The sequence below is a fragment of the Castanea sativa genome, chromosome 5 (genome assembly GCF_040712315.1).
Source record: "Castanea sativa cultivar Marrone di Chiusa Pesio chromosome 5, ASM4071231v1".
NCBI lineage: Eukaryota > Viridiplantae > Streptophyta > Magnoliopsida > Fagales > Fagaceae > Castanea > Castanea sativa.
In genome coordinates this window covers 31,801,398-31,873,486 of record NC_134017.1, presented here as the reverse complement: position 1 = coordinate 31,873,486, position 72,089 = coordinate 31,801,398, and the positions used below count along the sequence as shown (strand labels likewise).

Here is a 72,089-nt window from a genome sequence, read left to right as displayed (position 1 = left end):
AAAATATTCCCTTGAGATAAGTTTAATGTGTTTAGTTATTCAGAGAGTTAGGCCTAACCACTTTAGTAAGAAATTACTAAAGTATATATTTATGAAATTGGATTTCATAAATATATAATGAATAACTTTAAAGAATTAAACTGGGTACTCAAGGATAATATGTAGTAATTTACAAAGTGGCAGTCTACATTTATGACTTTGTGTTACTACGAATATTTTATGAAGGGGTTGCATGTATAATAAAGTCTTGGGATATAATTTATTAATAAGGCCTAGAGTGCAATTATATTTATATAGTGGTATTAAATATAATTAATGGTAATTTTGGATTTGTCAAGAGTTGACGGAAAAGCCCAAGGCCCATTGGAGCTAGTGTCTTATTGGTCCCTTTTGGTCCCACTCCAAGCCACACACTAAAGCCCAATTGGAAAGGCCCAATAGGCCAGCCCAATTAGATAATCAGTTAGTTATAAAGGGAGAAACATACAAAATTTTTATAAGTAAGAAAAAGAAATAAGATACGGTGTGTGAGAGAGTGTGAGACACACTTTCATTCTCTCTTGAAAACTGATTGAGAGACCACACATCTTGGGCGTAAAGTGGAATTGGAGTGAAGATTAAAAGTGTTCCCAAGTGCTTCTAATCATTGTTTTGAATTTCTCCACACCAAGGTACGCCATCTTGTTCATAAATTCTGAAATTTATATAGTGCACGTTATCAATCATGAATGAAATAGATCCTTGTTTGTTGCTTCCGCTATGTGTTTTGTATGAGATACAAAACCAAAATTTTTCCTTCAATTGGTATCAAAGCCAGGTTTTCATCTCATGATTGTATAATGTGTGATTGAATTTTAGAATTTAAGAAAACCGTTATCTCTGTCTCTCAATTTTCTGCATACAAATTGAAATTCCATAAACTTCTAGATAATTAATATATATATATATATATATATATATATATATATATATATATATATATATATATATATGTGTGCGCCAAGCCCCAATGGTTGTTGAAGGGTGTCGAGTCTTTAATATCTTGATTGCATCGAGAAAGTTATCTGATTGCACATGACAGTTATTGAATGTTTGTGGAAAAACTGTCATGCACATGGTTTCCTATATCGCATCACCTAGATATTATATGAGCAATTAATTTCTTTGCACTGATTCTATATATATATATATATATATATATATATATATATATATATATATATATATATTAATCATCTAGATTTTATGGGCAAGGATATATGACTATTGATTGTACTTGTCTATTGCGTGAATGGATGTTATTCCACCACTTGGCTTGGAGTGAAAAGCCTTGGTAGTCATCTTTCTTACATTAATTGTTTGTCTGGATGTGATATACAAGCTTTCAAGCATTCATTTGCCTTGGAAAAGTGAATCTGTTTTTTATATGTTTAGGATTCCAACAATCTTATTGTTATATATATAATATAATATAATAATCATATATTATATATTGTATTATATATATATATATATATAATATAGTTTTATAATATATGAGTTTATATTACGCTATATATATTTATATATGTTAATGTTAGTTTAATGAAATTTATTCCTAATGAGATTAGGATTATATTTTCAAAGTGTCTAGCATTATTATGGTTCTTCATCTTAAAAACCTTTAATTTAAAATATCTAGTGGGAGAGAGATACAAGAGTTGGATCTCACGGCTTCCATTGTTGGTTCATAGTAGTGTGAAATATATACTTTGTCTTTGCCTCGAGCTTAGCATTCCATGCGGAGAGTATTTATTTCATGGTCCTACAAGATTGAATTTCCTGGTTTATAGTGGTTTGATAAACACCTTGTCTTAGCTTCAAGCTTTGCATTCCATGCGAAGGGTGTTTTATCATGGTACTACAAAATAAGCCTGTCAAAGGGATGAAATGTGGTTACACATGATTCTAGACAATGGGATACACTAGACTAAGTATTACAGTATCCTCTATGCTGAGTTCTTGCTATTATCACTTAGAAGCTAAATATAAAACGGCATATTATTAGTGTTTGATAAGAGTTATCATGATAGCACTAATAATGAGAATAGTTCTCAATCAATCATAGTATTTTACGTTCACTCTATGCTGAGGGATATTGAATATGAGATTGGGTTGTCGTTGCATATATTATTTTATGGTTTTATTAAGGTTCCATATTATATGCTTATATGCTAAATTGATAATGTCCAGTTTACTTATTATATTCATGTTTATTATTTTCAGATTTTATCATGGCATCATTTAGCCCACTTGTTTCTATTCTTAACCAAAACAAATTGACTGGATCCAACTATGTTGACTGGAAAAGAAATTTGGACATTGTTCTTACTGCTGAAGAGCACAAATATGTGCTTACTCAACCATGTCCTACCTTTCCTTCATTAGATGCTCCTCTTGAGGAAAAACAGCGATATGATCGTTGGCAGAAATCTAATGAGATGGCCAAGTGTTATATCCTAGCATCTATCTTAAATGTTCTACAGCATCAAATGCAAGATGTAGAACTTGCTTCAGACATAATGCATAGTCTGAAGGAGATGTTTAGTGAGCAAGGCCGTTCTGCAAGGCAAGAAATCATGAGACAAATTTATAATACCAAAATGGCTGTAGGAAGTTCAGTGAGAGAGCATTGTCTTAGGATGATTGCTAATCTGAACACATTAGAAGTTTTAGGTGCCGACATTGATGGAAAATCCCAAGTAGATATGATACTCCAGTCACTACCAGAATCATTCAAGGAATTCAGACTCAATTATAATATGAACAAAAATATTTATTCTTTGTCTGAATTAATGAATGAGTTAGTGGCGGCGGAAGGCATCCTTGGTACTTCTAGTGTTGAAGCCAATGTTGGTGAAGCGTCTACTTCTCAACCTAAGTCAAAAGGCAAGGGTAAGAAGAAGAAGAAGAAGGACTTCACTAAGAAATATGGTAAACAAATTGCCTTAGGGGTTGCCAACAAAGGAAAGAAAACCAAAGGAAAGTGTTTCCATTGTGGTGAGAAAGGACATTGGAAGAGGAATTGTCCAATATTCAAGGCTGCCAAGAATAAGTGTATGAAAAGTTCATTTCTTCTTGAAATATGTTTGGTACAAAATCCAACGGATTCCTGGTGTGTGGATTCAGGTTGTACTAATCATATCTGCAATTCTTCGCAGGGGTTCCAGGAGACCAGAAAGTTGAATGAGGGAGAACTATTTCTTACTTTAGTTGATGGGAGCAAGATTCCGGTTGAAGCTATTGGAGTGTTTAATTTGTGTTTTAAGTCTAGAGTTTTAATATTGGAAGACTGTTTGTATGTACCTAATGTTCGTAGGAATTTAATTTCTGCACCTTACTTAGGTAAACATGGATATTGTGTTTGTTAGGATTTGTGCCCTTAAATCCTATTGTATGATGCTATGTATGATATTATGTATGACATTATGTAAGACATGATGTATGACTTAATATTGTGATTGATAAATTTATTTTATTATTATCTAAAATAATGGTAACATGAATATGGGACATTATCATATAGTCCATGAGATGCATTGTATGTGATTTATGTGAAAAGTCACAGAAGATGTAAATCACAAGTTCTTTGTAAACTCAGAATTTATAGTTCGTAGTCGGTGATGAAATTGGGCATTTCATCTGCGAAGACTATAACGTGTCAACTACGATGATTTGTCTTGACCATGAAAGTGGAGACTTCTAGTTGATATGTTGATATGTTTTAAGAGTTAAAACATATTGAACAGGACCGCTGTGAGATTTATTGTTCTCCTAATGACTGTCAAATGAATAATAAATCTCACGACTTCTATTTGCATGAACTCTTAATCTTGAGAGAATAATGGACCTGATCATGAAGTGTAGGTTGGTTTGATATATCAGGAGTGAGATCTGAAGTGATGATCAAAATCTCAGTATGTTGGGCAACCACATTGAGTGTTGATGGAACATATATTCTCAAGATGGAATTCATAGTCTCTTGATGGAGATATAAAATATTCCCTTGAGATAAGTTTAATGAGTTCAGTTATTCAGAGAGTTAGGCCTAACTACTTTAGTAAGAAATTACTAAAGTATATATTTATGAAATTGGATTTCATAAATATATAATGAATAACTTTAAAGAATTAAACCGGGTACTCAAGGATAAGATGTAGTAATTTACAAAGTGGCAGTCTACGTTTATAACTTTGTGTTACTACGAATATTTTATGAAGGGGTTACGTGTATAATAAAGTCTTCGGATATAATTTATTAATAAGGCCTAGAGTGCAATTATATTTATATAGTGGTATTAAATATAATTAATGGTAACTTTGGACTTGTCAAGAGTTGACGGAAAAGCCCAAGGCCCATTGGAGCTAGTGTCTTATTGGTCCTTTTTGGTCCCACTTCAAGCCACACACTAAAGCCCAATTGGAAAGGCCCAATAGGCCAACCCAATTAGATAATCAGTTAGTTATAAAGGGAGAAACATACAGAATTTTTATTGAGTGAAAAAAAGAAAAAAAAGAAAAAGAAAATAAGAAACTGTGTGTGAGAGAGTGTGAGACACATTTTCATTCTCCCTTGAAAACTGATTGAGAGACCACACATCTTGGGCGTAAAGTGGAATTGGAGTGAAGATTAAAAGTGTTCCCAAGTGCTTCTAATCTTCGTTTTGAATTTCTCCACACCAAGGTACGCTATCGTGTTCTTAAATTCTAAAATTTACATTCTGCACGTTATCAATCATGAATGAAATAGATCCTTGTTTGTTGCTTCCGCTTTGTGTTTTGTATGAGATACAAAACCAGAATTTTTCCTTCAGTGTTATTCTGAAAGACAATGTTGTAATAAAGAAGGATAAAGTGTTTATCTGTTCTGGCAATATTGTAGATGGTCTTTATATTTTAACTCCTGATAAGCATGAATTATACAATTCTGAATTAGATAGTAACTCTCATGTGAAATCATTAAAGAGAAAGTTTCCTTCTACTAGTGATGCATATCTATGGCACTTGCGTTTAGGTCATATTAATTCAAGTAGGATTCAAAGACTAATCAAAGATGGACTTTTACAGCCCATGGACTTTGATGGTTTTCCAGTTTGCGAATCTTGTTTGGAAGGTAAGATGACCAAACGACCTTTTAATGCAAAGGGTAGAAGAGCCCAAGATTTGCTAGAACTAGTACATTCAGATGTATATGGTCCTATGTCAATCCAAGCAAGAGGTGACTATGAGTATTTCATTACTTTCACTTATGATTACTCTAGATTTGGTTATGTGTACCTAATGAAACGGAAGTCCGAAGCCTTTGAAAAGTTCAAAGAGTTTAGAGCTGAAGTTGAGAATCAATTGGGTAAACACATAAAGGCCATTCGATCTGATCGAGGTGGCGAATACCTTCTTGGTGATTTCAAGTATTACTTGACTGAAAATGGGATTATATCCCAGTTGACTGCACCTGGAACTCCACAACAAAATGGTGTAGCAGAAAGAAGGAATAGGACTCTTTTAGATATGGTTAGGTCCATGTTGAGTTATTCGACTCTACCAATTTCTTTTTGGGGATATGCCTTAAATACTGCAATGTATCTTCTGAATTTAGTACCTTCGAAGTCTATTCCTAAAACACCTGTAGAGTTGTGGAATGGGCGTAAGCCTAGTATGAGACATCTCAACATTTGGGATTGTCCAGCACATGTGTTGAAAGGAAAGTCTGACAAGTTACAGTCTAAAACAGAAGTGGTATTTTTTGTAGGGTATCCAAAAGGATCAGTTGGAGGTTTATTCTATAGTCATAAGGATAATAAAGTGGTTGTTAGCACAAATGCCAAATTCTTGGAAAATGACTATATGAATAATTTTACTCCGAGAAGTAGAGTTGTCTTGGCCAAAATGAATAAACCTGTAGTTGAACAACCAATGGATGAAACTAGGGATGATATGACTGTATTAGATACACCACAAGATACTACTCATGAGATGTATAGTACACAGGTGCCTCGCCGTAGTGGGAGAATTGTTCGGCCTCCTATAAGATTCATAGGTTTGGGAGAAACTTATGAAGCTATCTCAGAAGAGGCTGAATCGGATCCTTACACTTATGATGAAGCAATGAATGATATAGATGCACATCATTGGGTCCAAGCTATGAAATCTGAATTGGATTCTATGGATTCCAATCATGTATGGGATCTTGTAAAGGCGCCTAACGGCATTAAACCTGTTGGTTGCAAATGGGTTTACAAGAGAAAGAGAGGGATAGATGGAAAGGTTGAAACCTTTAAATCAAGACTAGTGGCGAAAGGGTATACACATAAAGAAGGTATTGATTATGATGAAACTTTTTCGCCAGTAGCCATGCTTAAATCTATCAGAATTCTCTTATCCATTACTGCTCATTATGATTATGAGATTTGGCAAATGGATGTCAAGACTGCATTTCTTAATGGCAATCTTGAAAAAGAAATATACATGTTGCAACAGAAGGTTTCATAGCAAAGAACCAAGAGCATATGGTATGCAAGTTGAATAGGTCCATTTATGGACTTAAACAAGCATCTAGGTCATGGAACATTAGATTTGATCAAGAAATCAAGTCATTTGGTTTTGAACAAAATCTTGATGAACCATGTGTGTACAAAAGACATCGAGACAAAGTAGTAATGTTCCAAGTGCTTTATGTTGATGATATTCTACTCATTGGGAATGATGTAGGGGTAATGTCATCGGTTAAAGTTTGGTTGTCAAGCCAATTTGATATGAAGGACTTGGGTGAGGCTAACTTTATTCTAGGGATCAAGCTTTGGCGAGATCGCAAGAATAAGATGTTAGGCTTATCACAAGCTGGATATATAGATAAGGTCCTAGAACGGTTTAGCATACAAAACTCCAAGAAAGGATTGCTTCCTTTTAGACATGGGGTTCCTCTGTCTGATGACTAAAGGCCTAAGACTCAAGAGGAAGAAAATATGATGAGACAAGTTTCTTATGCTTCTGCAGTGGGAAGTCTCATGTATGTCATGCTTTGTACTAGACCAGATATTTGTTATTCAGTTGGCATGGTCAGCCGATATCAATCAAATCCATGACCAAAACATTGGCATGCTGTAAAGCATATTCTCAAGTATCTTAGGAGAACGAGAGATTATATGTTTGTTTACCATAGTGAGGATTTGATTCCCATTGGCTATACAGATTCAGACTTTCAGTCAGATCTAGATTTCAGAAAATCCACTTCAGGATGTGTTTTCACCTTGGGAGGTGGAGCAATAAGTTGGAGGAGTGTTAAGCAATCTTCTATTGCGGACTCCACCATGGAAGCCGAGTACGTTGCTGCTTGTGAAGCAGCAAAGGAGGCTGTTTGGCTCAAGAAATTCCTTTCTGATCTTGGTGTTGTGAGAATGGAGCAAGTTCCCATCACATTGTTTTGCGACAATAGTGGAGCGGTTGCACAATCCAAAGATCCAAGGAATCACAAGAAAGGAAAGCACATTGAGAGGAAGTAACACATCATTCGAGACATTGTTGCTCGTGGAGATGTTGTGGTAGCAAAGATTGAAAGTGCAAATAATCTAGCAGATCTTTTTGCCAAAGCCTTACCTCAAAGGACTTTCGAGTCACATTTGGAGGGAATGGGAGTTAGATTAGTACACAATAGTCTTTAGGGCAAGTGGGAGATTGTTAGGATTAGTGCCCTTAAATCCTATTGTGTGATGTTATGTATGATATTATGTATGACATTATGTATGACATGATGTATGACTTAATATTGTGATTGATAAAGTTATTTTATTATTATCTAAAATAATGGTAACATGAATATGGGACATTATCATATAGTCCATGAGATGCATTGTATGTGATTTATGTGAAAAGTCACAGAAGATGTAAATCACAAGTTCTTCGTAAACTCAGAATTTATAGTTCGTAGTCGGTGATGAAATTGGGCATTTCATCTGCAAAGACTATAACGTATCAGCTAAGATGATTTGTCTTGATCATGGAAGTGGAGACTTCTAGTTGATATGTTGATATGTTTTAAGAGTTAAGACATATTGAACAGGACCGCTGTGAGATTTATTATTCTCCTAACGACTGTCAAATGAATAATAAATCTCACGACTTCAATTTGCATGAACTCTTAATCCTAAGAGAATAATGAACTTGATCATGATGTGTGGGTTACTTTGATATATCAGGAGTGTGATCTAAAGTGACGGTCAAAACCTCAGTATGTTGGGCAGCCACATTTAGTGTTGATGGAACATATATTCTCAAGATGGAATTCATAGTCTCTTGATGGAGATATAAAATATTCCCTTGAGATATGTTTAATGTGTTCAGTTATTCAGAGAGTTAGGCCTAACCACTTTAGTAAGAAATTACTAAAGTATATATTTATGAAATTGGATTTCATAAATATATAATGAATAACTTTAAAGAATTAAACCGGGTACTCGAGGATAATATCTAGTAATTTACAAAATGGCAGTCTACATTTATGACTTTGTGTTACTACGAATATTTTATGAAGGGGTTGCATGTATAATAAAGTCTTGGGATATAATTTATTAATAAGGCCTAGAGTGCAATTATATTTATATAGTGGTATTAAATATAATTAATGGTAACTTTGGACTTGTCAAGAGTTTACGGAAAAGCCCAAGGCCCATTGGAGCCAGTTTCTTATTGGTCCCTTTTGGTCCCACTCCAAGCCACACACTAAAGCCCAATTGGAAAGGCCCAATAGGCCAGCCCAATTAGATAATCAGTTAGTTATAAAGGGAGAAACATACAAAAAAAAATTTGAGATTAGACAAAAAAAGAAAAAGAGAGAGTGTGAGATACATTTTCATTCTCCCTTTGAAAACTGATTCAGAGACCACACATCTTGGGCGTAAAGTGGAATTGGAGTAAAGATCAAAAGTGTTCTCAAGTGTTTCTAATCTTTGTTTTGAATTTCTCCACACCAAGGTACGCTATCTTGTTCTTTAATTCTGAAATTTACATAGTGCATGTTGTCAATCACGAATGAAATAGATCCTTATTTGTTGCTTCTGCTGTGTGTTTTGTATGAGATACAAAACCAGATTTTTCCAACAATTGGTATCAGTGCCAGGTTTTCATATCATGTTTGTATAATATGTGATTGAATTTTAGAATTTAAGAAAACCGTCATCTTTGTGTAGACAAGGTTTGATTATCATGGTTTTATGAATTTACGCTATTAGCGTTGGAATTTGTATGCCGTGATTCATATATGGAAATAGATTGAATCCGTATGTCATAATATGGAATTAATCTATATATATATATATATATATATATATATATATATATATATATATATGTGATTGAAGATCATTCTGTGATGTTCATATGCCATAAAGGATTCAAATTGACAGTTATATCCAAGCGGTTAATTATCTAAAGGTATATGTTCAATCATCAATGCACGCAAAAGTATAAATGACCAAGGATATATAGATACTCCAGAAGATTGCAATTGTACAATCCATTTATTAATAACTGACATGCTATTGTACCGCCATGTTAATGAATTACTTGGATTCTTTTGCACCGCTTGGAGTGTATATCCTTAATGGCTTTTGGTTTATATATTAGTAATTGTCATGAAGCATGCAATCCATATACTATTTTTGTTTTATATATATCTATATATATATAATAATAATTTTTATATGGGTTAATATCAAGGCATCTTCATGAATTGACTTTTATATATATATATATATATATATATATATATATTTATATTAAGATTTGAATGATGAACGCAGCATGTGTTATATGCCTTTGATGTCTTGGATGCATATATTAAAGTGTTTAATAAGTTGCAATTTATATGGAGATACATAACCACATATGCTATCATATAAATGCTAGGGTTATGAAATTTATTCCAAATGAGATTAGGGTTATATTTTTCAAGAGTTTCTAGCATTATTATGGTTCTAGATCTTAAAAACTTTTAATTTAAAATATCTAGTGGGAGAGAGATGCAAGGGTTGGATCTCACGGTCTCCATTATCGGTTCATAGTAGTGTAGGTAAACACCTCGTCTTGGCGTATATGCCTCGCGACCCCAAAGGAGGGTGTTTACTTCATAGTACTACAAGATTGAACTTACCCGTTTAAAGTAGTGTGGACAAACACCTCGTCTTGGCGTATATGCCTTGCGATCTCAAAGGAGGGTGTTTTGTTTCACGGTACTACAAGTTTAAACACTATAAAAAGGAGATGAAATGTGGCTACACATGACTCTAGATAATGGTGTACACTAGACTAAGTGTAATGTTAACCTCCCAAAGGAGCTATGTCATTATTACTTAAGAGGCTAAAAGTAATACAACATATTGTTAGTGTTTGATAAGAGTTATCATGATAGCACTAATAATGAGAATAGTTCTTAACCAATTAATGTGTTTATAATAAACTTGCTACCAAGGAATTATAGACATGGATTGGGTTGTTGTTGCATATATTATTTTATGATTTTATTAAAGTTCCATATTATATACTTATATGCTCAATTGATAATGTCCAGTTTACTTATTATATTCATGTTTATTATTTTCCTATTTAAATCATGGCATTATTTAGCCCACTTATTACTATTCTTAATCAAAACAAAGTGACTGGATCCAACTATGTTGACTGGAAAAGAAATTTGGACATTGTTTTAACTGCTGAAGAGCACAAATATGCTTACTCGACCATGTCCTAGCTTTCCTTCATTAGATGCTCCTCTTAAGGAAAAACAGCGATATGATCGTTGGCAAAAATCTAATGAGATGGCTAAGTGCTATATCCTAGCATCTATTTCAAATGTTCTACAGCATCAAATGCAGGATGTAGAACTTGTTTCGAACATAATGCTAAGTCTGAAGAAGATGTTTGGTGAGCAAGGCCGTTCTGCAAGGCAAGAAACCATGAGGCAAATTTATAATACCAAAATGGCTATAGGAAGTTCAGTGAGGGAGCATTGTCTTAGGATGATTGCTAATTTGAACACATTGGAAGTTTTAGGTGCTGACATTGATGGAGAATCCCAAGTGGATATGATACTCCAGTCACTACCGGAATCATTCAAGGAATTCAAACTCAATTATAATATGAACAAAAAGATTTATTCTTTGTCTGAATTAATGAATGAGTTAGTGGCGGTGGAAGGCATCCTTGGTACTTATAGTGTTGAAGCCAATGTGGGTGAAGCTTCTACTTCTCAACCTAAGTCGAAAGGCAAGGATAAGAAGAAGAAGAAGAAAGAATTCACTAAGAAAGATGGTAAATAAATTGCCTTAGCAGTTGCCAAAAAATGAAAGAAAACCAAAGGAAAGTGTTTCCATTGTGGTGAGAAAAGACATTGGAAAAGGAATTGTCCAACATTCAAGGCTGCCAAGAATAAGAGTATGAAAAGTTTATTTCTTCTTGAAATATGTTTGGTACAGAATCCAACAGATTCCTGGTGTGTGGATTCAGGTTGTACTAATCATATCTGCAATTCTTTACAGGGGTTCTAAGAGACCAGAAAGTTGAATGAGAGAGAACTATTTCTTACTTTGGCTGATGGGAGCAAGATTCCGGTTGTAGATGTTGGAGTGTTTAATTTATGCTTTAAGTCTAGAGTTTTAATATTGGAAGACTGTTTGTATGTACCTAATGTTCGTAGGAATTTAATTTCTGCAACTTACTTAGGTAAACATGGATATTGTGTTATCCTGAAAGACAATGGCGTAATAAAGAAGGATAAAGTGTTTATCTATTCTGGCAATATTGTGGATGGTCTTTATATTTTGACTCCTAATAAGCATGAATTATACAACTTTGAATTAGATAGTAATTCTCATGTAAAATCATTAAAGAGAAAATTTCCTTCTAATGATGCATATCTTTGGCACTTGCGTTTAGGTCATATTAATTCAAATAGGATTCAAAAACTAATCAAAGATGGACTTTTACAGCCCATGGACTTTGATGGATTTCCAGTTTGTGAATCTTGTTTGGAAGGTAAAATGACCAAACGACCTTTTAATGCAAAAGATAGAAGAGCCCAAGAGTTACTTGAATTAATTCATATGGATGTATGTGGTCCTATGTCAACCCAAGCAAAAGGAGGTTATGAGTACTTCATCACTTTCACGGATGATTATTCAAGATATGGTTATGTGTACCTAATGAGACGGAAGTCCGAAGCCTTTGAAAAGTTCAAAGAGTTTAGGGCTGAAGTTGAAAATCAATTGGGTAAACGCATAAAGGCCATTCGATCTAATCGAGGTGGTGAATACCTTCTTGGGGATTTCAAGGATTATCTAATTCATAATGGGATTGTATCCCAATTGACTGTACCTAGAACTCCCCAACAAAATGGTGTAGCGGAAAGAAGGAATAGGACTCTTTTGGAAATGGTTAGATCCATGATCAGTTATTCAACTTTACCAATTTCTTTTTAGGGATATGCACTTAAAACTGCTATGCATGTTTTGAATTTAGTTCCATCAAAATCTGTTCCCAACACACCTAAAGAATTGTGGAGTGGGTGTAAGCCTAGTATGAAATATCTACACATTTGGGGATGTCCAGCGCATGTGTTGAAAGGGAAGTCTGATAAGTAGGAAGCTAAAACGGAAGTATGCATGCTTTTAGGGTATTCAAAAGAAACCAAGGGTTATTTATTCTATAATCATAAGGATAAAAAGGTGTTTGTTAGCACCCATGCCAAATTTTTGGAAGATGATTATATGAATAATTTTAATCCTAGAAGTAAAGTTGTATTGGCTGAATTAGACGAACCTGTAGTTGAACAACCAATGGACGAAACTAGGGATGATGTGGTTGTATTGGATACACCACAAGATATTACTCATGAGATGTCTAGTACACAGATGCCTCGTCGTAGTGGGAGAATTGTTCGGCCTCCTATGAGATTTATAGGTTTCAGAGAAACTTATGAAGCTATCTCATTTGGTTTTGAACAAAATCTTGATGAACCATGTGTGTACAAAAGACATCGAGGCAAAGTAGTAATGTTTCTAGTGCTTTATGTTGATGATATTCTACTCATTAGGAATGATGTAGAGGTAATGTCATCGGTTAAAGTTTGGTTGTCAAGCCAATTTGATATGAAGGACTTGGGTGAGGCTAACTTTATTCTAGGGATCAAGCTTTGGCGAGATCGCAAGAATAAGATGTTAGGCTTATCATAAGCTGGATATATAGATAAGGTTCTAGAACAGTTTAGCATGCAAAACTCCAAGAAATGATTACTTGCTTTTAGACATGGAGTTCCTCTGTCTGATGACCAAAGGCCTAAGACTCAAGAGGAAGAAAATATGATGAGACAAGTTCTTTATGCTTCTGCAGAGGGAAGTCTCATGTATGCTATGCTTTGTACTAGACTAGATATTTGTTATTCAATTGGCATGGTCAGCCGATATCAATCAAATCCAGGACCAAAATATTGGTAAGCTGTAAAGCATATTCTCAAGTATCTTAGGAGAACAAGAGATTATATGCTTCTTTACCGGTGTGAGGATTTGATTCCCATTGGCTATACAGATTCAGATTTTTAGTCGGATCTAGATTTCAGAAAATCCACTTCAGGATGTGTTTTCACATTTGGAGGTGGAGCCATAAGTTGGAGGAGTGTTAAGCAATCTTGTATTGCAGACTCCACCATGGAAGCCGAATATGTTGCTGCTTGTGAAGCAGCAAAGGAGGCTGTTTGGCTCAAGAAATTCCTTTCTGACCTTGGTGTTGTAAGAATGGAGCAAGTTCCCATCACATTATTTTGCAACAATAGTGGAGCGGCTGTACAATCCAAAGATCCAAGAAATCACAAAAAAAGAAAGCACATTGAGAGGAAGTACCACATTATTCAAGACATTGTTGCTCGTGGAGATGTTATGGTAGCAAAGATTAAAAGTGCAAATAATCTAGCAGATCCCTTTACCAAAGCCTTGCCTCAAAGGACTTTCGAGTCACATTTGGAGGGAATGGGAGTTAGATTAGTGCACAATAGTCTTTAAGGCAAATAAGAGATTGTTAAGATTAGTTCCCTTAAATCCTATTGCATGATGCTATGTATGACTTAATGTTATGATTAATAAAATTGTTTTATTATTATCTAAAATAATGGTAACATGAATATTTGGACATTATCATATAGTCCATGAGATGCATAGTATGTGATTTATGTGATTTGATACCAGAAGATATAAATCACAAGTTTTTTGTAAACTCAGAATTTATAGTTCGTAGTTGATGATGAAATTGAGCATTTCATCTGCGAAGACTATATGTATCAACTAAGATGAATTGTCTTGATCATAGAAGTGGAGACTTCTAGTTGATATGTTGATATGTTGATATGTTTTAAGAGTTAAGACATATTGAACTGGACCGCTGTGAGATTTATTATTCTCCTAACGACTGTCAAATGAATAATAAATCTCACGACTTCTATTTGCATGAACTCTTAATCCTGAGAGAATAATGGACCTGATTATAAGGTGTAGATTGCTTTGATATATCAGGAGTGAGATCTAAAGTAACGGTCAAAACCTCAGTATGTTGGGCAGCCACATTTAGTGTTAATGGAATATATATTCTCAAGATGGAATTCATAATCTCTTAACGGAGATACAAAATATTCCCTTGAGATAAGTTTAATGGGTTTGGTTATTCAAAGTGTTAGGCCTAACCATTTTGGTAAAAAATTACTAAAGTAAATATTTATGAAATTAAATTTCATAAATATATGATGAATAACTTTAAAGGATTAAACCGGGTACTCAAGGATAAAATGTAGTAATTTACAAAGTGGAGTCTACGTTCATGACTTTGTGTTACTATGAATATTTTATGAAGGGGTTGCGTGTACAATAAAGTTTTGGGATATAATTTATTAATAAGGCCTAGAGTGCAATTATATTTATATAGTGGTATTAAATATAATTAATGGTAACTTTGGACTTGTCAAGAGTTGACGGAAAAGCCACAAGGCCCATTGGAGCTAGTGTCTTATTGGTCCCTTTTGGTCCCACTCCAAGCCATACACTAAAGCCCAATTGGAAAGGCCCAATAGGCCAGCCCAATTAGATAATCAATTAGTTATAAAGGGAGAAACATACAGAATTTTTTTTAGAGATTAGACAAAAAAAGGAAAAGAGAGAGTGTGAGACACATTTTCATTCTCCCTTTGAAAACTGATTGAGAGACCACACATCTTAGGCGTAAAGTGAAATTGGAGTGAAGATTAAAAGTGTTCCCAAGTGTTTCTAATCTTTGTTTTGAATTTCTCCACACCAAGGTACGCTATCTTGTTCTTAAATTCTGAAATTTACATAGTGCATGTTGTCAATCATGAATGAAATAGATCCTTATTTGTTGCTTCCGCTGTGTGTTTTGTATGAGATACAAAACCAGATTTTTCCAACATGTGGTCCTATGTCAATCCAAGCAAGAGGTTGCTATGAGTATTTCATTACTTTCACTAATGATTACTCTAGATTTGGTTATGTGTACCTAATGAAACGGAAGTCCGAAGCCTTTGAAAAGTTTAAAGAGTTTAGGGCTGAAGTTGAGAATCAATTAGGTAAACACATAAAAGCCATTCGATCTGATCGAGGTGGCGAATACCTTCTTGGTGACTTCAAGGATTACTTGACTGAAAATGGGACTATATCCCAGTTCACTGCACCTGGAACTCCACAACAAAATGGTGTAGCAGAAAGAAGGAATAGGACTCTTTTAGATATGGTTAGGTCCATGTTGAGTTATTCGACTCTACCAATTTCTTTTTGGATATATGCCTTAAATACTGCAATGTATCTTCTGAATTTAGTACCTTCGAAGTCTATTCGTAAAATACCTGTAGAGTTGTGGAATGGGCGTAAGCCTAGTATCTGACATCTCCACATTTGGGGTTGTCCAGCACATGTGTTGAAAGGAAAGTCTGACAAGTTACAGTCTAAAACAGAAGTGGTATTTTTTGTAGGGTATCCAAAAGGAACAGTTGGAGGTTTATTCTATGGTCATAAGGATAATAAAGTGTTTGTTACCACAAATGCCAAATTCTTGGAAAATGACTATATGAATAATTTTACTCCTAGAAGTAGAGTTGTCTTGGCTGAAATGAATGAACCTGTGGTTGAACAACCAATGGATGAAACTAGGGATGATGTGGTTGTATTAGATACACCACAAGATACTACTCATGAGATGTCTAGTACACAGGTGCCTCGTCGTAGTGGGAGAATTGTTCGACCTCCTATAAGATTTGTAGGTTTAGGAGAAACTTATGAAACTATCTCAGAAGAGGTTGAATCGGATCCTTACATTTATGAGGAGGCAATGAATGATATAGATGCACATCATTGGGTCCAAGCTATGAAATCTAAATTGGATTCTATGTATTCCAATCATGTATGGGATCTTGTAGAGGCGCCTAATGACATTAAACCTGTTGGTTGCAAATGGGTTTACAAGAGGAAGAGAGGGATAGATGGAAAGGTTGAAACCTTTAAAGCAAGACTAGTGGTGAAAAGGTATACACAAAAAGAAGGTATTGATTATGATAAAACTTTTTCGTTAGTAGCCATGCTTAAGTCTATCAGAATTCTCCTATCCATTGCTGCTCATTATGATTATGAGATTTGGCAAATGGATGTCAAGACTACATTTCTTAATGGCAATCTTAAAGAAGAAATATACATGTTGCAATTGGAAGGTTTCATAGCAAAGAACCAAGAGCATATGGTATGCAAATTGAAAATGTCCATTTATGGACTTGAGCAAGCATCTAGGTCATGGAACATCAAATTTGATCAAGCAATCAAGTCTTTTGGTTTTGAACAAAATCTTGATGAACCATGTGTGTACAAAAGACATCGAGACAAAGTAGTAATGTTCCTAGTGCTTTATGTTGATGATATTCTACTCATTGGGAATGATGTAGGGGTAATGTCATCGGTTAAAGTTTGGTTGTCAAGCCAATTTGATATGAAGGACTTGGGTGAGGTTAACTTTATTCTAGGAATCAAGCTTTGGCGAGATTGGAAGAATAAGATGTTAGGCTTATCACAAGCTAGATATATAGATAAGGTCCTAAAACGGTTTAGAATGCAAAACTCCAAGAAATGATTGCTTCGTTTTAAACATGAAGTTCCTCTATCTAATGACCAAAGGCCTAAGACTCAAGAGGAAGAAAATATGATGAGGCAAGTTCCTTATGCTTCTGCAGTGGGAAGTCTCATGTATGTCATGCTTTGTACTAGACCAGATATTTGTTATTCAATTGGCATGGTAAGCCGATATCAATCAAATCCAGGACCTAAACATTGGCAAGCTGTAAAGCATATTCTCAAGTATCTACAGAGAATGAGATTATATGCTTGTTTATCGTTGTGAGGATTTGATTCCCATTGGCTATACAAATTCAAATTTTCAATCGGATCTAGATTTCAGAAAATCCACTTCAGGATGTGTTTTCACCTTGGGAGGTGAAGCCATAAGTTGGAGGAGTGTTAAGCAATCTTGTATTGCGGACTCCACCATGGAAGCTGAGTACGTTGCTGCTTGTGAAGCAGTAAAGGAAGCTGTTTGGCTCAAGAAATTCCTTTCTGATCTTGGTGTTGTAAGAATAGAGGAAGTTCCCATCACATTGTTTTGTGACAATAGTGGAGCGGTTGCTCAATCCAAAGATCCAAGGAATCACAAGAAAGGAAAGCACATTGAGAGGAAGTACCACATCATTCGAGACATTGTTGCTCGTGGAGATGTCGTGGTAGCAAAGATTGAAAGTGCAGAGAATCTAGCGGATCCCTTTACCAAAGCCTTGCCCCAAAGGACTTTCGAGTCACATTTGGAGGAGATGAGAGTTAGATTAGTGCATAATAGTCTTTAGGGCAAGTGAGAGATTGTTGGGATTTGTGCCCTTAAATCCTATTGTATGATGCTATGTTTGACATTATGTATGACTTAATGTTGTGTTTAATAAAGTTATTTTATTATTATCTAAAATAATGGTAACATGAATATTTGGACATTATCATATAGTCCATGAGATGCATAGTATCTGATTTATGTGATTTAGTTACAGAAGATATAAATCACAAGTTCTTTGTAAACTCAGAATTTATAGTTCGTAGTCGGTGATGAAATTGGGCAATTCATCTGCGAAGACTATAACGTATCAACTAAGATGATTTGTCTTGATCATGGAAGTGGAGACTTCTAGTTGATATGTTGATATGTTTTAAGAGTTAAGACATATTAAACTGGACCGCAGTGAGATTTATTATTCTCCTAACGACTGTCAAATAAATAATAAATCTCACGACTTCTATGTGCATGAACTCTTAATCCTGAGAGAATAATGGACCTGATCAAGAAGTGTAGGTTACTTTGATATATCAGGAGTGAGATCTAAAGTAACGGTCAAAACCTCAGTATGTTGGGCAGCCACATATAGTGTTGATGGAATATATATTCTCAAGATGGAATTCATAGTCTCCTGATAGAGATAGAAAATATTCCCTTGAGATAAGTTTAATGGGTTCAGTTATTCAGAGAGTTAGGCCTAACCACTTTGGTAAGAAATTACTAAAGTATATATTTATGAAATTGGATTTCATAAATATATAATGAATAACTTTGAAATGATTAAACCGGGTACTCAAGGATAAGATGTAGCAATTTACAAAGTGACTGTCTACATTCATGACTTTGTGTTACTACGAATATTTTATGAAGGGGTTACATGTATAATAAAGTCTTGAGATATAATTTATTAATAAGGCCTAGAGTGCAATTATATTTATATAGTGGTATTAAATATAATTAATGGTAACTTTGGACTTGTCAAGAGTTGACGGAAAAGCCCAAGGCCCATTGGAGCTAGTGTCTTATTGGTCCCTTTTGGTCCCACTCCAAGCCACACACTAAAGCTCAATTGGAAAGGCCCAATAGGTCAGCCCAATTAGATAATCAGTTAATTATGAAGGGAGAAACATACATAATTTTTATTAGTGATATAAGAAACGGTGTGTATGTGAGAGCGAGACACACTTTCGTTCTCCCTTTGAAAACTGCTTAAGAGACCACACATCTTGGACGTAAAGTGGAATTGGAGTGAAAATTAAAAGTGTTCCCAAGTGCTTCTAATCTTTGTTTTGAATTTCTCCACACCAAGGTACACTATCTTGTTCTTAAATTCTAAAATTTACATAGTGCATGTTATCAATCATAAATGAAATAGATCCTTGTTTGTTGCTTCCGCTATGTGTTTTGTATGAGATACAAAACTAGTTTTTCCAATGGTCTTCCTAGTCTTCGAGGTAATAAAAAGCCAAGACATTGCTTGTCCAAATCTGGGGTCATCAAGACTGGTTCTTTCATCCCTCCTGCTACTGCCAAACAGCTGTCCACAGTGCAAATTCTTGATGTAAACTCGTCCAATCCACCTGAAGTCACCCCATCCAAACCTTCTAGTAATAGCCCTATGACCCTTTTAAGGAGCGAAGGCCTTGCATGGGACAGGTTTAAGCAAGCCATGTCTGACGTGGACATTGCCATTTGCTATGACTTATTTGTGAAGGACTTTGAACGATCTAAAGTTCATGACCTCTTCAAGATATTGTAAACTCGTCCTTAATCTTTTAAATATTTGAGTTTTATTTTATTTTCTTATGTCCAAATTTCTTGATATAGGTCATGTCATAGTTTATGGCAGTGTCCAGGCAAGCTTACAAACTCGACCAGACCAGGGTTAGGCTTGAGGCTAAGATTCATGATATGGATGAAGGAAAAATTCTGGTTTTGCATCTCATGCAAAACCCACAGCGGAAGCAACGAACAAGGATCTATTTCATTCATGATTGATAACGTGCACTATGTAAATTTCAGAATTTAAGAACAGATAGCGTACCTTGGTGTGGAGAAATTCAAAACAAAGATTAGAAGCACTTGGGAACACTTTTAATCTTCACTCCAATTCCACTTTACGCCCAAGATGTGTGGTCTCTCAATCAGTTTTTCAAAGGGAGAATGAAAGTGTGTCTCACACTCTCTCACACACCGTTTCTTTTTCTTTTCTAATCTCATCTAATAAAAATTCTGTATGTTTCTCCCTTTATAACTAACTGATTATCTAATTGGGCTGGCCTATTGGGCCTTTCCAATTGAGCTTTAGTGTGTGGCTTGGAGTGAGACCAAAAAGGGACCAATAAGACACTAGCTCCAATGAGCCCTGGGCTTTTCCGTCAACTCTTGACAAGTCCAAAGTTACCATTAATTATATTTAATACCACTATATAAATATAATTGCACTCTAGGCCTTATTAATAAATTATATCCCAAGACTTTATTATACACGTAACCCCTTCATAAAATATTCCTAGTAACACAAAGTCATAAATATAGACTGCCACTTTGTAAATTACTACATCTTATCCTTGAGTACCCAGTTTAATTCCTTAAATTTATTCATTATATATTTATGAAATCCAATTTCATAAATATATACTTTAGTAATTTCTTACTAAAGTGGTTAGGCCTAACTCTCTGAATAACTGAACCCATTAAACTTATCTCAAGGGAATATTTTATATCTCCATCAAGAGACTATGAATTCCATCTTGAGAATATATGTTCCACCAACACTAAATGTGGCTGCCCAACATACTGAGGTTTTGACCGTTATTTCAGATCTCACTCCTGATATATCAAAGCAACCTACACTTCATGATCAGGTCCATTATTCTCTCAGGATTAAGAGTTCATGCAAATAGAAGTCGTGAGATTTATTATTCATTTGACAGTCATTAGGAGAATAATAAATCTCACAGCGGTCCTGTTCAATATGTTTTAACTCTTAAAACATATTAACATATCAACTAGAAGCTTCCACTTCCATGATCAAGACAAATCATCTTAGTTGACACGTTATAGTCTTCGCAGATGAAATGCCCAATTTCATCACCGACTACGAACTATAAATTCTGAATTTACAAAGAACTTGTGATTTACATCTTCTGTGACTTTTCACATAAATCACATACAATGCATCTCATGGACTATATGATAATGTCCCATATTCATGTTACCATTATTTTAGATAATAATAAAATAACTTTATCAATCACAATATTAAGTCATACATCATGTCATACATAATGTCATACATAATATCATGCATAGCATCATACAATAGGATTTAAGGGCACTAATCCTAACAATGGAGAACGAATCTAGCCGTCGAGCTGGGGAGAGGACCAAGCTAGAGGACGAGGTGAAGAAGCTGAGGAACCTTGTAGAAAAGCTAAAGGCAGACGCCGTCGAGAAGGATACTCATCTCGATCATCTTCAAAAGAGAAGCGACTAGCTCTGTACTCTTTTGGGTAAGACTAGGGAAGCAGCCATCAGGGAATTCAAGGCGTCTAATGAGTTCACTAAACTCTTAAACAAGAACTATGCTGCTAGTTTTGAGGACTTTCGTATGGACGCCATTGAATACTTCCCTAGGGTGGATTTATGTTCAATCAAACTTTATGTTGCTGCTGAGAGTTCTTTACTCCAGACGAGCTCTGAGGACTTAAACATTGAAGACGACAATTCTACTCAACTTGCAAAGGAAAATCCAAAGTCTGGGGGTATTGCCCCCAATGGTTTATAAAAATGAAAATTTATGTTCATCTTCATTTGCCTTCTTTTCTTTTCTCTTTTTTTCTGGAGGGGAGGGGGGTCCGCTATTTCAGACCATTTAAATTTCTCAAAGTACATTATCTCATCCATGTTTAAGGATGGGTACTTCATATTTATGCCTATTACATTAAAGGGTTTTTGAATGGTGGTTGTCTACCTTTAATTTTAGCTATAAATACATTTCCGTCCATGTTTGAACGTTTGCTTTTGCCACCAATTTTGATATCCAAGTATTTTCTCATCCATGGTTTGAACTATCTTGGAATGACTAAGTGTTTTCCTCGTCCTTATTTTGGACTTTTTGGAATTTTCAGTTAGCTAAGTTTTTCCTTTCGTCCATAGTTAGGATTACTCAGTAGTATTTTGCATGCATGCCTTTCTTCGTCCATTGTTTTTGGACAAGTGTACTGAGAGGTGTCGGTTCCTTCCCTTTGTACTTGTATTATTACCTTAAGGTTTTATGATGATTGGCCTTTTCCTCATTTAAGGATGGCTCATGATGATACATCTCTGTGTCCAAAGATTTTAGACGCCTTTAATTTTCTATGGACATTAATTTCACAAAGAATCATTAACACTTAAATTAGAGAATTCAACCTGCTTTATGTACAATAGACAATTCTGCACATAACATCATCCATAGACAACAGAGAACTTAGTACATAACATTGTCCATAGACATCATTCATGCTAGTACCTAGTCCTTTTTAGGGAATTCAAATTACTTTATATACAAAAGGACTTTGTTCATGACATCGTCCATAAACATGGCACATGTTAGTAGCTAATGCTTTTTAGGGAATTCAAATGCTAGGGAACATAAAATACTGCTAGAAAACATAAGTGCTGAAAAATAACATAAACAGACCATTTGTGACGACTAGTAATCTTTTAGTCTCATCCATGTTGCCCTTCTTGACGAGTCCTCTTTACTAATAATACTTCCTCAAGTGTTCTACATTCCATAGGTGCTCCAGCTTTCGTCCATCCAAGGCTTCCAAGTAGTACAAACCTCGCCTTTTGGAATTGATAACTTTGTATGGTCCTTCCCAATTAGGTCCTAACTTTTCATGAGCGAGGTCCTTAGTGGCCAAGGACACCCTTTTTAGGACAAGATCTCCAATGTTCAACTACCTTGGCTTCACTAATGCATCATGGTGCTTAGTCATTAGATTCTTGTAACGTGCCACCCTATATTCTACATCCATCCTTACCTCGTCAATAAGATCGAGACTTAGACAAAGTTGTTTCTCATTCTCCTTATTGTTATAGTGGGCCACCCTGTAGCTAGTTAGACCAACCTCTGCGAGTATCACTGCATCACTTCCATACGCTAACTTAAAAGGAGTTTATCCAGTTAGAGTACTTACCGTCATCCTATATGCCCAAAGGACGCTAGGTAACTCATCTGGCCATATCTCTTTTGCCCCCTCAAGCCAAGTCTTGATGATCTTCAACAAGGATTGGTTTGCAACTTCAGCCTGTCTACTATCCTATGGGTGGGAGGGTGAGGAGTAATGATTCCTAATTTCTAACCGCTCGTAAAACTCTCTGAATGGTGTATTGTTAAACTAGCGGCCGTTGTCTAAGACGAGCACCCTAAGGATTCCAAAATGGTAGATAATGTTTTTCCAAACAAAATTTCAGACATTCTATTCAGTAATCTTTGCCAATGGCTCTGCTTCCACCCATTTGTAAAATAATCAATCCCTACCACCAAGAACTTCATTTGCCTTGTCCCCATAGGAAAGGAACCAAGGATGTCCAATCCCCACTGAGCAAAAGGCCAAGGGGCCACCATTAGGGTGAGGTATTTTGATGGTCTCCTAGGTATGTTGTTGTAGCGTTGACACTTGTCACACACTTTGACGTAAGCTTTGGCATCTGCTTGCATGGATGGCTAGTAGTACCCTACGCGGACTATCTTGTGGATGAGGGATCTAGCCCCTAAATGGTTTCCACAGGCTCCTTTGTGGATGTCGCTTAGGACATAATGGGACTCGTCTAGGGTCTCACACCTCAAATATGGCTGAGAGAAACCCCTTTTATATAACACCTCGTCCATAAGGACAAACTTCGATACTCTAACCCTTAGCTTCCTTACTTTTTCTCTATCTTCTGGGAGAATTCCATCTTTGAAATAAGACATAATGGGGGTGGTCAAGTTGTATACTCTGTATACCTGATTCACTTCCAAAACGTATATACTCAGGATGTACTAGAATTTAATTTGATCACCTATTATCTCGTCTACAGATGTCGTCCTGGCTAAGACGTCGGCTTCTACATTTTCCTCCCTTGGTATCCATTGAACTAGATCGTTGTGAAGCCTTTAATGCATTGCCTAACTTTTCCTATGTACTTCTTCATCCGTTCTTCCTTATCTTCACTCATTCCATTCACTTAGCCTATCACCAACTATGAGTCTCCCTGGACGAGGACTGAATCTGCTTCAAGTGATTTAGCTAACTCCAAGCCCTGAAGAAAGGCTTCATATTCAACTTTGTTATTGGTTGTCTAGAACCGTAGATGGACGGCATACTTCAGATGACCCCATTCTGGTGATTGTAAAACTATCCCAATTCCTCCTACATGCTGTGTAGACAAACCATCCACACAGACAACCCACTGCTTTGCCCCTGGTCTTCATTCCACTGATCACTAGCAAGAGTGAATTCAGCAATGAAGTCTGCAAGGACTTGAGCTTTTATTGCTTCTCTTGGTCTATATCGCACGTCAAACTCACTAAGTTCCACTGCCCACTTGATCAATCGTCCAACGGCCTCTAGTTTATTCATGGCCTTCTTCAGCAAGTGGTCTGTTAGGATGTTGATTACATGAGCTTGGAAATAAGGCCTGAGCTTTCTTGCTGCTGTCACCAATGAAAATGGTAACTTTTCCATTGGCGGATATCGTCCTCCAACTTCTCTTAAAACTTTCCTTCTTCCCTAATCAAGGCTGAACTCACTGCATAAGGGGACACCGTTAAGTAGAGATAAAACTCTTCACCTAGTTTGGGCATGCTTAGCAACGAAGTTGAAGCAAGATAAGCCTTTAAGTCTTCAAATGCATGTTGGCACTCATCCATCCATCCAAAGGCTCTCCTTAATACTCTAAAAAATGGTAAACACTTGTTAGTAGCTTTTGAAACAAACCTGTTAAGGGCAGCTACTCATCTAGTGAGGCTCTAGTCGTCCCCGACATTTTTTGGGGGCTCTATGTTCAAGATTTCTTGGATTTTATTTGGGTTTGCTTCAATTCCTCTCTGCGAAACTATGAAACCAAGGAACTCCAAAGGCACATTTTCTTGGATTCAACTTCATCTTGTATCATCTAAATGTGTCAAGAGTTTCCTAAAGGTCATCCAAATGTCGTGTCTCCCTTACACTTTTAACCAGCATATCGTCCACGTACACTTCAACATTTCACCCAATTTGTGGATGAAACATGTGATTAACTAGTCTCTGATAAGTAGCTCTTGCATTTTTCAAACCAAATGGCATTACTTTGTAACAAACCAAACCTTGGCTTGTGATGAAGGATGTTTTCTCCTGACCAGCCTCGTCCGTCTTATTCTAGTTGTACCCTGAGAATGCATCCATGAAACTCGGCAGTTGGTGTCCAACTATTTAGTCCACCAGCTGGTCAATGCGTGGAAGAGGATAACTATCCTTGGGACACGCCTTGTTTTAATCTTTGAAGTCCACGCACATCCTCCATTTTCCATTAGCTTTTTTTACCATCACTACATTTGCTAGACAATCAGGGTAGTAGACTTCATGGACGATCTCTACAGTTACCAACTTCTGAACTTCTTCTTTGATGGCATTATCTCGTTTTGGGGCAAACACTCTCTTCTTCTGACGGACGGGCTTGTAAAATGGGGTCACATTTAAAGGATGAGTAATCACACTTAGGTTAATCCCAGGCATGTCTTCATGACTCCAAGCAAAAACATCCATGCTCTTTTTGAGGAATCTAACGAGATCCTACTTCGTCTTCTCTTTTATGCTTATCCTAATTCTGGTAAACTTCTCGGAGTTGAACTCGACCAACGGTACATCTTCCAATACTTCAATCAGTTCAGCCAATATTCTTTTTTCTTCGATGTTCAAAGTCTACATCTACTCGTCCATGGCCAACATTGTTAAGTAACATTCTTTAGTAGCTAGTTGATCTCCTTGTACTTCCCTAATGCCATACTCCGTTGGGAACTTGACGGACAAGTGGTAGGTGGATGTTGCAGCCCTTCAACTTTTCAAAGTTGGTCATCCAATGATGGCATTATACGAGGACAAACAGTCCACAACAAGGATTTGCCCTAGATAAGAGCCAACCACAACTAGTAAGGAGATAGTGCCTACTGGTAGAACCTTTGTTCCTCTGAATCTAATTAACGGCACATTCACTAGATGAAGTAATTCCTTGTTAATCCTCATTTTCTGGAAGGCTGGATAGTAGAGGATGTCTTCTGAACTCCCATTGTCTATTAACACCCTTCTGGTTGTAAAATTCACAATCTCCAAAGTGATGACAATTGCATCATCATGAGGATGATGTAGTCTTCTTGCATCTTTGTCCATGAAAACAATTGCAGGCTCGTCTTCCCTAACCATTCTTGGTGGTCGTCCAGATAATTGAACATTCTGGACTACCCGCAGGTAGGTCTTCTTAGCTTTGGACAAGCTTCCAATTGATGTGCCTCCTACAATGATCCTTATTTCTCCAAGTGGTTGATGCACCGGTTCTTCTGCTTTTCCTTTCATTGGCTACCTTTCATCCTTGTGGTCTCATCCAAGGAAATTTTTCAACTTCCCCTGCTTAATAAGAACTTCAATCTGCTACTTCAAGTTGTAACATTCGTCCATATCATGCCCATGATCTCAGAGAAAATGATAGTATTTGCTTTTGTTCCACTTGCTGGGGTCTCCTTTCATCCTCTCGGGCCATTTCAAGGATGGGTCATCTTTAATCTGCATTAGCACTTGGTCAAACAGGGTATTCAGAGGAGTGTAATTGGAGTATCGTCCCGAGGACGACCTTGCCTTCTTGCCATCACGATCCCTTTTCTCCCTCATTTTGGCTTTCTTTGGATGAGGACCCTGCTCTAGATGGTGTATATAACCATTCTCCACTTGTTCAGTCTTCTTCTTCTTCTTAGCAATAATTGCGTCTTCAGAATTCATGAAACTTTGGGCTGAATGTATCAACTCAACCATAGTCTATGGCTCCTTATCGTACAACTTGTGGATGAACAAATCCAAATTGACTCCATTATAGAAAGCTGCCAAGAGAATTTCATCGTCCATTTCATCCACCAACAAGGCTTCTTTGTTAAAGCGACTAATAAAATAGCATATATTCTCATTCTCTCCTTGCTCTATGCTCAACAAACTAGACAAGGAACGCTTTGCCTGTAGCCTCCAACAAAGTTGTTGACGAATAACTTACTTAACTCCTAGAACAAGGTTATGGTGTTTGGTGGTAGTTTACCATACTATACTTCAACCTGGCCTTTCATCGTGGTAGGAAAGGCTCTACATATGATTTGTCTGGGACACTTTGGAGATGCATGGTCGTCTTGAACGTGGTGATGTGATCACAAGGATCACACGTTCCATCATATGAGTCCAAGGTTGGCATCTTGAACTTGGAGGGCTGGGGGTGACTTGTGATGGACGCAATGAAGGGAGAGTCAATCCTATGGACGAGGTCATCCATGTGATTTGCTCTCCTCATGGAGTCCTTCATCTCTTCCATGGCTCTTTTCATATGATCCATCTCCCTCTCCAAATGTGGTACCCTACAAGTAACAATACCTCTGGACTATTCTTCTTCAGCATTGTTCTCGACCCCTCCATTCTCTAAATTTTATCCCTATTCTTAGCCACATCGTTGTTGACGCTGTCTATTAACTTCTTTAGTTAACTCCTGGTTTTGTTGCGTCAATCTTGCCATCATAGCCGCCATGGACTGCAACTGTTGTTGGATGGTCATTGGGGGTGCTATTTCACAGTTTGGGTGACTGGAGGCATTTCCACTCTCCTGGATTGGTGGCCATTGACCTAGTCCAAACCATGCATCATTTTTGTCTTGGAAAGCAAAGAAGTTAACAATTAGAAACTTTTTGATTCCCATAGACGGTGCCAACTAATGATGCATGAAAATCAATAGGTTGGAATGCTTCAGACTACGGTGATGGTTATAAGTCCTGGAAGGAAAGAAAGAACTGTCAAGGGTGACCGATGTAACCCAGACAAGGACCCTCCGACGATTAATTCAGTTTTCTCTCTAGAACACAAGGATGGGAAATAGTGAATGGTAGAACTTACCTTGGGTGAATGGGGCTTGCTCCTTTTATATAGAGTTAGAAGTAGGTCTATTTGTTCAGGTCCACCACCATCATGGGCGATGTGCGTGGTTAATGGAGAAAATGGGGTACGTGGAGCGGATTACGAGGAATCCTCTCCATGTTTTAGGAGTAATACATCATGGTCTGATTATATGGAACCTTATGAGAAATTCTCATAAAATTCATTAAGTATCACCTGGTCATCCATGCCCTTGAATCATGGATGACCATCCTAAGATTGGATGGCCTTGTTATCAATGGATGAGTACTATTCATGCACATGGTGCCATAGTTAGGTTTCTCTCCTCTTAAAGTTTTTTGGACATGGTCAAGTCATGGATGACTAGTTTGGACTAGTATTATCGATACCGTACCGTACCAATCAGTGCACTGGTACAGGTACACCCCCTATTTTGTACCCAAAAAAATACCGGCCGTATCGGCTGCATACCAGCTGTACTGGCAAATTCTGATTGTTTCGGCCGATAAATGAATACCGGACCGAAACACAAAATGTTGTGTTTTTTTTTTTTTTTTTGTAATTGTGGCAGTTTTTTAAGGGCAGGATGGTAATTTCAGTTCCTAATTCTAACCCTAAACACTTCTTAAGCTATAGCCTTTAGTCCCTAACTCTCTCTTCTCACTCTTTCAGGAGTTCTCGTAAGTCTCTGTTTCAACCTAAAATTTTAGCATTATAATGCGTTTTAGTATCAAATTTTGAGCACCAAACCTTTCTGATTCTAACATTCAAAATTTTTTTTTTTTTTTTTGGGTTTTAGGTTTCGATGGTTCCAATGATGGGATTGTCGTATACCTAGATGAGCTTTTAGATAAGTTTAATTCTAGGTAAGTTTTGTTTTTTCTTTTTAATTAAAAGTGCTTTTTTTATTTAAGAATCTCTAGCTCAATATATCAATTTCAGCTTTAATTAAAAGTGTTTAGTTTACTTTGTAATAAACTTTGATGGGAGGGTGTGCAGTTTGTTTACAGTTGTGCTGCCGGTGATGCTTTGGCTTGCTTTGTTTAGCTTCTCTGTAAGCTTAGTTTGGTTATCCAGTTATCCTGTCCCATGTTTTGGTATATTTCCCTTTGTACTCATTTTCTTTTCAATGGTTTCTAATACAATTGCTAGAATCTATGTTGGTGGAGTCAATTAATGCATAACATTGAATATTGGTGGAGTTAATTAACTGATGAATCATTAACCGTTTTTCCTCTTTTTTTTATTTTGTATGTAGCTATGTTTGCTTTATTTTCTTTCTCTCATGCTCTCTCTCAGCTGCTCTGTGTCCCTCTGTCTCTTGGCCAGTCTGTCTTTCACTCTCAGGTAAAATTTTGCCTTAATTCTTCCTGTGTGGAATGATGATTCAGATGATGTGATAAATAACAAATTGATTACTGTGTTCATGAATTGATAGCAAAATAGATTATTGTGTAGATATATATTATTGTTTAAGCCATATTATTTTGATGTTGGGTTATGTGTTTCATTATATATTGTTGGGTTATTGTGTTCATGAATTACTAGCAAAATTGATTATTGTGTTGATATATATTGTTGTTTCAACCATATTATTTTGTTGCTGGGTTACTGTGTTTCATTATATACATTGTAGTTTCATTCTTGATTTTGGTTAGCTTGAGATATTGGGTTAGTATTAGTAATTTACAACTTAGTATTATTATCAATAAAAAGGTAACTTAAAATTATTAACAAATAATTGATGGTATATATGCAATGTGAATTATGACTGAAAATTAGTTAAGTGTAGCATCTAGCCTGGTTGTAAGATCCGAGGATCCAGCATGGGCTTATGGCCGTGCTGTGCCAAATGCGAGAAATAACACCTAGTGTACTTTTTGTTCTAAAATGATAAGGGGGGGAGGAATCACTAGGCTCAAGTATCATTTAGCTGGGATCCCAGGTGATGTTGAAGCATGTAAAAAAGTATCTAAAGATGTAAAATGGCAAATGAAACAGTTGATTGAAGATTTAAAGAAAAGTAAATAGAAAAAAAAATGAATAAACAAATTGCAAATCCCTATGATTTAGAGGAGGATAATGATCATCATCATCATGATAAAGGTAATAATGATAATGAGAGAGGGGGTTCAAAGAGTCATTCATCAGTTAGTAATTATAACACCAAAGGGAAAGAAAAAGTTGGAGAAAGGTCAAACATTAAATCCTTTTTTGCTCCAAGAACAACTCCTGGTTCTCAACCATCCATAAAATCTTCTTTGGCCTCAAAACAAATGGTTGAGAAGGCAAGCAAATGGTTGAGAAGGCAAGAATGAATTTTGCAAGATGGTGGTACCATGCTAATATACTTTTCCATGCAGCTCACTCTATTTATTATCAAGAAGCTTTAGATAGTATAGCAACTATTGGGCCTGGATTTAAGGGACCTTCTTATCATGACTTGAGAGGGCCTTTATTACAAAAACATGTGGGTGAAATGAATGATTATCTCTTAAATGTGAAAAATGATTGGAAAGTTTATGGGTGTTCAATAATGTCAAATGGGTGGACAAATCAAAAGAACTCTCCAATCATTAATTTTTTAGTGTATTGTCCAAGAGGTACCATGTTTCTTAAATCCCTTGATATGTCAGGCCTAACAAGGGATGCGGATACATTGTATAAGTTGTTTGATAAAGTTGTTCAAGAAGTTGGAGTTGAGCACATTGTGCAGTTCATTACAAATAATGATTCTGCTTACAAGTCTGCAGGAAAGAAGCTAATGCAGAAATATGGGTCATTCTTTTGGTCTCCTTGTGCAGCCCATTGCATTGATTTAATGTTGGAAAAATTTTCAGATAGTAGATATTTTCCTATCATTCATGAAACCATTCAAAAGGCTAAAAGACCAAATTCATATACAACCATGGCAAGGTTTTTTATTGATGAGAAGTGACTTCACTAATAGTAGGGATTTGATTTGTCCAGCCATCACAATGTTTGCAACTGAGTTTTTAAGTCTTCAATGCTTGACTAAGTTCAAGAAAGAACTTAGGCAAATGTTTACTTGTGATCAATGGGTTGAATCTCGATATGCTAGAGATGTCATGGGAAAGGAGGTGGCTGCAATTGTTTTGGAAGATAAAGAGTTTTAATTACAATGTCAACAAATAGTGAAGATTAGTGAGCCTTTCGTTAGAGTACTACGTCTTGTATAGGGGATGAAAAACCATCAATCAGATACTTGTATGTGGCAATGGATAAAGCAAAGGAGAATATAAAAGCAAGGTTGAAGAATAAAATTTCTGCAGTGTCATTAATGCTAGGTGGAATAAACAATTTCATAGTCCATTACATGCAGCAAGTTGTTATCTCAACCCTGGAATCTTCTTTAAGCCTTCATTTAAGAAGAAAAAAAAATTACAAAAGGTCTACTTGGTACCATTACAAGGTTGGTTCCTGATCCTGATGAGCAAGACAATCTTAGTTCTCAAATTGAAGCATACAAAAAGTCTTTAGGTGACTTTGGAATGCCTATGGCAATCCACCAACGTGAAAAACTAAATCTAGGTATATTATATGTATCTATACATACATACATACATATATATATATATATATATATATTTCATTTGAAAGTTTGTTATTTGCTTTGTACTAAATTAATACTTTCTTTTATTTTTGGAAGTTGCTTAGTGGGAGCAATTTGGAAATAACACTTTACAAAAGTTTGCAATTCGAGTGCTAAGTCAGTGTTGTAGTGCAACTGATTGTGAAAGAGCTTGGAGCACATTTGAGTTTATCCATTCCAAGAGGAGAAATAGGCTTGAGCATAAACGTTTGAATAACTTAGTATATGTTCATTATAATCTATTGTTACAAGAAAGGTATGTTTTTAAATATATTCAATTTTTATTTTAAATGATTAGAAAATGTCACTAATGTATGATATTGATTTTGGTAGGAACATTAGAAGGACAAAGGATTACTAGGATCCTATAAGCCTTGATAATATTGATTTAATGGAGGAATGGGTAGCTGAGGAATCAGAATTTCTATTACTAACTGAGGAAGATGTGAATTGGGCTAGCATTGAAGAACCATTAGCAACAGTGACTTTGGAAGATGATGATAATGATGATGATGTTGTTGTTCTTGATGAGGATGATGGTGACAATGATGTTGTGTTGACAAATGCTAATACTCATGTATATTATGGTCCTGATGTAGATCCTTTTGATGGATAAGAGTATATGATCCTATGTACTTTGTGTTAACTTAATTATTTGTTTTCTTTGTATGCAATGAACAATTAAGTTTTTTGTTTTTATATTAAGTTTTTTTTTCTTTGTATGCAATGAACAATTGAAGTAATGTTTTATGGTAAATAGAGATTTTGTGTGTGTGTGTGTGTATTAAATATATAAAATAGCAGTAAACCCGAAACGGTACACCGATATTGATCGGTATCTGAAATATATCGTACCGGTGGCCAAACCGATACAGCCTCCGGTACGGTATTGACTTCCTTACTTTGGACGAATTGATCTTAGATTGATCCCTATTAGAATTGATTATCAATTTATTTGTAGAGCGGTCATATATGTATTTACTATTCCAGTTTCTACTACAACTATGGAATGTGTTTTACTAATCACGAATATGGAGAAAATGGGCATTTGTCCTTAATTTACAAATTATGCAACAAAATATCTCTATTTTGAAACTATTTAGCAAAATATCCCTGTTTTAAAAACTCGATTTTAACAAAATCGAGTTATAGGTGAAACTCAACATTAGCAATGTCGAGTTCTATGCATATTTTGCCACTTAAATCTTTTTGAAATTTTAAGTGAAACTCGACTTTGCTAATGTCAAGTTCCACTTAAAAATATACATATAACTCAATTTTGAGAATATCAAGTTTTATACAACTCAATTTTGTTAAAATTGAGTTTAAAAAATAAGGGCATTTTGCTAAATAATTTCAAAACAGATGCATTTTGTTGCATTTTTTGTAAATTAGAGGGAAATGTCAATTTTCCCCCCATGAATATTGTCAAAACTATGTTTTGCAATAAAAGTGGAAAATAACTTTTTATTGAAATATTTCATTTGTATATTAAAAAGAAAATTGCTACAAAATTTTCTTAAAAATCAATCATAGATAATTTTCAATATTTAAAAGAATGTTGAGTTCAAATTTGGTTGATTATAGTTAATTAGGTTGAAATCTATTAATTAACAATTATAATGTGTCTTTTCTTTTGTTAAATTTTGTTAATACTAAATTTAGACTTTTTTTTAAATGTATTCATTTAGTTTTAAATTTTTATTTGATTTTTCATTCTTAATTTTAAAATATTATCGGGGATATAAAGATAAAATTATGGCTATATGCTTTTAATTGATGAAAACAAAAATATGAAGAGGGCGTTTGGATAAACTTATTCCTGCGTCTGCGTTTTAAGTTTTTTTTTTTTTTTTTTTTTTTCCTCCAGCCGCAAGTGTTGACTAAATCTTCTGTGAACAGTGCATTCGTGCACTGTTCACGGACCCACAAATTTCACTTTTCAGCAACTTTTTCATTAAAAATGGGTCCCGCGGTACTATTCACACATTTTAAAATTATTTTGCTACAGTATTTTCAGTTTTCAGTTTTCAGCAATAAGTTCTATCCAAACGGACCCGAAGGCTACGTGGTTTCTAACAGGACCCCTGTGGCCTAGTCTCCCGCCCAAAAATATGGGGGGCAAAGCTGCAATCATTAAAAGATGGCTTTCTAGTTTCTTCTAGTTCTACCCTCCAAGCAATTTATTACCAACTACGCCGGACACGCACATCATTCACATATACAATGGAAAAATGAGTAGAATATACATAGTTTTGTTCAAAAATAACTTACATTATTTCATATATAATTGTGTAAATTTGTAACTATATAAATTTATATTGATATTATTTATTTTGCATTTTTTTTTTTTTTACATATTTCAAAGATAAAAGAATAGAGTGAATGGTAATTTTTGTGTTAAAAAAAGGAAATAATTAAAAAATAATAAAATATAAATTTTATTAATATAATGTAAAATAGATAATCTGAGAAGTGTTTTGAAAAATAATTATATAAAATAAAAAAGGTAAATCCTTATACTAAAATAAACAAAACAAAAAATTATAGAAGTTACGCGAATGCTCTAAGATTACTATTATTTCCAGGAGAATATGTTAACCTACCATGATTGCACCTCTCTCTTCTCTCATAACCACACATGTCACATGTGATATGGTGTATGCCATTATTGAGAGAAGACATTGAGCAAAGAAAATGAAAAAAACAAAACCAAAAAAAAAAAATATATATATATATATATATTCTGTAGCAGAGACAGAAAATCCATAATTCATGTCTCATGTTAAAAGCCTCTTTCCAAAGTTCAAATTTAAGACTCTTTGCAATGTCCCACCTTCCACTTCCACTTCCACTTCCACAGGTACAGCTATTTTCTTTCTCCATCTCCACCAATTTCAACCAATAATTTCTTTTCTTTCTTTCTTTCTTTCTTTTTCTTTTTCTTTTTCTTTTTTTTTTTTTTTCTCCTTGGGATTCTCTAAGTCAACTATCATCACCTAGTTCCCACTATAAATATAACACAGCTCAGTGAACTCTTTCCAAACAAACAAACAAGTGAAGCGAAACTCAAAAATCGAAGCTCCTCTCTGTCTATTGCTTTGTTTGTTAGTAGTATTATTTTGTGAGTGTTGGTTTGGAGTGATGGAAAATGAGGAAGTTCCATCAGCACCTTCAACACCCGCGACCCCAGGGACTCCAGGTGCTCCACTGTTTGGTGGTTTCAAGGCAGAGAGAAGTGGTAATGGTAGGAGATCCCTTCTCAAGAACTGTAAGTGCTTCAGTGTTGAAGAATGGGCCATGGAAGAAGGCACCTTATCCAAACTCTCTTGTTCATTACCACCCCCTCCTGTTCCACTTGCAAAAAAGGTCCATTTCTATCTCTCACACAAGCTAACCCATATTTTCGATCGATTTTGTTCGGAAATTTATATATTAGTGTGAACACGATTAGTACTGTGAAGTAGTCGCGTTTGTTTTAATATATTTTTCATGAATCGATTAATGAGAAAAAGATAGATATTTTTATGTAAAAAGTGAATGAAAAGCTAGAGTAATGACCCAATATATTGATTCTATATATATGCTGGCAGGTGGGAGCTGAATTCATAGGCACTCTCATATTGATGTTTGCTGGGACAGCTACAGCCATTGTGAACCAAAAGACAAATGGCTCCGAAACCCTTCTTGGCTGTGCTGCTTCAACTGGCCTTGCTGTTATGATTGTCATTCTCTCAACTGGACACATCTCAGGGGCACATCTCAACCCAGCTGTCACCATTGCCTTCGCTGCCCTAAAGCACTTCCCATGGAAACATGTAACGCAAAAATCTCAATTAACTCTACACACCCACAACTAATTATTCCTTGTTTTTCTATTTGTTCTGGTTGTATGGGCCACGAGACCACCATGTGGTCAAGTTTTGACCCATGTCGGGTCTATATATCACATCCAGTTCTTCACTGCAATGAAGCCAAACCCAGTAAAGGATAAACTGATCAATTGACTGGTCATTAAAAAGTTTTTTTTTTCTTTCTTTCTTTCTTTGTTTTATAAAATTTTAACATATTATGTCTGTGCTCTATGATAATTGTTATTTGTGTCTAAGATACTACTTAGATTTTACTTAAACTTCATATATTTTATTTAGCAACAAAAAACTTTATTAATTAAACTAATTAGAACCTATGGATGGTCATAAAGTTTTTATGAAAAATTGGGTCTATAACAAAATTGTTGTACAAAAGTCCTTAGCTAACACTAGGTTTTTATTTTTATTTTCTGTTGTTGTTTTGGCAGGTACCTATGTATATTGGAGCACAGGTGGTGGCATCTTTGTGTGCTGCATTTGCACTAAAGGGGATTTTCCACCCCATAATGGGAGGGGGTGTCACTGTTCCTTCAGGGGCGCCATATGGCCAAGCTTTTGCTTTGGAGTTTGTAATCAGCTTCAACCTCATGTTTGTTGTCACTGCCGTGGCCACCGACACTAGAGCTGTATGTTACTTTTTCTATAAACCCTTTTTTTTTTTTTTTATCTTAAGAAATTTCGGAAATAGTCTTTTCTTAATAATAATTCTTTTTAGACTTTTTGAATTTTTCTTTCTTCACCAATAGACTTTTTGACTTTGTATATGAGAAAAGCATCTCTCTTTGCATAAATTAATTACTCTTTCCACAAATCTGTGATGTATGGTAGGCTGTAAGGGTATTGGAAAGTCAAGGCCAGCTTGGTACTATTGTTTAAATTTGGTATTTTTATTTAAACAACATTTTTCAATATTTAATACCACAACATGTATTTTTACAATATTTAAACAATGGTACTAAAAATTTTAAAATATTAAACTTATAAAATAAGAACAATTAATTATAGTATTTTTACTCTATTAAAAAAATATACATTTCGGCTTTAAGATTAAATCTATTTTCAATCTTTAAAGTGTTGCCACTTGCTAGGCATCCTATTTTTTTCCAAAATCAACTTTAGAGTTTTTTAATGTTTTTTATAATATGGAGTCGAGTGTGGACGGGGCCTAAACAGACCAAAAGAATATTTCTAAAGGCCCCTACTTCTTGTGGGTGCTATTATTACAGAATGCTTGAACCTTTGACATATTAGAAAGAGGGGACTTGAATTGGGTTTCCCTAAAAAAAAAAATTTTAGGGTGGATTCACGAATAAAGAAATTTGACATATTATTTTTCTTCAAGAAAAATCCTTCCATTTTTCATAATGTCAAAAATTGTGTGTCTAGAAGTTGTAAGCCATATATCCCCCCAAAAAAAAGTATTTTTTTCCTCTTCGATTATAGTGAAATAGAACTGTTTACCCAAAAAAATAAAAACAAAATAGAAGACATTTGCTTATCAGTGTGCTTATACTTATACCTCGTAAAAACAGTAGTACGTAGTACCCCTTTTTTGTTAAATTATATTAACTGCCGAGACATACCTTCCCAAGGTTTCCAAAGAGACAGAAGTCTCTTTTAAAAATACTTTGTTTGCAATGCAAAGGCCAGGAGACAATAGTCAAAAGATTAGTTGGCACCTTGCATGTTCCATTTCCCATAAATAAAAATATCTTTTATATACATTTCACTGTGATCAAGGCCAAGCAAGAAAGCATTCAAAGACATATATAAGATAAGGTGCATTTAACAACAGCTGTCTTATCTAAAAAAAAAAAAAAAAAAAAAACAGCTGTCAGATCTATCAAGTATTAAATATAATATTTTATATCATGAATCTAACCGCCCTCCCAAAATAATAATAATAATAAATCTTATGAGTTATGTAAGTTTTAATTTTCTTTTCTTTTCCCTCTTGCCTCATGAGATACCTTCCTTGAGGTAATTTATTTCTACCATTTTTGGTTGATTTGTAAATAAAATAAAATAAAATAAAAGTTGTGCAGAGAGAGATATTAATGGAAATGTACAGAATTTGATGATTATGTGAGTGAGAGGGTATGGAGTCATTGACCAATTAGTAGTATTAGTATGATTATGAATGATGCATTGCAATTTGCAGGTTGGAGAGTTGGCGGGAATCGCGGTGGGAGCAACTGTAATGCTCAACATACTCATCGCCGGGTATGTCGGGACTTTACTTTGTGTTAATTAATTAATCTCACCCGCATTTTTTTTTAACGAATTAATCTCACCCTCACTCAACTTGTATAGTATTGTAAGATAGTCTCTTATTTTTAATAAATAAAACAAAAATCAATCATAAATGGCACTTGCCACAACTATATCTATATCTATATATCATATCTAATAGTCGAAACATTTAACTTTTTGATAACCATTTCTCATTATGCCACACCATAGTGCTATATAAATTTATGTCACGTATATATTTAAAAACACTAAACAGTTTTGTCTTTTCATTTTACCCATTAAGTTTCAGTATCTACTCACCATTTCACATTATATATATATATATATATATATATATATATATATATATATATTGTCATTGAGAAAAAAATAGACCTAGGTCCATTTGAAATCCGTTTATTTCGCTGAAATTGAAAATTTTTTGCTGAAAGTACGGTAGATAAAGGTAAAAGTTAACTGAAAAAGTATAGTAGGAATCATGAATAGTACCAAAAAGTGTAATAAAATCCATAAATAATAGTAAAAATAAACTAAATAATAAAATAAGTTAACAAAAATAATTCATGCCAAACGAATGCCTGGTTTAAAAGTTAAAAGTTAAACCTACCGGATGTTACAGGCACACCTTGATGACACATGGGTACGAAAGAGACCTTTTGGTCCTTGCAACATTGGTCCATACAGTGATTGAGGTTTAGAGGATTGTGGACTCTGTAGAAAAAGCCCAATAGCGTTGGTGTTTTTAGATGTATTTGGTGGGAGATTTTGAGTGAAATAGTTGTGATAAAATAAAGGGTTAGAGAGTATTGAAGTATGTTAAGTGTCTTGGACATGCACTTGAATCTGAAGATGAATTTTCGGGAAGACAAAGCATGATATTACATTTCATGTCTTTTGGCAAACTTTGATTTTCTTTACTCTCTTCATCTCTGCCTTTACGATCTTTAAGTATATTCGTTAAAAAAAAAAGTATATTCGTTATTTTTTGCTTTTGGAGGTGATGAAAGAAATTTAAAGCAGCAGAAAAAAAAATACCTCCAGTAATTGTTGTTCAAATGATTTATTAAGAAAAATCCAATGTAAAGCAAATAGGAGTAATTAAAAGAGATTCTTATAGAACAAAATAGCCAATTATATTTTATAAGCCACACTTTGTCACTGGTATAGTTACACGGGTCCCAGTAGAGAATTTTACAAAATTCTCTTTGCACATCTTATCTCATCCTTAAATCCGAAACGGTGAGAAAAGTGAACAAATGGCTTATATGGGTCCCTATCAAGATGAGCAAGTTATCCCTTTTTTTCTTTAGACGTGTAATTGCAAAATTCAATCCAAAAATGCAGAAACTCTATGAAAAACATAAAACTCACGGGTTAGAACTTGATAGACCCACTGCTGTTGATGATGATGATGATCTTTCTTCCTCTATGATGTGTGTTTGTGTGTGTGTGTGTGTGTGTGTGAGAGAGAGAGAGAGAGAGAGAGAGAGAGAGAGAGAGGTGTTTGTAATAAAGATGAATAAGAAGAAGTTGAGAAGTTACCAAATGAACATGAATCACTATTTATAACAAAAGAATTATGACCCTTCAATAGGCATCTTTTCATTTAATATGCACATTTACAATCAATAGATATATTTTCATTTAATAGACACATTTTCAGTCAATAAGCACATTTTTTATCAATAGACATCTTTTCATTCAACATGCAACATTTCAACCAATAGACACATTTTCGTTAAATATGCACATTTTTGGCCAATAAGCATCTTTTCGGTCTTTTCAGCCAATAAGCACTTTTTCAATCACTAGACACCTTTTGGTATATCCAATATGAAGGATTATGATCTTTCAATAAATACCTTTTGGTATATCAATTTGAAGGGTTATGACATTTCAATAGAAACTTTTTGGCATATATATTTTAATATATCTTATATATACCTATATATACAACATAAATTAAACTAGAGATGCAACAGTCTATCTCTTATTCCTTCCTTAAAAAAAACTAATAAATAAAACATTATTGCTTTCTTCTGCCTAATTAATAAAATTTTGTACTATTCTTTTTAATATCATTTAAAAAAAAAAAAATTCATGCATTTTTGCTTACTACTCCAAATAAAAAATGTAGGGGTATTGGGCCCAATAGTATATGAAGGATGGCCCAACGAAGTATTTTGGGCTGGAAACCCAAATCCGAAGACATTAGAATGATCGTGGACTATTTAAGTATCCAAATACGTCCGAGGAGTAGATTTGTCCTCGGATTACTAGGCCGAGGACATAGGAAGAGAAGTTTAGTATCCCTGGGTTATATTATAAAGAGTCCTACCATTATGGGGATACATGGTATACGTGGAGGACGATAGAAAGAACGGTGGAATGTCTAAAAATAAAGCTGCTACCACCGCCCATACATTAAAAGCTCTGTAAATTGATACGCTGGCTGTTTAGATGGAAGGATGGGACCTGAGCATAGAGCTTGGAACTTGGTCCCTAATCCCAGCGGGCTTTAGGGAAGAATGGATGGGACAAGTATCCAAAAATGAGGATTGCAACGAGAGAGTGGAAGGTGAGGAAGGGAAAGAGAAGGATATAAATAGAGGGGAAGACATACGAAGAAAGGGGGACTAGAGGAGGAGAAGAGATAGAGTCAATAGTAAATGAGAATCAACACTTGTATCCAAACTTGAGAAATATTATAAACCATCCTCGGAAACAATCCGAGGACGATTTCTAAGTCTTACTCTTTGCAAACGATTCTTTGTTTTGTTCCATTAGGGCCCAAAGCCCGTTCTTTTTGTAATTGTCTAAACCATCCTTGAAATCTAAATTACAAACCCACCCTCTACAAATTCATTGTGAAGAAAGACCTTTCAAGCCCATCTTTCTCCCAGTCGTGGTTTGGGAATTTGAATTGTGTCCTTACAAAAAACAATGGCCTTTTTTTCCCTGAAACTCATTTAATAATTATTCACATGCATCGCACGGGTTAGCGACTAGTATATTTACAAGTTGAAATGTAGCATTTATTGTTGCTATGCTCTAGTTAAACCACATCAATGGTCACATTACCCAAAGCTTAAACGTAACATTTATTGTTGCTATGCTCTAATTGTGACACATCAACTGCCACATCACCCACTTATTTCTATTTTCTTACTTACAAGAATGGGCCATTAATTTCAATGATTTTGTATATTTTGCTCAAATTTGACAGTATTAGCGAAACTTTCATTAGTTTATTATTTTTAGATTAGAATTGTATGTGCATTGAAAGTGTAAATGGAGGCACACACACCTTTATGTTTTTTTGCTGGAAAACATTGTTCAGTGACAGTATGGTAAATGTCGTAAATTCGAATACAAGGGTGCCTTATTTTTAAGTCTATGTTTTGCTTCATATTTTAGATTTTTTTTGTTGAGATGCTTCATATTTTAGATGGCTCTGATATGAAATATTTTTGGTAGTAAATTCGAATACATGGGTGCCTTATTTTTAAGTCTATGTTTTGCTTCATATTTTAGATTTTTTTTTTTTTTTGCTGAGATGCTTCATATTTTAGAAGGTTCTGATATGAAATATTTTTACTATTGTGATATACCATGTGTCATTCTCTAACCTTCCAATAAACAAAGCTTTAAATGTATGTATATCCATTTAAATTTAAAATTTTGATGATTTATTTGATTTTATTATTTGTTTATGTAAGTGAACAAAAATCAGTCACCAATCCCAAATGGTAGAGAGTTGATATGAAATTCCCCAATATAACTAATTTGTAAAGAATGGGTTTTTGAGGTCAATTTTTGTATGCATTAATGGTTTAGTTTTAAGTGGAAGAAGAAGATTTCAATGTTTAACTCTTCATTGGGTTAGTCCGAGGATCTTTAGTCTATATATATAATAATAGGTGAAGTTGAGAGAAACTCAAATTAGAATTCCAAATTAGAGTTCCAATTTTGCGCCATGTGTCTTAAATTATTTATTCTTAAAAAGTTTTATTTCTTAATTTTAAAATCAAATGTAAGACCACATCATAAATATTCATTCAAATGAGTTATAAAGTACAAAAACCAAAGAATCTAGAATACATAAATCATAAAAATAAGAGAGAATTACAGATTACCCACCTGTGGTTTGCCTCAAATTTAACTTACCCACCCGTGGTTTCATTTTTGACACTTTACCCATCTGTGTTTTACTATGTTATTTCGTTACCCACCTCCCAATTAGACGTTACTTTTACGCAATTTTTTATCAAAAACAAAACCCAAAACAAATCAAACACTCCTCTCTCCCAAAACACACTCTCATCCACGTGTGCTCACCAAACTAAGATCCTAGATGCTACAAGGTAGAGAGCTTTAGATAATAGACCGAGAACCATCTGGGGCCATCATAACCACCATCGGAACCCACAACCACTGCAACATCCATCGAAAACCACAACCACTGCAAGCCCTAATCTACAACCACCACCAAAATCAAATCAATCCACAACTCAAAACTACAAAAATGAAACGAAACTCGTGAAGCAAATTTTGAGAGAGAAGAGATGTAGTTCGATCTAAACCTTCGGCATCAATTCCTCGCAAAAACGGTCGTTGTTGATTTGGGTTTGCTGGGTATTTCACTATGGTGGCAAATCGACCTCTAAAACATCGCCTTCAGCATCATTTCCTCACAAAAACGGTGGTGGTTGATCTGGGTTTGCTAGGCTTTTCACTATGGTGGCAAACTGACCTCCAAAACGCCTCCTTCGGCATCGATTCCTCGCAAAAACAATGGTGGTTGATCTGGGTTTGTTGGGTTTTTCACTATGGTGGCAGATCGACCTCCAAAACGTTGCCATTGGAGAGAGAGAGAGAGAGAGAGAGAGAGAGAGAGAGAGAGCAAAGATAAGAGAGTAGAGAGAACGGGTGAGAGGAAACAATGTTGCTAGGCTTTTGTTTCAGTCCTAAGAGAGAGAGAGCAGATCAACCTCATGTTGTTGGGCTTTTGTTTTTGTTTCATTAAAATGAATGTCTTCTATTGGGTTAACGAATAATGATTATTCCCTCATGCTTTTGTCTTCAATTGGATTAATGTCTTCTATTGCTGTCCTTTTGCTTTTGCAACATGAGGTTTGTGAGGTGGCACAAACCTGACCAAAATTGGTACAAGCTTAAAATGCTGAAAATTTGTACGCGCGGACAGGAATGTGTTTTGGGAGAGAGAGGAGTGTTTGATCTTTTTTTTTGATAAGTAAGATGTTTATTGATATCAAAAAATGAAACACCCTAGTACACAGGGAGTGTACAAGGGTTAAACAGTCAAGAACAAAAATTACAAGAATCTAAGAAATCAAGAAAAGATAAAGATGATTGGTTACGCAAAGCGCCAACCAATCTCTAAGGGTTCTAAAGAAAAATAGCTTCAAGTCTGAAATTGATCTCTCCTTATCTTCAAAGCACCTGCTATTTCTCTCTCTCCAAAGACACCACAATAAGCAATGTGGAACAATCATCCATATATGCCCATTTCGATGACAACCAAATCTGCCTTGCCAACATGCTAATAGCCCCACTACAGATTGCGGCATCACCCAGCTAACTCCAAACAATCCAAACACCATTGCCCACATATCCATTGCAACCGGACAATGGAGAAAAAGATGATCAACCGATTCATCATTGCACTTGCACATGTAACACCAATCCAATATCCAAATCTTCCTTTTTCGTAAATTGTCAATCGTTAAGCACTTCCCAAAGCGACGGTCAAACAAAGAAAGCAATACGAGAAGGAATTTTCTGTTTCCAAATACTCTTCCAAGGAAAGCAACAATCATTGGAGCCCACTAAGAGACTATAATAATCCTTAACCATAAAACCCTTCCTTCTATCAAGTTTCCAGCACATCTTATCCTCACCAAATCCTTTCACCGAAGCACCATAAATGGTATCCATAAAACCAGCCAATGCCTCTGATTCCCGAGCATGCACACCCCTAAAGAAACTTACATCCCAAAAGAGAACTCCATTATCAAGCTTCATAAGCTCAGCCACACTAGCCTCCTTGTCTCTGCAAAATCTATACAATTCCGGATAACTGACTGCAAGGGAAGTCTCACCACACCAATGGTCTTGCTAGAATTTCACTCTTAACCCATCCCCAACATCATATAGAATGTGGCGAGAAAAAGAAGGCCATCCCTGACAAATATTTTTCCACAAACCCACACCATATAGACCATTAACAGGCCTAGTACACCAGCCACCCCCTTCACAGCCATATTTTACCTCTATCACTTGCCTCCAAAAGGCAGTCCTCTCCATCCCAAATCTCCATAGCCACTTTCCAAGCAAAGCTTCATTAAAAAGTCTTATCTTCCTTATCCCAAGGCCCCCTGAAGCAATGGGACTGCATACAGTAGCCCATTTAACTAAATGGAGTTTTGGTTCATCTCCAATGCCACCCCATAAGAAATTTCTCTGTAGTTTCTCAATTCGGTTAGCCACAGCAACAGGAATAGGGAATAGAGATAGGAAATAAGTAGGTAAATTAGATAGAGTGCTTTTAATTAAAGTGACTCTACCTCCCTTTGATAAGTACAGACGTTTCCATCCTGCTAATCTCTGTTCTATCTTTTCCAGAATTGGGTTCCAGATTGCCTTATCCTTGCATTTAGCTCCTAAAGGAAAACCCAAATACTTCATTGGAAGAGTACCTTGTTTACAGCCAAGAACAGTCAACAATAAGTCCAAATTATGCACCATACCAACAGGAACCAATTCTGACTTGCCCAAATTTATCTTTAAGCCAGAAACCACCTCGAACCAAATGAGGATCATACGGAGAAATAGAATCTGATCCAAATCAGCACCACAAAAAATCAAAGTATCATCCGCAAAGAGAAGGTGAGACACCACCAATGATCTTCCCTCTACACAACCCACACTAAAGCCAGACATGTGACCATCATGGGCAGCCTTTTCCAACATCCTCCCAAGGGCTTCCATAACCAATACAAATAACAAAGGGGATAATGGGTCTCCTTGTCGTAACCCCCTAGAACTCTCAAAAAACCCACAAGGAGAACCATTTATCAGAATAGAGAAACGAACTGTAGATATACAAAAGAAAATCCACTGACGCCATTTAGCAGAGAAACCACCCTTTTCTAACAGCTGCATAAGAAATCTCCAGTTTACATGATCAAAGGCCTTCTCAACGTCTAATTTGCAAAGTAGTCCTGGCAAATCATATTTCAATCTACTGTCAAGGCTCTCATTAGCAATAAGTACAGGGTCAAGAATCTGCCTGTTTCTCACAAAAGCATTTTGTGAGGCTGAAATTATATCTTCCATGACTGTGCGAAGCCTATTATATCTTCCATGACTGTGCGAAGCCTATTGGCTAAGACCTTAGCAATGATTTTATAAACCCCCCCAACAAGACTAATGGGGCGAAAATACTTAACTTCAATTGCTACATTTTTTTTAGGGATGAGAGTGATGAATGTTGCATTCAAACTCTTCTCAAACTGACCTTTAACATAAAAATGATTAAAAACAACCATAAGATCAGGTTTGAGAATTCCCCAACAAGCTTGGAAGAAAGCCATAGGAAACCCATCTGGACCAGGCGATTTGTCACCATTAAAATTCTTTATGACCTCAAAAATTTATGCCTCATCAAAGGGTCTATCTAACCAATCTGCATTATCACCGGATATCCTTGGAAATATCAATACTTCTAGAAATGGTCTATCAACTTGCTCCTCAGAGTATAGTTTCTTATAGAATTGAGTAATACAATTAGCAATCATGCCTTGATCGGAAGACAAATTTCCATCTACCATAAGGCTCTCAATGCCATTATTTCTTCTATGGGAATTAGCCATTCTATGGAAAAATTTGGTATTTGCGTCCCCCTCCCTCAATTGCAACATCCTAGACTTCTGCCTCCAACTAATCTCTTCTAAGAGAGTGAGCTTTTCAATATCCGTACGGAGATTATTTTGTTCTAATTTTTCCTCAGCTGTTAAAGGCTGAATCTCTTCTCTAACATCCAAATCATTTAATTTGTTCCATAGATGCTGTTTCTTAATAGTGACATTACCAAACTCCTCTTCATTCCACTTTTTTAGATCCAATTTCAAAGCTGCCAACTTCTTAGCTAGAATAAAACTTGGATTGCCTTGGAACAAGTAAGATGCCCACCAAACCTTCACTTTATCAACAAAATTCTCCAGCTTCAACCACATATTCTCAAAACGAAAAGGGGTTTTACCTCTCCGATGACTTCCCCCCTCCAACAAAATTGGAAAATGATCTGAAAGTACTCTTGAAAGCCTTTTTTGGGAGAACAAAGTGAAGTGATCTGCCAAAAGTGGAGAGAAAAGAAATCGGTCTATTCTAGAAGCGGAGGAAGTATTGGACCAAGTATAAAGGCCCCCATCCATAGCTATATCCATCAACCCATGGAGAGAGATAAAATGCGAAAACTCATACATAGCCCGTCAAGGCTTTCCACTAATCTTTCCGAAGGAAGCGGATTATATTGAAGTCGCCTCTTAGACACCATGGCACATCCCACCAACTAATCAGGCCCCGCCAACTCCTCCCACATTTTCCTCCGCCTCTTGTTTAAATTAGGCCTGGGTACACCGTAAACGGCCACTCAAATTAATCCCCAACATTTTTAAATTTACACGAAACAGAAAAATGCCCCACTGCTTCCTCTACTTTTTCCACCACCCTTCGATCCCACATCAAAACAATACCCCCAGAAGCACCTTCAGAACCCAGGTAAAGCCAATCAACATATGGGCAACCCCATATACTTCGAACAATTCCTCTAGTGATCCATTCAAGTTTGGTCTCCTGCAAACATACTATATCAGCCCTCCATGATCGCAATAAATTACGAATCTGAAGCCTCTTCTCAACCCCATTCAATCCTTTGACATTCCAAGAAATTATCTTCAACTTCATTTAGAAACAGATAGTGCCCGCACCCTACTAGTACCATTCCGCCTAGAAGAAGTAGAACCATAATTAATTGAACTGAATAGACCTTTTAGCTCTCTGATACCTCTCACACCTAAACTCTTCAAGTCACGTGCTTTAATCTCCAAAGCAGCCCTACGTTGCAATTTAGCCTCAACAGCTAGCAAGAAATTTGTTGCTTGATTTTCCAACCCTTTTAATGATACGCCCAGGAAATTATCAAACCCATTGAATTTACTTTGAAACCAGTCAAAGTAAGATTCCTTCTTTACTGGACTCTCCAGACCCACAATTTCCTTTCCTTCCATGCCCAAAGGTAGAGAAAAGGCTAGCGGTTCCACCGCTATAGGTGACAAACCCCCTTCGTTAGGCAACTCAGCAACCTCCGAATATGTGTCCGAAACCCAGTCCTCCACAAGTACTTCATCCCCTTCAAACTGAGCTGATGACACCTCCAAAGGGTCTGAACACTTCAATGGAACCAAAGCCAACTGTTTTTGCACTTCTAGAACCTCTGTGACTTCACTCGGTGGCAGAGAAATTTGTATCGGAACCGCCACTCTCCTTCCGTCTCTCAATTCAAGCACCCACTGATCTGAATTCCCCCATTTCTTGATAACATTGCCGGAATGCTCCTGAAGTAACAATCGGATGTCTCGCTGCAAATTATCTTCGCCATCAGAGGTGGTTGCTTGCTCATCGGCCTCATCGAAGCCAAGAGACTTAGTATCGGCCCCATCGGAGCCAGGAATCCCAATATCGGCATCAATATCGGCGTCATCGGCGAGCTTCAATGACTGGGCTATCGTCGGAGAGCTACAAGGATCAACTTGAGGGTGCGTCGGCTTCGCAATCACTGCGATACTGCTTCGGGAATCTCTCTCATTACTTACCGAGACCGATGGTAAAGAACTCCCAGAGTGTTGGGTCTCGCCAGTTGATAAAGAAAGAAAATGGGTTTGTATCGGTTTGGGCCGCCAGACTTGTATGGGTTTGGGCTTGGGCTTTGGTTTGAAGGGAGCTATAGGCTTCATTGATGGGTTGGGCTTTACAACCTCCTGAACATTGGACCACTGAACCTGCCATCTACCATCTGGCCCACATTCCAATCCCATGGAAATCTCCAGCGATACAGCTCTGCCAGCTATATCTTGAATTTCAAACGGAAGTTTAGCCTCAGACCTCGCATGATCTTTTTCAGCATTCAATTCACGAGAATCATGGGTATGATTGCGCAAGTTTGTTGTGTTTGAATTTTGAAAATTTGGCAGTAATGACTTTCCTTTCTTGCTACCACCATCCCCTCTCCGATCAGTCTCCGCCGTTGCCATCAAAAGAGACTTGGACTTCTCCACTGTCTGCTTTAAGACAGCTTGTGGTTGGGTGCTGATTTTCGACTCAGGAACAATGACTTTCCGCAAGTGTAGTCCAAACCCTCTCCACCCACTACCCAATTTACCTTTGGCACCACGATAAAGCCTTTCCGCCGGCCATGGACAAGTTCCGAGATCATAAAAAATCTGCCATGGGAATTGGAACCTAATTGCAAGATAAATACCTTGTCACCCTCTCTAAAGGTTCGTGCAAAATTTCCAGTAGTTACATTAGACATGAGATCCTCCACAATAGTTAGCAAACGTTTTGCACCCTCTTTGCCCATGAAAACTGATCGGAGAGAAATCGGTTTCTCTCAAAAATGCGTAACATAAAATAAGTTCCTCCCTCCTCAACAGAGAACTCAAAGGTCTTGGACTCCACGAAAAAGAAAATGGAACCTCCCATATCAACAGAGTAAAAACCACAATTTTGTGACTAATCCGAGGTAGCCAGGCCTCAAATTTGTGACTAATCCAAGGTAGCCAGGCCTTAAATTGTTAGATGCTCAAGTGACATATACATCAGCATCTGTATTCTTCTTTGTCATTCTAACATATCCAACAATGACGAACATAAGCATCACTCTATTTCCATTTTACATTCCTTTACCTTCTTTTTTCTCGGGCATATACTTGGCAAGTCGGTATTTAAGGTGAGTGAAGGATTCTTTAGTAATTCATAGTGATGGGTATCGGAGCTTTTGGCGTAGAATGGTGGCCGCTGCTCCCACCAGAGAAAAAGTTTGGATATGGGTTCTGTTTTCGAGGCCGAGTTTGACTATTTCTAAGCTATTCTTACCTTCGTTAAATTTGGGGTGTTTGATCTGTTTTGGGTTTTTTTTTTTGATAAAAAACATGTTAGAGTAACATCTGAGAGGGAGGTGGGTTACGGAATAGTAACGGAGTGAAGCACAGATGAGTAAAGTATCAAAAAAAAAAGGGTGAGTAAGTTAAATTTGAGGCAAACCACAAGTGGGTAATCTATAATTCCCCTAAAAAAAGTGTTTCACAATAATAAATAAATAAATAAACATGGACGATTTACATTTTTTACCTAATAATATCCATACAAAATTTTTTAAAGAGTTAACAAAATATAAAAATGATTATTAATAGTATTTAAATTATATATATATATATAAGAATTATATTACGCATCTTATTGTATGTTTTTAAGTGTATCTATACATATGCATTGAGTTACAAGCTAGTTTAGAGTAATGCCTAGAACAATATAAAATGCACAACATGTGTCACAACTCGCTCACGTGGCGAGTTGTGAGTGGTATAAGTCTAACGGTGAGTTTATATGAGGACACACATCTACCACTCACAACTTGCCATATGAGCACAATTTGTGTCATTTTATATAATCCTAACATTACTCCTACATTTATTTAAGACTTAAAACTTAAGTCATTACCAAATTATTACTTTTATTATTAAAAATAAAAAAATAAAAATAAAAGATGGTACAGCTTTGTGGCTTGAAGCAATGACATTGGTTTAGGAAGATGAAAAATATAACTCGATTGAATCTTAAAAATTTCCTAAAACATCTTACGATATATACACAAAAGTTTCAATAGTTTAGAAGAGGCTGACTTTTTTACTTTTTTGGAGATATAAAAAATTTTCATAAATTTTTTTCACACTTTGCTAATATGAAATAATATCACTTTCAATTGAACTCATTACTTCCACTAATTTTTGTATGCATCAATCACAACAGGCTATACAAATTTTGTCAATGTGTTTGTTGTTTTTTCCGTCAAAACCACCTTAAAAGGCAGACTCAAACTAATCACAAATAAAAGATTTATTTCAATAACAACATAGAAATGGAATTCATTAATTAATGCCTTTTAATTTTTGAAGAAAAATACTCTGACCGATGGTGTCTTCTTCAAAACTTTTCTTTTTGTGCTATTCTATAGGGAAACAACAGGAGGTTCAATGAACCCAGTGAGAACACTAGGGCCGGCCATCGCAGCAAACAACTACAAAGCCATATGGGTCTACATGACTGCTCCCATCCTTGGGGCACTTTGCGGGGCAGGAACCTACACTGCCGTGAAGCTGCCAGAAGAAGATGGTGAGAATCACGAAAAGCCTTCAACAACAAGGAGCTTCAGAAGGTGACAGATCAACACCATCTTCAGACCTACATTGGTAATATAGACACTCCATCAGATGATAATGAAGTTGGATCAAAACAAAACAAGACTAAAGACAAAAAGATGGAAGACAAATTCACTATCAGCTCTGGTGGTTACATGCATATCACACTATAAACTAAAATAAATCATGTTTGCATCAGTGATACATATATAATAATCAAGCTAGGTCTCCTCCCATAAAATATTAAAAATAACTATGGGATGTGATGACTGAGAGTTGACTTTCATTTGCAAGTACATATTGGAACTAGGTAAGCATTGTAATTTAGGTGGTCTCTGTTTTCTTTCACTGTATTTGTTTCTCCTTGTGATCATGTAAAGCGAATCGACAATTGAGATCATATCTTTATGTTATATTTCCTCCTCTATATGAATCTTGAGCTCAATGTGCAAGTAGCATGGTCCAAAAGACGGTTTAGCAGTAGTATATCATGGAACTTCTTTCTCTTTGTGGGCTTGGTAATGTAAAAGTAGACTCAATGGGTCTTAAATCCAAGAATTCGTCCTCTACCTTGTTCTCAGTAGAGGTACAGATCAAGCTATACTATAGTTCATTAGAAGATAGGGAAAGAAAGATGTATGTATCATGCAAAGTCCCTCATCCAAATAATAGAGTAGAGGCGCAACAGTGCTCCACAAGGTGATGGAATATTGAAAGCAAATTCTGCTATGGGCAGAATCCCCTCTCACTCTTTAGGATGGTCCCCAACTAGGCATCGTAGAAGGTTCCCCAACTTTGATCTACCACTTCTGTCTACCCATCAGCTTGAGGATGAAAAGATGTGCTATAGTCAAGGCTGGTTCCCACTCTCTTCCACAATGTCCTCCAAAAATGGCCGAGGAACTTAGTGTCCTATCTGAAACAATGTAACAGGGTAGCCAATGCAACTTGCAGACATCCCTAATGAAGAGATCAGCCACATTTGAAGCATCATTTGATTTTCTACAAGGGATAAAGTGAGCCATCTTGCTAAATCTGTCAACTAAAACAAAATACTATTTGCCCTTCTTGCGGTTGGAGGCAAGCGCAATACAAAATCCATGCTTATGCACTCCCATGGCTTGGTAGGCACTGGCAAAGGAAGATATAGGCCTGAATTAGTGGCTGTCCCCTTGGATTTTTGACAAACCAAGCACCTTTGAACCAGTTTAGACACATCTGCCTCCATGCCTTTCCAAAAGTACTTCTATTGCGTCAAAGATAAAGTCTTGTCACTTCCAAAGTGCCCTTGATTATGCACTTCAAGCAGCAATTGATCCCTCAATGAACAATTAGGAACACAAAGTTGCACTCCTTTGAATAGAAAGCCTTCCTTCTCATAGAAACCAGGATATGCTGCACAGTTGCCTTGCTTGATTGTAGCTAAAATAGGCTGCAACTTGTTGTCACCCATGTAATGTTCCTTGAACACATCAAAGCCAGGTACCACAGCTTGCATATGGCAAAGCAAGGCCTGTCTTCGAGTTAGACCATCAGCCACTTTATTTAAGACAACCCGCCTTATGTCTTATGCAAAAATTGAATTGCTGTAAATAGGCAACCCACTTGGCATGCCTTTTGTGCAGACTTTGCTGGTTATGCAGGTGCTTAAGTGCCTCATGATCAGTATTAAGAATAAATTCTTTATAAGCAAGATAGTAATTCCAATGCTTAATAGCTTGGACTATAGCATAGAACTCTAAATCATAAGTACAATAGTTCAATTTAGCACCACTGAGTTTCTCACTAAAGAAGGCTATAGGCTTACTTTCTTGACTGAGAACTCCCCTGATACCATGGATTGAAGCATCAATATCCAGCTCAAAAGTCTTCTCAAAGTCTGGGACTTGCAAAACAGGTGCTGTAGTGAGAGCCTTCTTGAGTGCTGCAAAACTGCCATTGGCTTGAACTGACAAAACTAGGTTCTTTTGCTTCAAACAGTCAGTCAAAGGTGCTGCTATTGAACTGAAATTCTGGATGAATCTTCGGTAAAAAGTGACTAAGCCATGAAAGCTTCGTACTTCACTGACTGATTTGGGAATTGGCCACTCAAGAATGGCCTGCACTTTAGAAGAATCCATTTTGATACCTTCTGCAATAATGACATACCCCAAAAATCCCACCTGATCTGTTGCAGGACATTTGTTTGTGTTTGCATAGAATTTATACTCTCTTAACAACTCAAACACACTTCTAAGATGCTCAACATGATCATTCAAGCTCTTAGAATACACTAAAATGTCATCAAAATAAACCACTGCACAGACTCCTAAGGGGGCTGCTGTTTAGGCGTAGAATTGATTAAGGGAAATGAGATTTGCTTAGAACAGTGAACAAGGTGTGACAAAACCGTCTTAAGAGAAATCTATCTCTTGAAAATAGCACTAGGCTAATCTATGTAATCACATTCAAAAACTAATCACAAAGTAACTACAATGTGGTACTTATACTATTTGTTTGGCATTGGAGCCTTCTAGATGCTTGACAAGTGTCTAAATCCTATTGGCTAATGCTTAAGCAATCATCTAACTAACCAACTAACTATTCACAAGAGGATTAGGATGCAACGACTTGAAATGCCCTACATCAGTACTCTCCCTCTTAAGAAGCACTTGACCTCAAATGCTCTTGATTGCCACAAGATTTGTATGAATTTCTAGCCTTCTAGGATGATGCAGTTGCATTGTGGTTGTTTGGCTGCTGTATTTCGTCTCTTTGAACCTGCTCAGTCAAGGCATGGATTTGCCTCCTCAACACTTCCACTTCATATTCTAAGGCAAAGTGCTGCTCCAAAACTTCTGGATCATTGGCTGCTTGAGTCTCCAAGGCTGCCTCTTGAACCACTACTTTCACCCCTTTGTCCTTACTTTCCTTCTCAAACACCATCTTTCACTACAGCAGAACCTTGCCAGCACAATTGAAGGCTCCTATGTTGATAAAGGTAAGGTATTACGGCTGATAATGAAATCAAGATAGGATCTTGACAGGTTCTTGATGACAAAAAATGAGAAACAATACAAGAACTTAAATCCTAAGGATCTCAAGCTCTGATACCAAACTAGTGTAGGGAATGTGTGTAGGCTGAACTGTTTTGGGTTTGTTTAGCAATGAGAGTAGTTTAGAACATTTAGTAGGTGGTTAGGCACCTCTACAAGAACACTAAGTTCCAAAGAAAAGCACACAAAGGCTTAAAATCACTAATTCTCAAAAAATTTGGTTACAAAATGAGAGTATAAGAGTACTTATACAATCAGTTCTACAACTAACAACCATTAGTATCTTGCCAAGTGTCAAAATACCACTGGTTACATCTAATACAAGTAACTAACTCATTAACAAGACTAACTAATTCAAATAGGAATGACTTCCATATAAGCTAACTGCCGTAAGGCTCTTGTTTGTACATAAAGATAGTTGTCCATAGGAGGGGAGGAATTTGAGGCAGTGACCTCTGCCCACATTGAGTAGCCTAAGAAACACCAACTCGAAAAAGATTCAACATCCATGTCCATGCCTTTCAATGAATTTGTCATATGTCTACCATTGAGAAAACTAAGGATCCATGACATCAGTGGTGTGACTAATGCCAATGCATTAGCAACTAGGAAACATTTTAGGGCAGTAGATTCATCCTACTCTATTGAATGTGCTCTAGACCATAACTAAACTAAGTTTCTATTAAAAATACACAGCTCATGTCATTGAACTAAGCATTTCATAGTTTGGACCACCTTAACTATGAGAAATCCACATTGAGTTTCATTTCTGTGAACATCACATATTCATACAACTCATGAGCACGTACTCAATTTACAGAAGTTTTGCCAGATAACAGAAGGGAAAAAATTGAATAACAGCAGAAAAATCGCATTCACTAGATAATTGCACTTGATGGAAGAATATGAATAAAAAATGTGAATTTACCAATAATTCTTCTACAACCATTATATTTAATTAGGATTGAAAGGGGCAAAAGGGCAATTATAATTCTCCACTTGGTACATGACAACAAGTAGGCAAGGTAAACAAAATTTAATTGTTATTTTCCAAAGAATTACTACAAAAGACATCAAGGCCAAGGGGAACAAAAAAAAGTACCTCAACTAATCCAAAACCCAAAATCCTTTTTTCTGTGTGTGTGTTTTTTCCCTTCTTCTCCATTCACCAGTCCCACATTTCTCAGCAACACTTGTAATTCCTTCGCTAAAGTCTTTTCCCACACTTTCTCACCAACAAAACAAACTTTCCTCTTCTTCAACCACCCACCACAGAATGCTCGACCCCACTAACAATGACCCAATTACCCATGAAAACATCTCCATTTCGGCCCTGAAACCCGGGTTGACCCAATGCCTGGAAAGCTTGATTGAAGCTCCTTCCTAGCCCTTGGACCCGCTCAGACCATCGAGGACTGACCCGGACCCTTATCGGGTCGACCCGAGAACCAGAACGATGAAGCAAGCGATAGTACGAGATAAGCGATGAGAACGCCAATGAAATCGGCGACGGCGTCCTTGGCAGAGGCTCCGGAGGATTGGAAATATCCGAGGTGATCGGCAGCCTCTTTTGCAGCGCCGGCGAGGAGGGAGAGGATGGATCCGACCCGAATGGAGTGGCGGCCGAGGAAAGGGTAGCGGGTACGGGTCGCGAGGAAGGAGAAGAGGAGTGTGAGAGAGAAACAGAAGAGCAGATGGTGAAGCTTGTCTGGGGCCAACCATGGATCTTCGTTGTCGCTGGTGGACATTGAACTGATTGAAGTGAAGAGTTTAAGCAAAGGCAAAATGGTGGGAATTTCAAGTTAGTGTTCTATGGGCAAAATTTTTCAAATAACTATAAAAATCAAACTATATCATTAGTTAGCCAAAGTTTGAAACAAATTTGGTATATAACAAATCGAGTCCCTTAGACTCGATTTTGGAATGCTAAATCGAGTGCACAGATCTCGATTTCAACCTCATTCGGAGCTGATGTGGACACCTGGTCCACGTCGGCATAGAAATCGAGTTCTACGAACTCGAGTTCTGTCAAATAGAAATCGAGTCTGTAGGACTCGATTTCGTATCACCTAAACCCAGACATCGCTGAAGAAGAAAACGTTGAAGAACCAGAGATGAAGAAATCAAAACCCATGCGTCGAAGAAGAAGAAGAAATCAAAACCCAGAAATCAAAACCCATGCGCCGAAGAAATCAAAACCCAGAAATCGCTGAAGAAGAAAACGCTGAAGAACCAGAGATGAAGAAATCAAAACCCATGCGCCGAAGAAGAAGAAATCAAAACCCAGAAATCAAAACCCAGAAATCCGATCAAAACGCCGAAGAAGAAATCCAGAGAACAAAACATCGAAGAACACCGAGTGGAGAGTGGGTTTGATTCGTTTTGGATTTGATTAGTTCACGAGTTTTTGGGGCTTGGAAGTGGAGAGTTGCTGAAACAACACTCGGTTTTTGGGGCTTGGCTTGGAAGAACACCAAGTTGGTTTTTGGAACAACGCTCAGTTGTTGAATAGAACGTAAATTTCTGAAACAAAATGAAATCGAGTCCTAAGGACTCGATTTCTATTTGACAGAACTCGAGTCCTCTGGACTCGAGTTTTATGCCGACGTGGACTCCCTGTCCACATCAGCTACAAACGACCTTGAAATCGAGTTTATTACCCTCGATTTAGCATTCCAAAATCGAGTTCAAAGGACTCGAATTGTTAGATACCAAATTTGTTTCAAACTTTGGCTAACTAATGATATAGTTTGATTTTTATAGTTATTTGAAAAATTTTGCCTGTTCTATGAGTCTATTCTAATTTGTTTGTTTCTCTTTAAATTTAAACCCTTATATAGTTACTTTTTCTTTTCTTTTCTTTTTTACTGAATAATTTTGTGTTTATGCTTATGGAACAACCACGTTTAGTATAACATTAAGGCTGCGGTTGGTAATACTTAAAATGTTTTTTGAGTCTAAAATATTTTCAATTGTTTGTTTGTATTTTGAAAAATTTGCTAGAAAAGTATTTCTAGTGTTTGGTATTGCGTGTAAAAACCTATTTTCAAAAAACCAACAACCACAATCACCACCATAAACTTAGCCACCACCAGCCACTACAAACCCAGCTACCATCATCCACCACATAACCAATTAATTTGAAAAATCATAATCAAAATCAAAACCCATTAATCTTAAAATCAATCTCAAAATCAATATCAAAACCATTTACCAAAACCCATAATCCACCACCATTGAAACCCACAAACCACCATAGCCAACAATCCACCACCCCCATTCAACCACCATCAACACTTAAACTCACCCCCAACCCACCACCACTAAAACCCATGAATCACCCCAACCACCAATCCTCCAAAACCCAAGCAAAAATATTATTTTACAATAAAAATAAAATAAAATAAAAAAATTTAAGGCATCGACGACGTGGGTGGTAGAATGATGGGTCTAATGAGCGAGAAAGAGGACGAAGGTGAAGTAGATGAGAAACTACCTTCACCAGCAGAGGGGCTTGCAGGCACGACAGTGAGGCCCTAGGTCGGAGACTAGGATATGGTGAAATCGGGGTGGGTTTAGCTGGGTTCATTGGAGATGGGTTTGAGCACGACGAAGGAGCTAAGGCAGCGCGATCAGACCAACGGGCCGTGGGTCGGGGACTGGATCTGGGCTTCACCGGTGATAGCTCTCTTCGTCTTTCAACTTGGGCTTGGCATGAGTGATGAGAGTGAGTGAGTAGAGAAATTTTCTAACGAGAATAGAAATGATTTGAAGGTAAAATGAAAGTGTAAAATGATTTACAGGTGTGGGGTGGGTATTTTACGGTCAACTGAAACCTATTTTCAGTTTGACCGTAATTTTCTATGTTTCCAAACACCAGCAGCGATGTACAACAATTTCAAGAATTCAATTACACCTGAAACAAACGCAGTCTAAACATGTCGAAAGGCAAGTGTCTAATTATAAATTAATAAATAAAATCAATGTGATTTTCAATCTGTATCCCGTACCAATCTTAATCACCTTCACCGGTCAATTCTACTCTACTCTTCTCTAGTTTTCTTCCATCCAAACTAGCCCTTTGATATCTTGCGATCAACCATCTACAAATTACATGGAAATGGATGTGACAAATGGGAGTTGCATGGAAATGAATGGTAATTGTGAGGGATTTGAATATATTATAGGTAGTCACCTTCCGAAGAATTATTAAAAGAGAAAGACATAAAAAGATTAACACTCTATTTGTTTTGTTGGAAAACCTTCTATAAAAATAATATTTCATATTTTCTAGTGTTTGGTAGTATAAAAAAATATTGATCAACAGAAAACTATCTTTAATTAACGAAAAGCCCTAATAAAAATAAGGCTTATTTTTTATAGGTTGTTTACCTTTGTTATCACGGGAATAGAAATTTTTTATAGCTTGTTGCATAATTCATAATCACATAATAAGAGTTGACCCTTTAGAATCAATTATGAGCAACAGGGTTCATGGAAGCCCACTTGCAAATGAAAGTACAAGTAGAAGAGTCCAACAATCGCAAAGGGAAGTCTAAGAAGAAAATAGAGAATGGGTTTGGAAATGGGATGATATTTGTCGTGACATTTGGGAGGATTATAATGCTATGGAATGACTTCATACTCTTTATATTTGCTGGTTGTGTAATGGATTTATTTTGGTTTCATATTTTCAAGACTTCTGATGATGCAAAGAAAATCAGTAGGCTGGATGCTTCGGACTTGAAAGGACTATTGGCTGTCTTGATGGCCTGAAAAAGGAAGAAAAGCAATCAAAGGTGACCGGGGTCGCCGACCAAGAACCCTCCGATGGCAAAGTTAGTTTTTCTCTCTCAAATTTTGGAGTTCCAACTTTTAAGGATGTGTAAAAAGCGTACCTTTGTTTGGTCTGAATAAGCGTTTATATAGTGTCCTAAAGACAGTTATCAAACTCGTAACCTCCCCTGGATTTGAGGAGGTATGAGGGTTTAGGGATAACTTTCACAACTGCTTAAGAGTTACGTTTTTCTCACATAATGGTCACTAGAAGTTATGCGTGTAATAAGAAGTCGTGGTGCACACTCAGGAATTTTCCTAAGTGCCAAAGGCTCGTCCAGGGGTCCTCCTGTCGAGCGTATTTAGCTTCCCAGGAAGGTCGTTCGCCTATGGACGACCTTGTAAGGACGAGGTTGATGGCTCCCATGGACGAGATGGTGAGGTTTTGTAAAATCTGACCATGAGAACCTTGTCCAAGCATTCTCCTGCAAGGATGAGGTTCTTTCAACATTTGCTTTCCCGATCTTGTCTTGGACGACCTCCATAGACGATGCTGGAGTTGCATTTTATCATACCCCATCAGTTGCCCCCTTGTCTATAGGTCGTCTAGGACGTACATCAACTGATGTCATCATTTGGACACATATTTTTTATTAGCTGTTGTGTATGCCACGTGTTGCAGTTTCATTGGCAATTTGTCATGTTAATTTATTTTTTCGAGGGAAGTGCCACGTGGCATGTCCTGATTGGTCACATAATTTGAGACACCATTTTTCAATGCCTATAAATAGTGGAATTCCTCCCATACCCTCTGCACTTTCTCGAATTTTCTTCTTTGACATCCTCGTCTTAGCCCCTCGTCTAGAAGTTTCCTGCGTCCGTAGTTCCCCTCTGTCTAGACTCAGGTATTTTCTCCATCCTCGTCCTCAGGTTTTAAGCTTTCTCAAAGAATTTCTGAAATAGACCTTTCTTCATCTAGCAATAGTGTTGACAAAACTATAGACGAGTATCATGACCCTATTAGTTTTAGTGGGTCTAGTGATAGTAGTAGTAGTGATTGCAATAGCAGTAGTGAGGGAAACACCACGGACGAGTATACGTTGGGTGTCCCTGGGGTTCCCCTAGAGGTATTTCAAGAAAGTCTTAGGACAAGGGCTAAGTCAGGTTCTAGGGCTGGCACAAGCGCTCCTTCGTCTTTTGCTCAAAACGAGGAAGAGGTAGTTTATAGTTGTGCTGTTGGGGTTGCTTCTAAGACATACGAGAGAAAGTTAGGCATCCTTAAGACTTGGTACCAAATCCCTGAAAGTTTAAATCCTAGGGTACTTGCGCGTGATGAGTGGTGTTGTCAACCCTGTTTTGGCGTTGGCATTTATGAGGCTTACCTCTTGAGGGGTTTGAGGTTGCCCCTCAATGCCTTCGCCAGGGAGTTGCTTTCTAGGTTAGGTTTAGGTATATGCCAGTTCAACCCCAATGCATGGTGGCTAATTGTCGCTATGCAAGTTTTATGGAGGGAGGTGTTTGAGAGGGATCGTCCTCTTACTGTGGACAAGTTCCTCTTCTGCTACAAGCCCTCCGAGATTAACCAATCCCTTGGCTTTTATCAGTTCACAGCCAGAGGGAGAGATTATAGGCTGATAAAATCCTTAGTCACCTCAAATAGGAAATGGAAGATGGAGTTCTTCTTCGTCTCTGGCTTTTAGGCTGGATGCCCTATTGAGGCTAACAGGGATCCCTTCCCTCCCTATATAGGAGACTTAGGGAACCTTCGTCTTGAAGGTATGTCTGGCTGTCCCTTTACTTCTTGTTACACTTTTTATTGTAGTTGTCTAATCACCCTCTCCTTTTTATAGGTGCTAGACGACCTCATTTAAGCAAGTTTTACCTTGAACGCGTGCAAAAGGCTCGTCTTCACCCTAAGAGGGATTTCCACTCCTTGGTCACTCTTCAATGCCTTGCTACTTGGGGACTTGGTCTTGAGCCTTCTCCTGAAGCCACAGCCTACGAGCGTACAGTCCGTAGACGTAATTTTTTACTTCGAGTGATCCCTTTTGCCATTTCTAGAAGTGATTCTAACAAATTTCTCTGCATGAATGACTACTATGAAGGAGAATAAAGGGAAGGAGATAATGGACGAGGTTGTAGGCCCAGAGGTTCAGTCTCAGCCTCGTCTTGTCCTTGAGGAATCTCAGCCTCATCCTATCCTCGAGGAATCTCAGCCTCGTCCTTCCACTGGGGATAAAAGGAAGAGCTTGTCCCTTGGAGTTGATTTAGGGAATCTTCCAAGCAGACGTAAGGAAAAGAGGGTTAAGCATAGGTCGTCTAAGGCTAAGGACGCTCAAACCCAGGACGATCAACCCAATCCTTTCCTCGTCCCCCAGGGTCATTCCATCCGAATTCTGGATGTTGATTCTGAACCGAAGGATCCCTCGTCCGTGCAAATCTCGTCCAAAGTTGCCCCTTCTTCCCCGTCTCAGCCTTCTCAACAAGTACCTTAAAACCTTCTTTCCAATGAGGACTTGGCTTGGGAAAGGTTTGAGAAGGTAGCGATGGACAAGGACATAACGGCATGCTATGACATGTCTTTGAAAGACTTTGAGCACTTTGGTGTGCACGACCTTTTTAAGGTATGTACTCTTTATATGTGTATACCTCATCTTATTATAAATACATGTATATATGTTGTGATAAGAATTTTAATTTATGGAGGCAATGTCTAAGTTCATAGCCGCGTCTAGGCAAGCAACTGAGCTAAATAAGACGAGGATTTCGCTAGAGAGGATGGTCAAAAAAGGGAAGGACGAGTCTAAGAGGTGGGCTGAGGTAGCTGGCAATGCCAAGGACGAGGTAAAGAAGCTACAAACCCACATCGAGGAGTTGAAGACTGAAGTCAAAGAGAAAAATACTCGTCTTGACCAACTCTAGAAGAAGAATAACGAGTTGAGCGCCCTTCTTAAAAAGGCTAAGGGAGACGCAATTGCAGAGTTCAAGTAGTCCAAAGAATTTACCAATCTATTGGACACCAACTATGTAGCTAGGTTTGAAGATTTCAGGATGGAAGCAATAGAGAAATTCCCCGAGATTGACTTCAGCCTCAGTAAGCTTAACCTTGGTGGGGCTGCTTCTAGCTCCCTCCTCCAGATGAGCTCAGAGGACGTTAATATCGAGGACGACGCCACTACAAAGCCACCTCAGGACGACCCCAATGTCGACGCCCCTCCTGTTTGAAAACGAGATTTTTAACTAAGTGTTATATATATATATATATATATATATATATATATATATATATATATATATATTTTTTGGTTTGGTCCATTGTTTTTTGGACCCTTATTAAGATGTATCTGAGTACAATTCTCTCATCCAGAGTCTTCTGGACGAGTTTATTAACAATTGCTTTTTATGGCTTACTTTGTAAGGGTTTTTGAATGATGGTCGTCTACTCTTGTCTTAAACTTTGATGAATGTTTACTTTTATTCATTATTTATTGTATGGACGAGTTTATCCTCTATTTTCATCATCAATGTTATTGGCTTTTAAACAGTCTGAGCATTCTAAGAGTTAAATGGTCGTCCATGCATTTTTCTTATGGTCAACCCACCTATGCATGGATGTCTTTGTTAGCCATTTAAATTTTTTTTAGTGTGACTTGTCTTAGAAGCGACAATGATTATTTTGCTAGTCCTTTACATTGTCCTTTGAGCCATTGGCACTCGTCTTTTGTCAGACGTTTCTAGCGTCTGACTCATCCTAGAACATTGGAACGTCTTAGCTAGACGCTCGTCCTTGGACCTTTATGCTTTAATGTATGCCTTTTTTCTCATCCGTCTACTCTTTAGACGAGTATACCTTATCTTATTTTTCTTTGCTTTATCCTCATTTCGAGGAAAGCTTAGACGAGTATGCCTTAGCTTATTTTCCTTTGTTTTATCCTCATTTCGAGGAAAGATTATGAACGTTACATCCCTGTGTCCAGAGATTTTCATTCGTCTTAGGCTTTGCTCCTTTGTGGGTATTATTATGGAAGTTAGATTTATGCATAAAATACACTAGAAATCCAAACCATATCATTATATAAACATTGTTCACAAATATGGCACTTGCTTAGAAGCTAGTGCCTTATGCAAGTACTTAGGAAAATACTTATACATAACCTCGTCTTTAACAAAAGTGTTTGTAGACGGTGCAAAAGTTGAAGAACTAGTGCACTTTTTATTCTTAAAACACACCATAGTAGTAATAATAACACAACAGTAGATATGAGTAAACACATAGACCATAGCTGTAACTGTCCATAGCTGTAACCTCGTCTTTGCTTCCCCTCATCCCAACTCATTACTGATAGTACCTCCTCAGGTACTCCATGTTTCAAGAATGCTCTAACTTCCGTCCATCCAAAGCTTCCAAGTAGTACGACCCCTGCCTTTTACAGTTGATTACCCTATAGGGTCCTTCCCAATTGGGTCCTAATTTTCCATGAGCTGGGTTCCTGGTTGCCAAGGACACCCTTTTAAGAATGAGGTCCTCGACGTTGAAACTCCTGAGTTTTACCATGGCATCATGCTGCCTAGCCATCAGATTCTTGTATCTTACTGTCCTTTGCTCCGCATCCATTCTTACTTCATCAATGAGATCGAGGTCAAGACAAAATTGTTCTTCATTTTCCTTCTTTTGATACTTCATCACTCGATGGTTAGCCATATGAACTTCTGCTGGTATGACTGCTTCACTTCTATAGGCTAGCTTGAAGGGGGTTTCTCTTGTCGGGGTTCTCATAGTCGTCCTGTAGGCCCAAAGAACACCTGGTAACTCGTCTGGCCATATGCCTTTTGCCCCCTCGAGCTGAGTCTTGATGATTTTCAGTAGGGATCGGTTTGCCACTTCTGCTTGTCCGTTCGCCTGTGGGTGGGAGGGCGAGAATAGTGATTCTTGATTCCAAACTATTCACAAAAGTCCTTGAAAGATACGTTATCAAACCGTCATCCGCTATCAGATACTAGTACCCTAGGTACTCCGAACCTACACAGAATATTCTTCCAAACAAAATTCTTAACATTTTTCTGAGTCATTTTTGCAAGAGGTTCGGCCTCCACCCACTTGGTAAAGTAGTCAATCCCTACTACCAAAAATTTCATTTGCCTGGTTCCTAAGGGGAAAGGACCTAGGATATCCCCATTGTACGAAGGGCCACGGGGCCATCATTGGGGTCCGGTACTCCGACGGCTGTCTAGGGACGTCGCTATAGCGCTGACACTGGTCACACACATTGGCATAGACTTTAGCATTTGCTTGAATTGTAGGCCAGTAATAACCTGCACGGACGACCTTATGGACTAGTGATCTTGCTCTTGAGTGATTCCCACATGCTCATTCATGAACCTCCCTTAGCACATAGTTTGATTCGTCCGGAGCCAGGCACCTTAGGTAGGGCTGAGAAAAGCCTCGCTTGTATAGTACTTCGTTTGTGAGGACGTACTTGGCTGCCCTGACCTTTAGCTTCCTAGCCTCGTCCTTGTCTTCTGGAAGCCTGCCATCCTTAAGATAGATTATTATTGGATTCATCCAATTTTCTCCTCCACCTATTTGCTGTTTATCTGGGAGGTCTATGCTCGGCATGTATTGGATCTGTTGTACTCATCCAAAACTCCTCCTCTCGAAGCTACTTTTGCCAAGACATCTGCTTCCATATTTTCCTCCTTGGAAGTTGAACAAAACTCACTTTTGTAAACTTTTGGACAAGCCGCTTCACTTTGCTGAGGTATCTCTTCATCCGATCTTCCTTAGCATCACACATTCCGTTCACCTAATTGATGACTAGTTGAGAATCTCCTTTGACTATTATTGATTCTGCCCCTAGGGACTTTGCCAATTCCAGTCCTTTGAGTAGCGCTTCATACTCAGCTTCATTGTTGGTGGTTTGGTACTGCAAACGGGCTGCGTACTCCAACTTGTCACCTTCTAGGGACCTGAGTATGACCAATCCCCCCTGCGTATAATGTGGACGACCCATCCACATTAATAACCCACCTTGCAACTTTGTTTTTGTCCAGCTCGTCCTAGCTGGGGGCGAATTCCGCAATGAAATCTGCTAACACCTGTGCCTTTATCGCGCTCCTCGGCTGGTATCTGACGTCAAACTCACTAAGTTCCATTGCCTATTGTATTAGTCATCTGGCAGCTTCTAACTTGTGCATCGCCTTCTTTAGGGGATGATCTGTTAGGACGTTGATAATATGGGCTTGGAAATAATGTCTCAGCTTCCTAGAAGTCGTGATTACACCAAAGGCTAGCTTCTCCATCATCGGGTATCGTCCTTCCGCTCCTCTCAGTGCCCTACTCATATAGGAAACTGGTTTTTGAATCCGCCCATCTTCTCTGACTAACGCTGAGCTCACATCGTGCAGGGACACTGCCAAATACAAATACAATTCTTCACCGGGTACAGATGGGCTTAGCAACGGTGCCGTCGTAAGGTAAGTCTTTAGGTCTTGGAATGCTTTATGACACTTGTTCGTCCGCTCAAATGCCTTCCTAAGGACTTTAAATAATGGCAAACACTTGTCAGTAGCTTTTGAAACAAATCTGTTAAGGGCGGCAACTCGTCCGGTAAGAGACTGGACTTCTTTGACATCCTTCGGTGGTTCCATACTTAGTATCGCCTGGATTTTGTCCAGATTCGCCTTTGTGTGAAACCATGAACCCTAGAAACTTCCCTGGTGAAACTTCGAAAGCACACTTGCTTAGATTTAATTTCATGTTATACTGCCGAAGTGTATCAAAGGTTTCTTGAAGGTTGTCCAGATGCTTCCCCTCGTCCAGGCTCTTTACCAATATATCATCTACATAAACTTCCACATTTCGCCCAATTTGAGGACATAACATATGGTTAACTAGTCTTTGGTAAGTTGCCCCCACGTTCTTTAAACCAAAAGGCATTACCTTGTAGCAAAATAACCCTAGGCTAGTAATGAATGAAGTCTTCTCTTGATCCGCCTTGTCCATCTTTATTTGGTTGTAGCCTAAGAAGGTGTCCATGAAGCTCATCAATCTGTGACCTGCCGTCGAGTCTACCAGCTGGTCAATGCGTGGCAATAGATAACTGTCCTTGGGACAAGCCTTGTTTAAGTTAGTAAAGTCCACGCACATCCGCCATTTTCCGTTGGCCTTCTTTACCATGACTACGTTCGCCAACCAATCTGGATAATAAACTTCTCAAATGAACTCTGCGGTAATCAACTTCTGGACTTCTTCTTTGATGGCATTGTCTCGCTCAAGAGTGAAAACCCTCTTCTTCTGACGCACTGGTTTGGAGTAGGGACACACATTCAAACGGTGAGTAATGACACTTGGATCAATACCCGGTGTGTCCTCATGACTCCATACAAAGACATCAAGGCTTTTCTTCAAAAACTGGATCAGAGTATGCTTTGCCTCTTCTTCCATGCTCGTCCCAATTCTAATGAACTTCTAGGGTCTGCTCTCGTCCAAGGGGACGTCCTCTAACGCCTCGGTAGGTTCTGCTGTCGTCCTCCTTACGTCTATACTCATTGTTTGCATGTGCTCGTCTGTCGCCAACATGGCTAAGTAGCATTCCCTAGCAGCTAACTGATCTCCTTGTACTTGACCCACGCCATGCTCGGTTGGGAATTTGATGGACAAATGGTAAGTAGAGGTTACCATCTTCCAACTATTTAGAGTTGGCCTTCCAATAATAGCATTATATGACGATGAACAATCAACAACAAAGAAATTTACCTCTTTGGCTATCTGCTGCAGATACGCTCCAACCATCACTAGTAATGTAATGGTGCCCATAGGCTACACCTTCATTTCTCCAAATCCCACCAATGGTGAATTCACTGGTCGAAGTTAATCTCGTCCTAGCCTTATTTGTTGGAAGGCGGGATAATACAGAATGTCTGCCGAACTGCCATTGCCTACCAACACCGTCCTGGTCATATAATCAACAATGAGTAAGATAATGACTATCGCGTCATCATGTGGGTGGTGAACTCATCCAGCATCCTTGTCCGTGAACGTGATAGCTTGCTCGTCTGCTCCCTTCGTCCTGGGAGATCGTCCAGACAGCTGGACATTTTGCACCACCTTCAGGTATGTCTTCCTCAACTTGGACGACTGAGCTGCTGAGGTTCCTCCCATAATAACTCTTATTTCTCCAAGTGAGGGTCGTGATGACTCTTCCACCTTTGCCTTCAGCTTTTCATCTCTTTGGTCTCGTCTAAGGAAATTCCTCAACTTCCCTTGTTTGATAAGATTCTCTATCTGCTACTTCAAATCAAAACACTCGTCCGTGTCATGCCCATGGTCTTTGTGAAAGTGGCAATACTTGTTCCTATTGTTAGGATTAGTGCCCTTAAATCCTATTGTATGATGCTATGTATGATATTATGTATGACATTATGTATGACATGATGTATGACTTAATATTGTGTTTGATAAAGTTATTTTATTATTATCCAAAATAATGGTAACATGAATATGGGACATTATCATATAGTCCATGAGATGCATTGTATGTGATTTATGTGAAAAGTCACAGAAGATGTAAATCACAAGTTCTTTGTAAACTCAGAATTTATAGTTCGTAGTCGGTGATGAAATTGGGCATTTCATCTGCGAAAACTATAACGTGTCAACTAAGATGATTTGTCTTGATCATGGAAGTGGAGACTTCTAGTTGATATGTTGATATGTTTTAAGAGTTAAGACATATTGAACAGGACCGCTGTGAGATTTATTATTCTCCTAATGACTGTCAAATGAATAATAAATCTCACGACTTCTATTTGCATGAACTCTTAATCCTGAGAGAATAATAGACCTGATCATGAGGTGTAGGTTGCTTTGATATATCAGGAGTGAGATCTAAAGTGATGGTCAAAATCTCAGTATGTTGGGCAGCCTACATTTAGTGTTGATGGAACATATATTCTCAAGATGGAATTCATAGTATATTGAGGGAGAGATAAAATATTCCCTTGAGATAAGTTTAATGGGTTCGATTATTCGCAGAGTTAGGCCTAACCACTTTAGTAAGAAATTACTAAAGTATATATTTATGAAATTGGATTTCATAAATATATAATGAATAACTTTAAAGAATTAAACCGGGTACTCAAGGATAAGATGTAGTAATTTACAAAGTGGCAGTCTACATTTATGACTTTGTGTTACTACGAATATTTTATGAAGGAGTTACGTGTATAATAAAGTCTTGGGATATAATTTATTAATAAGGCCTAGAGTACAATTATATTTATATAGTGGTATTAAATATAATTAATGGTAACTTTGGACTTGTCAAGAGTTGACGGAAAAGCCCAAGGCCCATTGGAGCTAGTGTCTTATTGGTCCCTTTTGGTCCCACTCCAAGCCACACACTAAAGCCCAATTGGAAAGGCCCAATAGGCCAGCCCAATTAGATAATCAATTAGTTATAAAGGGAAAAACATACAGAATTTTTATTAGAAGAGATTAGAAAAGAAAAAGAAACGGTGTGTGAGAGAGTGTGAGACACACTTTCATTCTCCCTTTGAAAAATTGATTGAGAGACCACACATCTTGGGCGTAAAGTGGAATTAGAGTGAAGATTAAAAGTGTTCCCAAGTGCTTCTAATCTTTGTTTTGAATTTCTCCACACCAAGGTACGCTATCTTGTTCTTAAATTCTGAAATTTACATTGTGCACGTTATCAATCATGAATGAAATAGATCCTAGTTCGTTGCTTCCGCTGTGGGTTTTGTATGAGATACAAAACCAGATTTTTTCCTTCAATTGGTATCAGAGCCAGGTTTTCATATCATGATTGTATAGCGTGTGATTGAATTTTAGAATTTATGAAAACCGTTATCTTTGTGTTACAATTTTCTGCATCAAGTTATGGTGTTGTGTCATGTTTTTTTAATTTTTATGAAGATGTTACGGTTATGTTCATATGCCATTAAGAATGGCTATATGGATTGTACAATTGCAATCTATCATTAAAGACCAAGCTGTTCATTTAAGTCATTTAATAGTTTTGGCTTGATGGCCATATTGGATGATACGGATTGCAAATGGTGGTTACAAAATGGTTACTTGAACCAACTATAACCGTTTGGTCTTTTAACTGCCATATGCATGAACCAATTTAAGGCAACGTTTGGTCTTTTAATTGCATGAATTGCATGGGAAGGACATTGGTGCATTTTTGACTTTGTCTTGATTGCATGTTTTGTCCTTTATTGCATGAAATGTGATTTGGTTTATTTAGATTGCATGATACGGATTGGCCATCTTGCAAGAATCAAAGCAAGAATCGTACATATATAATATTATATATATATATATATATGTAAAGTACATGTAGGTATATTATTTTATATTATATAATATATAATATGTAATAATTATATATTATATATTAATTTGTATATTATATTATATATAATATAATATGGATTTTTATATGTAATAAGGGTTTTTATTACGTTATATATATTTATATACGTTAATGCTAGTTTTATGAAATTTATTCCTAATGAGATTAGGATTATATTTTTTCACGTGTCTAGCATTATTATTATGGTTCTTATTCTTAAAAACCTTTATTTTAAAATATCTAGTGGGAGAGAAATACAAGGGTTGGATCTCACGGCCTCCATTGTTGGTTCATAGTAGTGTGAAATATATACTTTGTCTTTGCCTCGAGCTTAGCATTCCATGTGGAGAGTATTTATTTCATGGTCCTACAAGATTGAATTTCTTGGTTTATAGTGGTTTGATAAACACCTTGTCTTAGCTTCGAGCTTTGCATTCCATGCGGAGGGTGTATTATCATGGTACTACAAAATAAGCCTGTTAAAGGGATGAAATGTGGTTACACATGATTCTAGACAATGGTATACACTAAACTAAGTATTATAGTATCCTCTATGCTGAGTTCTTACTATTATCACTTAGAGGCTAAATATAAAACGGCATATTATTAGTGTTTGATAAGAGTTATCATGATAGCACTAATAATGAGAATAGTTCTCAATCAATCATAGTATTTTATGTTCACTCTATGCTGAGGGATATTGAATATGAGATTGGGTTGTCGTTGCATATATTATTTTATGGTTTTGTTAAGGTTCCATATTATATGCTTATATGCTAAATTGATAATGTCCAGTTTACTTATTATATTCATGTTTATTATTTTCAAATTTTATCATGGCATCATTTAGCCCACTTGTTTCTATTCTTAACCAAAACAAACTAACTGGATCCAACTATGTTGACTGGAAAAGAAATTTGGACATTGTTCTTACTGCTGAAGAGCACAAATATGTGCTTACTCAACCATGTCCTAACTTTCCTTCATTAGATGCTCCTCTTGAGGAAAAACAGCGATATGATCGTTGGCAGAAATCTAATGAGATGGTCAAGTGCTACATCTTAGCATCTATCTCAAATGTTCTACAGCATCAAATGTAGGATGTAGAACTTGCTTCGGACATAATACATAGTCTGAAGGAGATGTTTGGTGAGCAAGGCCGTTCTGCAAGGCAAGAAACCATGAGGCAAATTTATAATACCAAAATGGTTGCAGGAAGTTCAGTGAGGGAGCATTGTCTTAGGATGATTGCTAATCTGAACACATTAGAAGTTTTAGGTGCCGACATTGATGGAGAATCCCAAGTGGATATGATACTCCAATCACTACCAGAATCACTTAAGGAATTCAGACTCAATTATAATATGAACAAAAAGATTTATTCTTTGTCTGAATTAAGGAATGAGTTAGTGGCGGCGGAAGGCATCCTTGGTACTTCTAGTGTTGAAGCCAATGTGGGTGAAGTTTCTACTTCTCAACCTAAGTCGAAAGGCAAGGGTAAGAAGAAGAAGAAGAAGAAGAAGGACTTCACTAAGAAATATGGTAAACAAATTGCCTTAGGGGTTGCCAACAAAGGAAAGAAAACCAAAGGAAAGTGTTTCCATTGTGGTGAGAAAGAACATTGGAAGAGGAATTGTCCAACATACAAGGCTGCCAAGAATAAGGGTATGAAAAGTTCATTTCTTCTTGAAATATGTTTGGCTTAATCCACTTGATTCCCCGGGTGTGTGGATTCAGTTGTACTAATCATATCTCAGTCCTTTTGTGGGGTTTCGTGGAGACCGTAAAGTTGAATTCAGGGAGAACTATTTCTTACTTTGGCTGATGGGAGCAAGATTCCGGTTGAAGCTGTTGGAGTGTTTAATTTGTGTTTTAAGTCTAGAGTTTTAATATTGGAAGACTGTTTGTATGTACCTAATGTTCGTAGGAATTTAATTTCTGCAACTTACTTAGGTAAACATGGATATTGTGTTATCCTGAAAGACAATGTTGTAATAAAGAAGGATAAAGATATGTTCTGGCAATATTGTGGATGGTTTTTATATTTTAACTCCTGATAAGCATGAATTATACAATTCTGAATTAGATAGTAACTCTTATGTGAAATCATTAAAGAGAAAGTTTCCTTCTACTAGTGATGCATATCTATGGCACTTGCGTTTAGGTCATATTAATTCAAGTAGGATTCAAAGACTAATCAAAGATGGACTTTTACAGCCCATGGACTTTGATAGTTTTCCAGTTTGCGAATCTTGTTTGGAAGGTAAGATGACCAAACGACCTTAATGCAAAGGGTAGAAGAGTCCAAGATTTGCTAGAACTAGTACATTCAGATGTATGTGGTCCTATGTCAATTCAAGCAAGAGGTGGCTATGAGTATTTCATTACTTTCACTGATGATTACTCTAGATTTGGTTATGTGTACCTAATGAAACGGAAGTCCGAAGCCTTTGAAAAGTTCAAAGAGTTTAGGGCTGAAGTTGAGAATCAATCGGGTAAACACATAAAGGCCATTCGATCTGATCGAGGAGGCGAATACCTTCTTGGTGATTTTAAGGATTACTTGACTGAAAATGGGATTATATCCCAATTGACTGCACCTGGAACTCCACAACAAAATGGTGTAGCAGAAAGAAGGAATAGGACTCTTTTAGATATGGTTAGGCCCATGTTGAGTTATTCGACTCTACTAATTCCTTTTTGGGGATATGCCTTAAATACTGCAATGTATCTTCTGAATTTAGTACCTTCGAAGTCTATTCCTAAAACACCTGTAGAGTTGTGGAATGGGCGTAAGCCTAGTATGAGACATCTCCACATTTGGGGTTGTCCAGCACATGTGTTAAAAGGAAAGTCTGACAAGTTACAGTCTAAAACAGAAGTGGTATTTTTTGTAAGGTATCCGAAAGGAACAGTTGGAGGTTTATTCTATGGTCATAAGGATAATAAAGTGTTTGTTAGCACAAATGCCAAATTCTTGGAAAATGACTATATGAATAATTTTACTCCTAGAAGTAGAGTTGTCTTGGCTGAAATGAATGAACCTATAGTTGAAAAACCAATGGATGAAACTAGGGATGATGTGACTGTATTAGATACACCACAAGATACTACTCATGAGATGTCTAGTACACAGGTGCCTCGTCGTAGTGGGAGAATTGTTCGGCCTCCTATAAGATTCATAGGCTTGGGGGAAACTTATGAGGCTATCTCAGAAGAGGCTGAATCGGATCCTTACACTTATGATGAAGCAATGAATGATATAGATGCACATCATTGGGTCCAAGCTATGAAATCTGAATTGGATTCTATGGATTCCAATCATGTATGGGATCTTGTAAAGGCGCCTAATGGCATTAAACTTGTTGGTTGCAAATGGGTTTACAAGAGAAAGAGAGGGATAGATGAAAAGGTTGAAACCTTTAAAGCAAGACTAGTGGCGAAAGGGTATACACAAAAAGAAGGTATTGATTATGATGAAACTTTTTCGCCAGTAGCCATGCTTAAATCTATCGTAATTCTCTTATCCACGTCGCTCATTATGATTATGAGATTTGGCAAATGGATGTCA

At 37.0% G+C, this 72,089-nt stretch overlaps 3 protein-coding genes across 3 annotated transcripts; 1 reads left to right on the top strand and 2 right to left on the bottom strand.

Annotated features, from left to right (window-relative positions):
- Window positions 1-26,023: 26,023 nt before the first annotated feature.
- LOC142635072 (uncharacterized) lies at window positions 26,024-26,521 on the bottom strand. The gene has a single exon (XM_075809285.1). The coding sequence runs from the start codon at window positions 26,519-26,521 to the stop codon at window positions 26,024-26,026; it is 498 nt and encodes a 165-aa protein (XP_075665400.1).
- Window positions 26,522-34,749: 8,228 nt separating this feature from the next.
- On the top strand, window positions 34,750-50,752 carry LOC142633390 (aquaporin NIP6-1). Its single transcript, XM_075807622.1, has 5 exons — window positions 34,750-35,069; window positions 35,294-35,518; window positions 36,001-36,198; window positions 37,734-37,795; window positions 50,142-50,752. The coding sequence occupies exons 1-5, from the start codon at window positions 34,845-34,847 to the stop codon at window positions 50,344-50,346; spliced, it is 915 nt and encodes a 304-aa protein (XP_075663737.1). The 5' UTR covers window positions 34,750-34,844; the 3' UTR covers window positions 50,347-50,752.
- Window positions 50,753-54,494: 3,742 nt separating this feature from the next.
- Window positions 54,495-55,169, bottom strand: LOC142633391 (uncharacterized). The gene has a single exon (XM_075807623.1). The coding sequence runs from the start codon at window positions 55,106-55,108 to the stop codon at window positions 54,761-54,763; it is 348 nt and encodes a 115-aa protein (XP_075663738.1). The 5' UTR covers window positions 55,109-55,169; the 3' UTR covers window positions 54,495-54,760.
- Window positions 55,170-72,089: the final 16,920 nt, after the last annotated feature.

What these genes read in the sequence shown, in the direction of transcription:
- LOC142635072 (XM_075809285.1), bottom strand. Translation starts at nt 26,521, where the DNA reads ATGAAAGGAAAAGCAGAAGAACCGGTGCATCAACCACTTGGAGAAATA.
- LOC142633390 (XM_075807622.1), top strand. Translation starts at nt 34,845, where the DNA reads ATGGAAAATGAGGAAGTTCCATCAGCACCTTCAACACCCGCGACCCCA. An exon ending in CTGTTCCACTTGCAAAAAAG is followed by an intron (nt 35,070 to 35,293) that starts GTCCATTTCTAT and finishes ATATGCTGGCAG; the next exon opens with GTGGGAGCTGAATTCATAGG. An exon ending in CTCAACATACTCATCGCCGG is followed by an intron (nt 37,796 to 50,141) that starts GTATGTCGGGAC and finishes GCTATTCTATAG; the next exon opens with GGAAACAACAGGAGGTTCAA.
- LOC142633391 (XM_075807623.1), bottom strand. Translation starts at nt 55,108, where the DNA reads ATGTCCACCAGCGACAACGAAGATCCATGGTTGGCCCCAGACAAGCTT.